At 33.8% G+C, this 72,089-nt stretch overlaps 2 protein-coding genes across 2 annotated transcripts; one reads left to right on the top strand and one right to left on the bottom strand.

Moving 5' to 3' along the window:
* Positions 1-25,825: 25,825 nt before the first annotated feature.
* LOC131170266 (uncharacterized) lies at positions 25,826-26,296 on the top strand. Its single transcript, XM_058129325.1, has one exon. It carries the CDS (start codon positions 25,826-25,828, stop codon positions 26,294-26,296), a length of 471 nt encoding a protein of 156 aa, XP_057985308.1.
* A 908-nt stretch (positions 26,297-27,204) lies between these two features.
* On the bottom strand, positions 27,205-32,845 carry LOC110654096 (uncharacterized). The gene is made up of 6 exons (XM_021809983.2): positions 32,652-32,845; positions 32,457-32,483; positions 32,251-32,313; positions 27,765-27,843; positions 27,646-27,691; positions 27,205-27,524 (listed from the first exon to the last, which is right to left on the bottom strand). Exons 1-6 carry the CDS (start codon positions 32,691-32,693, stop codon positions 27,515-27,517), a joined length of 267 nt encoding a protein of 88 aa, XP_021665675.1. The 5' UTR covers positions 32,694-32,845; the 3' UTR covers positions 27,205-27,514.
* Between the last annotated feature and the right edge of the window lie 39,244 nt (positions 32,846-72,089).

Here is a 72,089-nt window from a genome sequence, read left to right on the forward strand (position 1 = left end):
AAATAACTCAAATATTAATAAGAAAAATTTAGGAAAAATTTTAAAAATAAAATACAATCAATTTAAATGAGTCGGAGCCCTAGCGATGGGTAACCCAGTGGGAAGTTGTGGTCTTCACAACTAGAAGCCCTAAACCTGGGAGAAAATTCATAAAATAATTTTTGGGACTCTAGAAAAGAGTCTTTTAGGTTTTTATGGCATTAGAATGCCAAGAAAAGGTTGAGAAAAATTTTTCGATTGGTACAGACAATTTTGGCTTAATAAGCCGAACGAAGGGCATTTTGGTCATTTCGTCTTCAGAGATTATTTTTGGCCGACTTGTCCAGTTAAGTAAATAATTATTATGATCAAAAATATGAATAAATATTGCTAAAAATTTGAATTGAAAATGAGTAGAAAAGAAAAGGAAAGAAAAATAAAAGAAATTAAGAATTATGACATCATATGATGTCATTAAACACTCTCCACCCAATCACTATTTGACAAGCAAATAAAAAGGGATAAAAATGAAATAAAAATGAGATAAAAATGAAAAAATTCTAGCAACCTTCTTCTTCCTAGTCTCTCACCAAAGAAAAAAAAAGCAAGAGAGAAGAGAGAAACCTCCATTGGAGCACACTTCAAGCTTGTGTTCTACCCCTAAAACCACCTCAAAACCCTAGCTTCCCTTCACAAAAACTTCTCCTAACACCTAGAGCAAGACTTGGATAGCAAAAAGGAAGAGAAAAATTAGAGTTTTCAAGCCTTGGGAATTGGCTAAGTCAAGGTTAGTGCTACTTCTTCCATAAATCCATGAGTTTACCTTGTGTAGATTATGAATTGAGTGTTAGTTTTGGAAGAAAGAAACCTTCAATTTTGGTAGCCTAGGGTAATTTAGAGTTTCAATGATTCAAGTGAATTATAGTTGTGAATTGATGCAATTGAACATGAAATTGATGATTAGAACATTTAATAGCATGATGTTTGAGTAAATTGGAATTTTGGAGTTAGAGTTTGGGGCAAACCTAGGGTTTGCTTATGTGTTGATGAATGGAAGTTCTAATCGTCAATTAGTGACCATTTGGCTGTGTATGATGAGCAAATGAAGTGAATTATGGCTTTGGAATTGAGGTCATATATGTTGTCCAGTGTGCAATGCAGGTTAGGATGTGAGTCCAGCATGTTTGGGCAGCTGTAACTTCATTTGTGTAGGTTCAATTGGTGCAAGGCTAATTTTACATGAAATTAGACACATAATGGAACAACTTTGATGAAGGAAACCTGTCCAGAAACTAAACTTAGGATGCCCTAAAAATTAACTAAATCCGGGTAACTTACATTCTGCCTGGGTAAAATGACTAAATGAATAGTATTCATTCATTTGGTCATAACTCAGTGTAAAAAGGTCCAATTGACCTGAAATTTTACTAGCGGAAAGCTGAGACATATTCCTACAACTTTCATGAGAACACAAAACCAAATTCTGACCATAACCTAGTCAAATTGCCAACCAAACTTAGGTTACCAAATCTGACAGAACCAAATTGCCCAGAAATTCTGGGTACAGGTCAATCCGGCCAATTATGGTAAAATGACCATAACTTGAGCTACAAAACTCTAATTAGAGTGATTCAAAAAGGAAATTAAAGAAGACACATAAAGGAACAACTTTAATGAAGAAAATTTGGCCAAATTTCCACTGTAACAATAACCAATGGAACAGTAAACTTAGGGTATGAAATATAAAATTTTGAATAACATAAAATAAGCTTTGTAATGGTATTGGAAATCAATACCAACAAAAATAAAATGCAAAATGTGGTATCATGGTGAACTTAGATTCAATAAATTTATTATGCATTAAAAAGTCAACAATTTGAGTGAATAGTAATGTGAATAGTAATATAAAGATACAAAGTGTAAGAACTAAATTGGTAGAGGAAATTAAGGCATAAAATTTGGAATCCATGAAATGTTCATGGATTACTTGGAATAGAAATAGTAGTTCACCTAAATGACTTAATGAACATTTAAGTTATGTGAGTATATAGTTAAGATTTGTATTCCCATTACTAGTAGGTCTAATAAAACATAAGTAATACCACTTGAATATGAAATGAAATTAACCTAGACAAATTGTTGAGTATAAATGGGATGAGGTTTACATTAGGACTTATGTTTCCATTACAAATAAGATAATAACACCTTGTATGAGTTATGAATTCATATAAATATTGTAATGAATAAATGAATCACATGAAAATATGAATGGATCATTAGTTTTCTTTATGAGAGAAAGGAAGAATGTCTTGAGTACAATAGTACATGAACACCATTGTTGTGAATTGTGATCAATACGAATGATGTAAGCTACATATGAATATTATGATGAATGTATAAATTATGGAATTTGTCATGAAATAATGAAGTTATAAAATACAATATATTAATATTTAATGATATTATGTGGCCACGTATTGCCTAGACACGTGCGTCAGATTGGATAGATTGGCATGCTAATAGGGTATTGTTTTAGCAGTATTGCGAAAAGCTTTATTCCTGTATTCATGGCTTTATGCCCGTATTCATGGCTTTATGCTCGCATTCATGGCTTTATGCCAACATTCATGGCTTTTATGCCCGATTATGTGCTATCATGGCTTTTTAGCCATACTGACTGCATACGTGGTTGACATTCTGCGCCCCATGGCATGATGGCCCGAGGCACCGCAGTGTCCAGTGCCAATGACCCATTATCCAGTTTAGTCAGCCTGTCATAGGTTACCTGGGCAGAAAAAATTATTGAAATAAGTTAAAAATATTAAAAACTAAATAAATCAGTGAGAAAAATCTGAAAGGTATTAAACTAGTATTAAGAATTTAATTATTACGAAATGATCCATAGCACATAGGAAATATTAAGAGAGTAAATGAAAGACTAGCAAAATAAGCATAACGTAAGTAATTATTAAAAATGCATCCTACATAATAATATAAACATAAACTAAATATTTAGATTTATTTGTACATTATATAAATGATTATTGTAAACTTATGATAGAAGAGATTCTAGAGAGCAACATAAATGATGAAAAATATACTGTATGGTGAATTTCATATGAACCCAGTAAAATTCTTGAGTATAGAAAATATGCTCCAATTATTTTTTGTTTGTATATATTATTTCTTGTTATATTATTGCACTACTAAGCAACAATACTTAGTGCGATGGAATTGTTTCCTTCGCGCAGGTACTGAAGATAAAACCCAATGGACAAATTACTGGGATTTTGGGAGTCCAGATCTGCAAAGTGTCAAAGGTTGTCTCCTCCTCAGCAATGCATGTAGATAGGGCTCACATTAAGCATATCATGTATTATGTGTATGTTATTTATTTCTTATATTGTAATGTAAATTAGCAAACTGTTTGTAGATCATGTAAATTATGAATTTATGTAATCAATCTGTAAATCATGTAAATTAATAAAACTTGAGAATTTATATATATAGATTGTGCATGAATGGAAATGAATATGAAATTGAGATATATGAATGAGATGTGAATTACAACAATTGAAAGTAAGATGAATATGATAAGCATGAATGATATTTTTATTGTAAAATATTATTGAAAATTTCAAGCAGATAAATAGTGAAATACGTCAACTGATAATAAAATAGGAAAAACTCCACTGGTTTCTCCGTCTAAAAATAATTGATATTAAAATATAACGAGATCAAATTATTAAAGGAATAAAGTAAGATAAGTTAGAATGCTCTGGCACCAAATGTAGCATGCCTCGCTCGGCTACTCTGTAGACAGGTGAGAGGTGTTAAAGAGGAAGAAGAAGGCAAATGGTCCTACACCTGTCCCACTTCGGTCTTTAGGTGTCCCAAATACAATTTTAGTGGAGCACTAATGTAATATATTGGTTATTTATTCCAAAGTTTCTAAATTTCCACATTTACCTCATTTCTTTTACTATTTAATTTACGTACCACCATTTTAATTTTCCTGATATTTTCAAGGTTTAATATCATTTATTTTTAATGTACATTTAGGTCAAAAGGCATCTCGGGGTGTCAAATGACCACAATGCCCCTATTCGGGTTGCATTCCCGATTTTTCAGTAATACCAAGTTTTGTCATTTTCTCGATTTCTCGTTTTTCTTTGTACTAATTAATTAATTTTTCTTTGAAATTTCTAATGACATTTTTACTTCAATAAGTCTTTAATTATGTCTCGAAACTAAATTCCGAGGGTTCCTTGCAGTCCTGGGGTCGGCTATTGCCTGCGCCGTAACTTTCCCGTGCGGTCACCCATCGCTACAGTTTTTGGCTCGTTTAACTTAGTTACATTTCATTGCTATTATTTTTCCTTTGTTTTTTTGTATTTTCCTTTCTTGTATTTCATCATTTTATGTCTCCTCACTAACATTTAAATGTGGTTCTAGGCATCCTAGCTGTCCGGACCGATACTGGTCATTAGAACAGTAGAATGCACTATCGAACATAGGGTTGTTACAGAAATGCCTTAAACCAAACCAAATTGCTGGCCCAAGTTGGGTCACAAAACTGTCCGAAATTAGGTTGTCCACAAATTGCTGGACATAAACTTACCCGACCAGTTTTGGCAAAATTGCCATAACTTGGTCTACAAGAATTCAAATTTAATGAAACCAGTGGAACAATTTCCATAAGACACAGATCTACAAAATTGATATTTTGACCAAAACCCATAAATCAAGAGAACTAGGTCAAATTGTTAGAACAAATCAATACAATAAAACCTAGAATCTGACCAAATTTCATTTGACCCCAGAATAATCTTTTAGTCATATCTCCCACTAGAAAAATCCAATTGGGATGAGCCATACTATTTTGGAAACCTGAGAAACAGGGTTCCAACTTTGTTTTAGAAAACTTCCTCAAATTATGAATGTAAGAACCTTAAAAGTTAACTTGCAATCACTGACCTGGGCTGAAATTTTGTTGGCATTGGGTACATGAGTCCAGGCCAGTTAATTGGATCTAAATCTTTCCAAAAAACTTGAAAAATTGTGATTCAAATTTCTCAATGATCATAAGACATAGGGTAATAATTTCTATGAAGATCACTATGCCTAAAAGTGACTGCAACTTGTTCCATTTATTAGGTAAACTCTTAGTCCAAAAGCTACCTAGTTAAGGAACCAGAATTATGAAATGAATCAGTTATGGTTATCCGACCATAACTTGAGTTCTAAAAACCTAATTGACATGATTCAAAAGGGAAAATAAAGACAAGACATAGAGGAACAACTTCCATGAAGGAAGTGTGGCCAAACAGTAGCTACAAACTGATCAAATGGATAGGTAAAAGTAAGACACAGAAACTGAACCTAAAGAAAGGTCCATGAGATAAATTATCTTATGGTAGGAATTTAACCCTAATAAGCCATTAAACATTAAATCACATGAAAGAGGTATGTGGCACCTATTTTCTCACTATAAAGTGACATGAATATTTCTAATAAATAAGTAATAATATTTAATTACCCATAGTATACCTAGACTTTTTTATTTAATTTAGATCAATTGGTATATCAATTAGGGACTACAGATAGCAGTACTGCCCATAAGAATAATTATTAACAGATAAAATCTATCTGACATGATTGTTCTACAGGCCTTATGCCTACCCGTTGGCCATTGTGCCTAATATTATATCTGGCTTAAATGCCTGCCCGCAGGCTTCATGTGTCACACCTTACCCCTCTGTAAGGCATAACATGATCCCGTAGAATACTTAATGAACAACCGAACTTCACCTACCGATAACTCATTAAGTACCCTACAAGGGATTTTAAAACCATTTTCTTACATTTTGGAAGTGGTGAGCATTTTGGTAGGAATTAAAAACCATTTATTCAAAGTTTAAATACTAGTAAAAATTTTTGTCCATTTTAATTTTGCCGCAAATTTTATAAAAATTTTAACAGAGTTTCGTTTGTATTTGGAGAAAACAGTTCTTCAAATACCTAAAAAAAAACACTTCCAATAATTTTCTCAACTCCCAACCTTCAATTAATTTCAAGTCAACTCAATTCAATTCACTTCAAAATAATTCCACAATCCAAATCAAAATTTATCATCTCAAAATATTTAATAACTTCAATCACAATGCATAAAGTATGAAATTCACAAGTACAAATATTAATTTACAGAAGGAAATCCAAAAATAATATTATTACAATTTATTTTATAACTGCTCAACTTTACATTGATACATAAAGCGTTATAATATTTACATCAAAATTAACTACAAGGGTATAAAATAATACCCGTACAAAAGACCAGTGTAGTCCTCAATTCAATAGCAGCTCACTCTGCTGCTTTTTCCTTGCTCTTATCTGCGACAGCAAAATAAGCTATCGCTGAGTATAAAAATACTCAGTGGTGCACAATAAAAATTTAAAATATAATACATAAATCATTCATTGCCAAAACATAATTTAAATATTTCACAATTATCAAAACTCAGAATAACACAATTTAGTCAAATAATTTAACAAACACAGTGTTGCCAAAATCATACACATCTTAAGCCATGACACAAAATTTCCGATCAATGCCGTGTTGTACACCACGACAAAGCAATCTACAACCCCATTAATCGAAATCAATGAGGGAGGTGGCTAGCTAGCTAATGAGTACTCATCCGATCTCAACCTCAATTGGCAAGCCAGAGAGGGAGGAAAATAAACGATCCCAACCCCTTAAATGGAGGAGGAATAATATGATACTGTCATGTTAAGTGTGAATATAAAATCAATTCAAAACAATTTATTTAAATAATTTATGAGAAATCTGGTAAATTTTTCAAAGTCATATTCACAATCATAAATGACAACACAATTCATATTTAACTCAAAAAAAATCAAATTTTCAAGAATCATAAATTTAAACAAAAATTACTGTGCACAGACCTGACGTGAGTCGCCTATAGGCCTTGACTCAGTCTCTCAGAGCTTCTAAGTCTTTTTCAGCTGAAACACACAGTTTCATAGTGTTTCAGTACCATAACTTAGCATAAATCCAAAAATAAATTTAACTTCACTTTTAACTAGCTCTATTGTGCTAAATTCAACGTTCTCGAAATTTTTGTATTTCGGGTTACTATTCACTATACTATTCAAGTCAAATTATTGACTTTCTAAAGCTTAATAGGTATGGGAACTCCAACTTCACCCACATACCACATTTTGGTCATTAAATTTGTTAGTTTTGGTCATTTTCTCAAAGCTTAAATCCTTTAGGCAAAATTGTCAAATTTTCAGTTTTGGTGCTCCTAGTTGCACTGTTCCGTTGGTCATTCTACTGTTGGAATTTGGCAAAACTTTCTTCATAGAAAATGTTCCTTATTGTCTTAAGTTTATTCTCATTTTTGGATCACCCCAATTGGAGTTTTTTAGCTCAAGTTATGGCCATTTGAACCATGGCTGCCGGATTGGAAACAACCCAGATTTTCTGGGCAACTTTGGTGCTGGCAGTTTTGGGTCACTAACTTGGGGTGGCCAAATGACTTGGTTGCTGGCAGAATTTGGGTTCATGTTCTTCATAAAAGTTTTAGGTCTATATCTCACCTAACCACTGGTAAAATTTCAGGTCATTTAGGTCTTCCTAGCTCGAGTTATGACCAAATGAACAGATACTGTTACTGTTCATTTGGTCAGTTTGTACAGGGCAGCCTGCACTTTTCCAACTTTGGTCAATTTGTTCACTAGGTTTTGGTCACTTTTTGGGCATGCTTCCTAAATGAAAATTGTGTCATTTAGTGTCTATTTTCATTCCCAATTGGTTCCATACCAATTGGACTTGTAAAATTTTATTTTTGGTCCTTCAAAGTTGACTTGGTCATGCTGCCAGTAGCATGACCACACTCCCTCCGAATTTGACTTTAATTCCAACCATTCCAACACAACTCATTGGGTCCCAAATGACCATTTTTCACTTCACAATAGGTCAAACATATCATTTACCCATTTCTCCAAATTTTTGCCTCAAGACCCTAGGTCTCCAAACCCTAACCACACTAAATTGTTGCATTTAATCACATTTAAGCATTTCAATCTTACTACCACTTTCATACAAGCTTACTAACACATTTAATTCATTCAAAACACATCATACTCTCATACATCCATGGCTGACCGAAATTTCAGTTTGGTCCTCCCCACATATTTTTATTTCATTTCATTTGTTTCTAAGTTCATTTAAGTAACTAAATATACATTTAAAGTAGAAAATTGAAAGTTAGCATACTAACCTTTCTTAGAACTTCGAATCTCTATCTTTTGTTCTTCTTTCTTCTTTAAATCTTCTTCTTAAGTTGAGATAACAAGCTCTAGTAAGGTTTTTATGGGAGTTATTAAGGTTAAGTGAAGAAATTAAAGCTTGAGTGCAAGCTTTAATGGAGGATTAGCAATGGAGAAATGAGGGAGAGAGTGAGGCGGCACTTAGGGAAGAAAGAGAGCTTTTTGTTTTTTTTTTCTTTTCTTTTCTTTTATCTATTTTAGCTTATGGAAAACCCCAAAAAATCAATTTAATTAATTTATTAATTATAACATTTATGGCATCATGCATGATGTCATGCATGATGTCATCTCCCTACACCTTTTTTATTTTCTTTCTCTTTTTTTTTCTATTAGTTCTTTAATTTAATTCTCGACTCTAAAATTTTCTTTTCTCAAATTTTATTTGACAGTTAGGTCAGGAGTTAGCTCTCGGGGTCAATTGACCAAATTGCCCCTTGCCGATTCATCCCCGTTTGCAAATAATTCAATATTTCTTCCGGCTCCCTGACCTAATTATTTGACTGGCTTAACAGTTCTTTTTCGTGATTTTCTCTTTTCCACTGTGTTCATAAGGGTCCTAAGGACCGCAGCATCACATTTTACGATTCGAAATTTGAGTTTAAAATGACTTCGCAGTCGTTCCTTAGAAGGTCATCCATCGCTGTAACTCTCGGCTCGTTTAACTTCTTATGTTCTGTTTTTCTTATTTATACTTAACTAATTGAACATTACTAATTATTTGTGTTTATGGTTTATTTAGTTGTCTTAAGTACAGTTCTAATCCTCTTAATTGTCTGGACCGACACCGATCACCGGAACAGTGAAATATACCAGGCTATACAAATAGGGGTATTACATCATGCCTGACATGACCGACGTATACTGGATAGACATATGGTTGTCTAAATCTGTGATAGGTTTCTTGGGCACTAATAATGATTAATTAAGACTTAATATACAATAAGTAAACAGAAAAGATTCTGATAATTTCAATTATTTCCAAAGTGCAATAAAAATGTAAAAGACCTAGAAATTATGAATTGCCATATAAAATTATTATTTCAATTATTTTGTTATTATTATTATAAATTATGCACCACTAAGCGTTATGCTTAGCGCATTGGTTTTTCCATCGCGTAGGTACTGGAGACTAGTCCCAGCAGCAGCAGCAGTAGTGCTCATACAGAGGCCGATCAGATTTACCAGTGTCTAGTAGTCACCTCGACAGTAGTAATTTTATTGGTAGGGCCCATGTATGTCTAGATTGTCTTTTTGTTCATTGTACATAAACACATGATGTATTTCATTTTGGATGTTAATTAAATTTTGAGATTTTACATAAACTTGTAAATTATTGTCTATGAATTTCTATATGAATGCAATAGACGATACTCTTTTGAGATCTCATAAATAATTGTGAATGATATGATGCAATAGAATATGATATGGAAATGTGTGAAATGAATATGAACATGTTAACAGGTAATTAGTGGAACCCGCCAGATGCTAACAAAATAGAGGAGGCTCTGTCCGGGTCTTTATAAAAAAAAAAATTTCTACACATGGATTTCCTATTTTAAATGATATGAAAAAAAAATTTACAATGGACATGATAAGATAGGATAGGGTGCTAGTACCAAATGTGGCACTTCTTGCTCGGCTATATAATAGACGGGTAAGGGGCATCACATTTTGCCTATCTCTTTGCTCCAATCTTTCCAACCTATCTATGATTCCATTGCACACAACATTCATTCTTTCAAATTATTGTCTGATAGCCTGCATATAGAATGGATTTTCACCTTCCCCCTCACTACCATTACCCCTTCTAGACATGTTTTCAGACCTATAAGAAAATGTTTAGTGTAAAGAAAAAACACCTCACTCACTCCCTTACGTGTTTACACTCAACAGAGGACACTCCACTCTAGTTTAACTCAACAAGGCTTTTCCCCTCTTATGAACTCACCACTCTATTCCTTTTACCTCTCTTAGCTATGTCCACAAGTTCTTATCAAACTCAAGTAACTCAAACCAAAACAACAAATCATAAAAATTTAATACACAATAAAATTCTTGCACGTGATGAATCAAAATGAGTAATCAAGAAAGCAATAATGTGACTCAAGAAGTCAAGAAAAGAAAAGCTCAAGTAAGGAAATGTAATGCAATAAGGAATCAAGAAAGAAGACACCAAAATAAAAGAGTAGAAAGCTAGAAAAGAGACAACCTAAAGAAGTCATATCAAGCTCAAATATCCATGTTTACTACCAACTTATCACAACTACTAGCAGTTCACACAATACACTAAGAATTGCATCAATGTAGGATCACTAAGCAAACGAGTGTATTTTGATCTGAAATTGAGTAGACAAATGCATCGCAACACTGACTAATTACTGTTAAAATTTTAGGCTTTTCTTGATAGGTTTGCTATGTAAACTAAATTTGATTTGGTCTGTCGCAAAATTTTGATTCCCCACACAAATGGTTAAATTTTGAGCTAAGATTTAATTTGGAAACAACTTAAATGTGGTATAAATAGCCTGTAAATTTTCAAGAATTTCTAGGTTGATTTGCCATATGAACTTAATTTGATTGGCTCTACTGCAAAATTTTGGTTTCCTATACAAACAGTTGAATTTTAAGCTGAAATTTAATTTGGGAACTACTGAAAATGGGTATAAACTCCCTGTAAGTTTCCAAGAATTTTTGGGTTGATTTGTTTTGTGAACTTAATTTAATCGGGTCTACCGCAAAATTTTAGTTCAACAAGCAAACAATATCAAACAACCCTCGTAATTAACACCCAACGTCTTAAACACACCCAAATAATATTGGTAGAGTTTTGGGCCAAATGGGTAAGTCTAACTCAATGACCCAAAGAACCTCTCATGCTTGATATCAAAATTAAGGAAGCCAAATAGGTAGCTAAAATGATGGCTTTAGCTTGATTAACCCAAAACCCTAAGACAAACTCAACAAAATAAATTTTTAAACAAACAGATCATACTAAACCCCAGGAGCCAATTTTAGTCAAGCATACAATGAACAAAATGTGAATAACAAAAACACAATAAGAAGCAAAATAAGGTCTGACAATAAGGAACCAGACGTAAGATGAACCTTAAACAAAATAAAGTAGAATCGATTGGGTTTATGCAACTAGAGCCAAACAGCAATTAGGGAAAAAGAAACAAACACAAAGTAGTGAAGAAGAAGAAGAAGAAGCAAACATAGAAAATACCTTGTTTGGATGTCCTTGGCTCTGATACTAAAACTGACATGAACTTTCAGATGACTGGTAACTTGAAAACCCATCACCTTAAACATCTATAAGAAGCTTATATTATAGAAAAAGGACCTTACAAAGGTAATGTACCCACTTATTAAACTAGAGAAAAAATCAGTAGTTGTGTTGGGCATTAACTTAGCAATAGTCCTTCGTAACGAAAAGCATGAGAGAAATTTATTTCGAGTTCTTATGTTTGACATTCCATTGTACTATAATGCAATCCTAGAAAGGCCAGCCTTAAACAATGATAGTATTATGGACCCATAGATTTTGAAGGATAAAGGCCTAAGTTCATGCATTAAAAAGCCCATACAAGATAGCCCAACACACACCCCTATTAATGTGCTCCATTTGGGCTTGGTCTTTTTAACCCCAAATAGAATTAACTATTTTGCTTTAATTAAGCACATGCAACTAGAATTCAGGAGTTTCCCATGTTTCCTCCACCTCCCATATTTGTTATGAACATGCTTCAAGGTTCTAAATTTGATGAAAATTTTTGCCCCTCCTGAGGCACAATAGAAGGAAAGTGTTTTAGATAGTGTAGGCAAAAAGAAATAGGGGAAAAAGGGAGAGAAAGGGAGAAGGAAGGAGAAGGCTCTATAATGTTTAGTTTGGAAAATATCTCTAAACTACTCTCCCTCTTTTTCCTTATATAGTTCCTTCGACCATTTGGCGATCAAAGTTAAATACTTCAAAGGCCGAATGTATGTCAATATCCTTATTTCGGTTAATTAAAACTAAAAATTTTATACTACCATATTTTACACAGTTCTTAGGTGATTTAATGTACTTCTTTCGACTAGACTATGGAAAGGCATATTACAACACTAACCTAAATAAAGCCTGTCCAAAGGACCATAACCCCTTGCTCATAATTGATAGATTAACGAATGCAATGGTGAACCATATTGTGTGATCCTTTATAGATGCCATCTCCAAGTACCATTAGATCTTGATAAGCCTAGAAGATAAATTAAAAAAAAAAAAACATTCAATATAGATGTTGGCATCTTATGATACCAAGTAATGCCATTTTGTTGAAAAATATAGGAGCAACCTACCTAAGGCTCGTCAATAGTATATTCAAGAACCAACCTCATGAGACAAACAGTAGAGGTCTATGTCAACAAGATGATAATCAAAAGCAAAAAGATTGAAGACCATGCTAGAGACATAGTTGAAGCTTTGGATGTCCTTAACAAGGTTGGCAAGAAAGTAAATCCAGAAAAATGCACTTTCATGGTGAAGGCTGGGTAGTTCTTTTACTACATGCTATTGAAAGATAAACTAAGGCCAACCAAGAAAAATCAGAGCCATTGTGGATATGCAACCACTAAAAACAATAAAGGACATTCAGAAGGTCAATGGGCAAATCACAGTACTGGACAGGTTAACATCTTGCTTAACTCTGCCTTGCTTTCTACCAAGCCCGAAAGGCAAAAAGTCAATTTAAGTATGGGCAAGACTGCTAGCAAGCACTTAATAAATTAAAATTATTCTTAACTTTTCTTCCTATGTTTGATTCGCCAAAGTAGGGCGAGGTATTATTACTTTATCTTATAGTTACCAAGGAAACGATCAGTTCAATACTATTCTGAGAGGAAGAAGGCAAGCAATGGCTAATATATTACAATAATTAAGTTTTAAAATGTAATAACCCACCCTTGTGGAATAAAGTTTTTAAAAGTAGGATGGGAGGAGAAAGGAAGAAAAGTCAAAGGAGTGGATTTCGATGGTTGAAGGTGAATGCCTACAGCTAAAAGTCCCTTTGACTAGATAAGTATAAACAGAACCTCTAGTTGAGTAAAGGAGGAGAAATTGGTAGGTTCCACACCACCACACCCCAACCCCACCTCGGCGCAACACCACTTTAGATTCAAGCTTTTTTTTTTCTTTTTTTAAGCCTCCCAACTTGCTAATCAAGTTTTTTGGTTTGTTTTGAACATGCATGAGAAATCAATGAAAAATGACCTTTGATTTGTGGCTTTGAACAAAGTTGAAGAAGACATAAGTATTGGATCCTATGAGAGTCCCTTAAAGTCTTGTGTGTTAGATATTCAAGACCAAAGGTAATTTTACTATTTTCTTTCAAAAGATTTATTCTTTTTTTCCTCATTTTTCATAAAGGTTCTTGTAATATTAACCCTTGCATGTTAGGGTTTAGGTTTGAATTTGGAGATTTTTGAAATTCTATATCTAAACTTTAATGTTTGATTTGAAACTTACACATGTAAGAGTTTTAATTATTTTAATGCTCCTTAGGACAATTTCTTTGGTCTTGGATGATTTGAATCAATTTAATGGGGGTTTGAGAAATTGATTTAGAAATGATTCTTTAACAAAGACTTTGGATTTTTTACAAATCCTCTATGCATGTTGAGGTTTGAGGCTACCTTATGTTGTTGTGACCTATCTATTTATATCTATATGTTTGTTAATGTGTTGAAGCTATATGGTTTGAGTTTGGGTTTTTTGTTTAGGGTTGGCTTGCTACAGAATCAAGCTTGGGAATTCTAGAAATTTCCAAGTTCAGCTACTGAAATGGAGACTTTCGGCAGTCGAAGTTGCTACTATTGCTCGGGGACATTTTATGCCTTATACTTCAACCACTAAAGTTCTTCATTTTGGCAGTTGAAGTAGCTATTATTTCTCGAGGTTTTTTAAGTTTTAAGACTTCAATAGTCAGAACCTTAAGGTTCACCAACCGAAATTATTTCTGCAAGCAACTATCTTTTATTGTGTTTAAGGCTCCCAAACTAGTTTCTAGTTACTAAAATAACCTATAATCAAGGGTTAAGGTTCTTAATATGTTTTTAAAGAGTTTTATACAAAATTGACATGTTCTATTAATTCACCACTTGATTAAAAAGTTGGTGATCAATGTCCAAGGAAGTTGGGCTTAAGTTAGGTTGGTGTCAAAGCACCCTAGGAAACACGTAATGAAGTTAAAGTCTACTTGCCAGATCTAAGGGGTAAGAATAATTGATAAGTTCTATAACAAGTATAAACTACTTAATTGAATTTTAAATGCTTTTTATTTATTATAGCTAATTCTTTAAGCATAATCATGCATCATGAAAAGCATTAATGTTAGGGTGTAATGCAATAGAACCATACTTTATTATAGTTGCATAATGTTTATGATGTGAGATAGATTACGAATGACCTAATTATGGATGACTTACTGACTTCCAAAGGGTATATGAGGTCAATTGATGTTATGTTATGTTATGTATGTCATATATGTAATAGAATATAATCATGTATGTGTATGTCATGTTGTACTTATGTAATGTCAAGTCATGTAATAGCCTAGTGTATGTATGTAAAGTTAGTATGGGCATGCATATCTAATGTATGTTAAAATGTGAATATGTTTACTAGTAGGACCGTATGGTAATGTATAAATGAATAAAAGAATTAGTGTCCTATCAATCACATTAAACATGAATTATGTAATAATAGTCTACTAGGGTAATTAAGGACCCTCTTATGTATTTCAATACTAAAGGTAGACTTAATGATGAAAGAAAAGTAGAGTGTGATTAATAGGATACATTTAAAGTTAATGTATCAAATGTTTTTAAAAGCTGTAAAAGAAATAAGAAAGTGAAAAAAAAGTTAATTAGCTCTTAGTATTCTTACAAAGGGTGCAGAAAGAGTTTAACTCTTTTTAAGTAAAGTAAAGTACAGAGGGAATGGTAGAGTAAATCAAGAATAAAAAAAGAAATTTCAGCATAATGCACTTAAAGTACTAAGTTCTTTTTGTGAATTTGAGTCTTAGTGGAGGAAAGAACCTCCCTTTAACTTTAGAAAAAAGTTCTAAATCAATATAGCAGGCCCTTAGATGGTTAAAGTCTATAGTTTTAGGCTTGCTACAGGTGGCAACCTTAAGTTGACTTATTCCCTAGCGCTGATTACGACCCCCTGGTTGGGTCGTGACATAAAAGTTGTTGAGTTGAACTACCCGATTCTCAAAAAGCTCACCTTCTCAATCTTAACATTGGCAATGAAACTAAGGCCATACTTTGAGTTTCACACCATTGAAGTCTGAACCAACTATCCATTCATAAAGATATTACAGCAACTCGATACTCCCAGACAATTATCAGCATGGTCTGTGATGCTTGAGGCATATGACATCTGCTATGTCTCAAGGACAACAATGAAAGCTCAAGCTTTGGAAGACTTTATAATCAAGTTTACTCCCACAGCAAACAATGAAGAACCACCAAAAGAGCAATGGAAAGTTTTGGTAGACGAAGCAATTGGATTAAATGGATCATGCATTAGTCATTCTAGAAGGGTCATAAAAGGCAAAGCTAAGATATGTCACAAAGCTAACATTCTGAGTCACTGACAATGCTATTAAATGTGAGGCAATGTGTGCCTACACTTAAACTTGGTTTAGAATCAACTTTCCATAACATTATCACAATGCTTGGATATTAACGCCACTAAGTTGGAGGAAAGGAGTGGCCACTCGAGTAATACTAGTGACAAACACTTCAAAAGGGACATGGGTGATGACTTACCTCTTCTAGAGATCCACTACCCTTCTTCACCATATGCCCAATGGACCTTGGTTTAAGATAGTGGGTATAAGAGAAGGAAGGTGTTAGGCATCCTCTCCACCTAGATCTACCTAGAATAAGAGCCAGCCTTTACTAATTGTTTCCTAAAATTTGTCTCGTTATTTTTTTATTTCAATTTCTTAAACATACATTATGCAAAACTAATATTACACATGCAAGTTGATCATATAATTCAACAAAAAGCACATGCATATTGCGAGCGGTGAGGGTTTCTTTACTCCAATTAGTTTAGCTACACCTTCCCATAATACTACTAGGGAGCTTAGATATTATTACTAGGTGGATGGATTGACTAGAGTCGCCACTCAAATGATAGCTGAGACAAAAACTTCAAAAGGGACGTGGAAGATGACTCTGCCCCTCGCAGAGGTCTGCTACCCTTCTCTTACCATGAGCCCAATTGCCTAGGTTCAAGATAGTGGGTATGGAAGAGGGAAGATGTTAGGCACCCTATCCGCATGGGCTTACATTAGAATAAGGGACAACCTCCACTTGTGTTTCTTATAGCCTATTGTAAACACTATATTTTGTCCAGGCATTTTAATAAAAATGATAAAAATAATAATAATCGAATTTTGATTCTTTTTACATGGCAATACAATTTTTAATTTTAAAATAAATTTTAATTCCAATTATCAAATTTAATTCACCTTCAATTTTAATTTTCTTTTGAGCCTAATCAAATTTTAATTTGAATTTTATTTTAATTTTCCTTTCCATCTCTAACTCTTAATTAGATTGTTATTTATTTATTTATTTATTTAAAAAAATTCAGTTTTAATTTAAATATATATATATATATATACATACTTACTTTTGTACCAATTTTAATCTTAATTATCAATTTTATGAAGATTTAATTCATCCTTTAGATTTTAAAATTTAATTTAGAAAAATTGAAAAAAAAAAAGTAAAATTGCTTAAATTAATCCCCACCATTGTTTTTCTTGTTAACTTTATTTCTTAGCCATTAGATTTAGGAGAATAAAAACAAATTTGACACTTTTAATCCTAACCTTTAATTTTTCCTAAGGTTTAATTTCTACCCTTAGATTAAGAATTAGTTAACGCATTTTGTACCTTTTGATCTTGACCCTTTATTTTTATATGAATTAATTTAGACCTTAGGATTAAAAGTGAAAATGACAAAAATGATACAAAGTGATCTTAGCCTTTCATTTTGTTAGGGTTTCATTTTAGACCCTTAGATTAGGAGTTGGTTAAAGTAATTTTGTACATTTTAATCTAGGCCTTTTATTTTTGTAAGAGTAAATCTAAACCCTTAGATCAAAAAGTAACAAAACAAAATAGTCCCAAATTAATCCTAGCCATTAAGTATATGGGCAAGAGTTATCTCACCAATGTACAAGAATCATTTTCTCTTAATTTCTATGTCCTTACTCCACCATAGGCTAAAGCCTCTCTCCATTGCAATGGGCAAAAGCTTCTTATCAATGGGCAGAGCCAAATCTACAGCAATTGACAAAGCTCCTCTCTACAATGGGCAACAACCTCACTCCATGAGCTGAAAGCCAAATAACTTTTTCCACCATTCTCCTACTTATAGTGTTAATTCTCTCAATCCTAATCTGAAAGCCAAATAAACTTTTCCACCATTCTCCTATTTCCCTCAATCCTAATTTGATTAGAAGTCCCATTCAGTTTAGGAATAATACTAAAATAAGAGTTCTACTCTATATAGGAAATATTACTCTATTCTATTGAGGAATATTTCTCCCACTCAAATTAGGAAAATGTTTCTTCAAATTCCACTAGGATTTTGAGTCATAATTCTAATGTTATACACCCAATTTTTTTTTTTAATTTTTGTAAAGAGTTTGTATACAAAATTATAAGAAATTAAAGAAAACTCAGAACAATGAAAATTTTAAAAGACATTCGGAACTCAATTTTAGGCATAAAAATTACCTAAAAATTTGAAAGCATCATTGAGTTATGTAAAGTTTGGGTTTATGCAAAAGTTGCATATAATTAGGAGCCAAATTTCGAAAAATCATATCTCAAAAACTACAAATCAAATCAAGATGAGTTAGTAGCATGATTTTGAATGTAAAATCTAGGGAAAGTACTTTTAAAACTAAAAAATTTGCCTAACTATGACTTATAAGTTGAGACATAAGCAAAACATCCTGAAGAACATATACAGAGTTTGTAGGTTGCCTTTAAATTGCATTCAATCATAACATGAAAAAGAACTCAAAAGCACTTACAAATACATGAAAGAGATGATATTGAAATTTTGTACACGATTAGATGTCTTATACTCTGTCTTGCCTTTGTAAACTAAAAGAAAAATGAAGAAAGAAAGGTAGAAATGATAGTAAGCTAGAATGGTGTATGGGAGAGAGCCTTGGGAGAGTGTAACGTGTATGTGCTACTAGGGTTGAGAGAGTGGTTGTTGAATGATAATTAGTATCTTGTTTAGGAGGTTTAGAGAGTTATTTATAGGCATCTATACTAATTAGGAAGATTCTAACCTAGGTTTATTTAGGAAGATATTTGACTTTTTGCTTCTTGCTTCCTAATTAGCTAAAAGAGCACGTTTTTTCCTATTCCTTTCTCCTAGAATGGCATATGGGAGAGAGGCTTGGGAGAGTATGATGTGTATGGGCTACTAGAGTTGAGAGAGTGGTTGTTGAATAATAATTGGTATCTTGTTTAGGAGGTTCAGAGAGGTATTTATAGGCCTCTATACTGATTAGGAAGATTCTAACCTACATTTATTTAGGAAGATCTTTGACTTTTGCTTCTTGCTTCCCAATCAACTAATAGAGTAACATTTTTCCCTATTCCTTTCTCCTAAAATGAGCAAGAAGAGATATTGGTTGCCTAAATTTTATTTTTTTTATTTTTTAAATATTCTCTCATATACACTTCCTATTTTGGCTTGCTTTTCCCTAAATGCACAAAAAAGACTAGATTCAGTCTCTCACCCTCCCTTGGCCAAAAATGGGCTTGAAGTTAATCAGTCTTGCTCCAGTTGGGACTCTCTATGCTCACTCTGGTTTAGTGCAACTCTAAGTTGGTTCCAACTAAAACACAGAAGGTCCATGCCTTTGCTTATAGGCGCGCTGCACTCTTTAACCTATTTATTATTTTATATTTTTTAGTTTTCTTCTGCAAACCTATTTAATTTTTATTTTAATCATGTAGAATATCATATTTCATTTCTTCAACATTTTCAACATCTCCAAGGCTTTTTGAAGCTTGTATCATTAGACTTCTCACTACCTCAAATGTATATGCTCTGTAAGGAACAAAATTAGGGTTCACACATATTATTCCTAATCATGTCATGTTTATCATCTTTCCCTAAGTTAACATGTATCTAAATTGATTGCACACAAGATTAATTTACATTTTAGACAATATAACATAGCATATAAAGCAAAGAAATAGGCATAGTAAGGCAATTCAGTTCATTTATGTACATAAAGGGTACCTAAGCATACTATGCTTTCTAATTTATGTTTACTAAGATCCTTTAGTTACCAAGTTGCCCTATATGCATCTTTACTAAGCAAATTACATGCCACAATCCAATTAAAATACATTCAAAAGAAATATAAATCCCTTAAAATCTTATACAAAAGAAAGAGGGAGGAAAAAAGAGAATAATCCTCAAAATGACCTTTTACATTTCCAAAAATAAAATTAAATAAACCTACAACTATTACAAGACCAAAGGCCCATTAACCTCATCCAAGAGGCCTTGGGATTCCATCTTGAGCTTCATTTGGGTTTAAGTCCATTTATTGCAAAGAAGTCCTTCTAGATCTATTTTAGCATATAGGAAAACTTTAATGGCCTTTTGGACTTTATTTTGTTTTAATTATTTAAATTAATTAAATTATGAATTAAATAATTTCATGTGGATCGAAAATTAAAGTAAAATAAATTAAAAAATGTTAAAATACAAGATAATCACAAAAAAAAAGGTCAAAAACTAGTTTAAGTAGGATTCCAAGTTTCGCTTGGATTCCTACTCCTAACCCATTTTTTTGCTAGTTTCTTTCTATGTAAACTCCACTTTATCCACTTACTTCCATGTCAATTTACGTCTCTAAACTCATATAAAAGACATGGAAAAGAGTTAGAGTAAAATTAGAGCTCTTATGAATCCAAATTGCATCAAAATTTTAATAGTAACAGAAATTGGAAAATTTGCACTCCATAAAAGAAAAATTCGAAGCATCAAGTAAAATAAGCATAAAAATTTGAGAAAAATTACTATAAATTTCTAAGATGATGAATTAAAATATTGAAAGAAGAAATAGCAAAAGCATGCATCAATGAAATATGCGAAATTAGCCAAAGCAATTAGACATGCAGGAAATCTAAATCTAGGCAGCAAATTAACAAAATTAAGGAAAAAATACCAAAATCACCATGAAAAATTTCTAGAAGGTAGCTAACATATTATACTAAAACATGGTAAAAATAAATTACATGTTCCCTTTAAGAATGAATATGGTAAATCAATCAAAATTGTAAATACTGATTTCTAGACAAAATGTACACTTGAAATTGCAAAAAATATGTATATTAAACTACAGTGAATTATGCAAAAATAAAAATATGGTCATAAAATAGACATAATAGGCAACACCATAAAAAAATGAAGGAAGCAAAAAAAATGCATTTTTAACTAAGAAATAGATTTTACAAAATTAGGTATGATAAAAAAAATCACGCTTAATCAAGTCTAAACTTTGAAAATTCATTAAAAAAATAGTAAGAAATAGCTTTTTGAGTGATTCAAAAGGCTATTCCATGTGAAAACGACCCAACAAATCCAATGGAACAATTAAAAAAGGCAAAACAAATCATCTACACTTCAAAAATTATAGAAAACACAAATATGCTATGAATGCACTTAATGGAGTATGTGGGCTACCTAATCATATTTTACTTATTTATGGATTGTCCTTGGATTTTGAAGACCTCCTGGGCACCTTGGAAAACTTAGGAATGACAAAGAACAGTAAAACAAACTAATTTTGGTGGTTAATTAATTAATTAAACTAAGAACTATATGCAATCTAAGTGAGATGTGTGATGGTGTAGGAAGCAATTGTGTATGCAACTGGAGGAAGAGAACTTTAATATTGGAAGCTCTCCCACGTGCCAACTTTAGCATAATATAAGAATAGTTTTTGCTTAATTGTTTATGATTAAATATAAAATTAAGCCTAGGTATTTATAGGCACAAAGTGATAAGAAAAGGAAATCTTAATTCAACTAAGTACTAAATGTTGTACAATAATGCTGAAATGGATGAGATTTTAGTCCAATCCATAAGCACCAATCTTGACGCCCTCATTTTGAACAACCTTTTTCTAAAGTAGTTGAAATCTTACCAATTCGCCAATAGTGAGATGGAGATGGAAAATTCTCTAATCAAGCAGGCGAAAAAGAGCCTGACTTATCAGGCGACAACCTTAACTGCAAAACTAAAAGGCACTGAGATTCAGTTATGGGTAGAGAAAGAGCTTTCATAAAAAGAGATTGAAGAGAAAGCTCCATTACATGTAGAGTTGTTAGACTATGCATAAAGGTTGTTATCCTTGAGAAGGAGATGGAAGGAAGAATTATTGAAGCTTACTGGACCTTCAGGCCACCATTGCCAAGTAGCTTGAGCAAAGACATCATGACATTGACTGCAGATGCATCCGAGATAGGGAGCCTGAGGATGATGATTATAATGCTGATGATGATTTGGGTGGGGCGAATGAAGGTGCAGTGGAGAATAACCTCAATTTTTAATGTATTTTGTAAAACTTTTTTTATGAAAGAATGAATTCTCATGTTTTTATCTCTTGCTTTTGTTTTTATTTTTTATTTTTAATTCATTCAACTGCCAATTAAAATCAAGTTGGCAAATCATGAAAGTATTTGAAAAAGGAAAAAATGTACAATCCGAGCCAACGTTGTGTAAAATTTTAAAATTGAGGTCTAAATTAGGCAAACCAATGGATCGACTTTTGTTCTAGTGACAATTTGGCTAAGGTGATGCTTTAGCAAAATTTTAATGTCAATCAAGACCTCTATAAGAACTTATTTGGATGAACCAATGTTCGCTCCAAGGGCCATTGTTCGGACCAATGCCTTTTGCATGCTCTATCCATAATCATATATTTTGAAGGTGAGCCATTTTCTTCTGAACTTTTGGTGAGCCTTTTATAATCAACTAATGTTCTTCAGTCTTTATTGTGCAAGGTCTTTATTGTGCAAGTGTCAAACAATGAGAGGCAACCTTTTCTTTTGTCATTTAATGGCAAATTAACACATTTTGTTCGGTCGGTCATTGCTTACTGGCTATCCATTGCCTTCATTTTAAGTGTGGTGGACTATTATATCCTTATAAGTCTAGTGGACTTTCGCCTTTTAAAGTCAAACATTGGCCAAAGAGCTAAGCAAAGGGCAAATTGTCAAACACCTGCCTTTATCGAGCTAATTCCTCCGCCAGAACAACCCCCCTCTTAGTAAGCCCAAGTGGAAGAGTAGAGGGAGGAATCAAATAAGGCATGCTTTGTTCAATCACACCTAACACAATTGTAGTCGGGCAAGACTCAACAAGGTCTTCCAAAATCACCACATCAACATGCCTTTTGTCTCTTTACAGCAACACTTGGTCTAGCACTGGAACTCTCTCACTGCCTTCTCTTTTCCTGGACTGCTTTCGCCAATGCAGCTTTCTTTTTGTCCTTCACCATCTCTGCACAAACAAAGAACATTAGTAAGTAAAACAATTGAAGAGTTAGAAAATTAGATTTTACCATCTTCCTCTTCATTGAGCTCATCTCTAGCAATTGCATGCTCCCCTTCGGCTCCACCCGAGTACTACAGGCTCACTCTCAAGTACATTCCTAGAAACAAAATGATCAAAAATACAGGGCACCTTCTCCTTAACTAACTAATCAACGCTAAACGTTTCCTTCGCTACTAGAGTGTTTAGCTGCACAACAACGATCTCCTCCTCTTACTAAGCTTTCAACAAACAAAGCAAAAAGCAACAAGCATCCTCCAGCTATTCAGATGTAATTAAGAGATGCCTAACATTGAAAAACTGAAGTACATCCTGATTAAAAAGATCTAGTGGAAAATGGAGCCCCACCCTAAGTTGCTCCTTATAAATGATAATTATGGACAACAACACAAGAAGAAGGGGTCCATCCTCATACCATATGGGCAAATGCTATGAATTTCCTCTTAGTTAGTAGCACTCTAATATGGGCAACAGGGGTGGAGCATCAGCCAACTAAGGACCTACTATGACCCACAATAGGAGCCCTATCACCACCAATCGAACCTGTAGCAAAAATTCCATCACCAATAGGTGAAGAGGTCCCCAGATCCACATCCCCAACCTCTTACAATGAGGATCACTCACATAATGGAGAAATGGACTTTTATCAAATAAGGGTCTCTTGCCCAAACACTTCAACAATGTCTATGGTGTCTTAGGAGTCCCTTAAATAACCCATTCTCAAAGAAAAAGAAGGGATAAGAAAAGGTTACTTTACCTAGTCAAAGTGCAAATTCCTACAACTACTGGATGGTGGAGGACAAATATTTCAGGTGAAAAACTAGAGAGAACAAGGAAACTAAAGAGAAGAGAAATGACAAGGACGGTCTGCAAAGCCCTAGTATAGTTGAGCAATTAATGTAGACAAATGCAAGCCTAAGGTGATGCGCCTCGAGAAACTTAAAAGACGTAATGGTTAAGGAGCTTGAGGGTAATTATTAATGATGGCACGTGTTTAGCACACCTAAACTACTAAATTATCAAGGCATGCAACTCTAACCTCTGAGTCATGCACTACAAACCAAAGATTTGCAACTAGGAAGGGGACCAGTGATGTTACCTTACAATAAAAACCTTACCGGCATGGCTACATTAAAAATTGAGCTAGTCTCAAAATTGAGCTAGTCTCTAACCTGAACTTGGAAGTTATCAATGATTCAAAATCAGTCAGGCCGTTAAGGTTTGAGTAAGCTCAACTGAAATAGCATTTGGCCAGCACTTAGTTAGCCTCAAGGTTCAAATGAGTTATAGGCTATTAGAAACACAATGAGTTATAGGCTATTAGAAACACAAAAATCAAGAATCTTAAGATATCTTCAATGTTTCCCAAATAACGGGGGGATCTAGTGAATATTGCTAACCTCCTAACGTATTTGCAATAATTTATATAGTAACCACCCCCCCCCCCCCCAAAAAAAAAAAAAAAACCCTCAAGTACGCTCATTTTGCTCCACTAATTTATACTTTTCTATCTTCAAGTCCTCAAACTTTTAATATTTAATTGACTTAAGAATTAAAATAGTTGCCTCTATGCCACCACTTTATCTATTTCCTTCTTGCAAGTTCCGAAGACCCAATAGAGTACTGCTATTGTCAAACAAGATATTGCAAATATTTTGAATATTTCCAATGTGAATGGTCATGATTGCTTTTTAGGCTTACTGTCACACATTCCTCGGTCAAGAAAGCAAGTCTTTGCTCAGATTAAAGAAAAAATTCAGAATAAAATCATAGGGTGGAAGGAGAAGCTACTTTCTCAAGGGGAAAAGAAGTTCTGATCAAAGCAGTTACTCAAGCTATCTCAGTCTATGCAATGTATTGTTTTCGCCTTCCTACTTCTCTATGTAACAACATTCAAAGGTTAGTGGCTAATTTTTGGTGGGATCAACAAAAAAATGAGAGGAAAGTGCATTTGGTGGCTTGGGAGAAAATGTGTGAGCCCAAAAGACCCTAGGTATGGGATTCAAAGATATTCAAAGCTTTAATATGGCCCTGTTAGCCAAGCAAGGATGGCATCTTCTCTCCAAACCAAATTATCTTCTAGCTCATCTGCTGAAAGGAAAATATTATCCTTTCTCTTCATTTGTGAAAGCTCAGCCAGGAAGGAATGCATTGGTAGGCTGGCAGAGTATCATGTGGGGAAGAAGGGTTTTGGTGAAAGGAGTTAGATGGAATATCAGTAGTGGTAGCTCGACCTTGTGCAAATCAGAATGCTTGGTTCCTAAGGCTTTTCCTAACCCTCCTAGAGTTATTCCCAATCATAACCCATCGATGGTGTGGGTTTCACAACTCATTAAATATAATACTGCTTCTTGGAATGTTCAAGCATTGAAGGAAAATTTCCATGTTGATGATGTGGAGAATATTTTATCTATTCCTATTAGCATCATTAGGGGAGATGACAGTCTTGTTTGGCATTTTTCCAAAAAGGGGATGTACACAACAAAGTCAGGCTATTATGTCGCTTGACGACTTCTACAGAACTCTAGAAGTGAAGCGATTGCTAGACCAGGTCCTATTTCACAGGCAAATCAAGCATCTTTCTGGAAGGGAGTTTGGAGCTTAAATTTACCCTGAAAATTATCCATATTTTTATGGAAAGTGTTGCAGGAAAAACTTCAGTGAGGGATATTTTTAAATAGACGCTTTTCCAATATCCCTAAGAGTTGTCATTTTTGTTGGGAGATAGAATCATTAAAGCATATCTTCCTTCAATGTCCGAGAGCAGTTGAAGTATGGGTAAATTCTCCTTTAAGACTCAAATCCTTATTACTCACGAGTAATAATATGGCCGACTGCTGGATTGAATTAACTTCATCAATGCAACATCAGGAGCAAGGAAAGCAAATGACTTTGTTGCTAATGCATCTTTTATGGGCTATTTGGAAGAGCAGAAATGCTCTAATCTTTAATAACTGTCTGTTAACATATCAAGAGGTAATTTTCAAAGCATTTACTTTCTACGAAGAGTTCCTAGAGCCTCAACAGAATCAAAGTACACCTCCTCAATTAGAAGATCAACACCTTTCCATTTGGACTCCTCCTCCTATAGGTTTCATAAAGTTGAATTTTGATGTTGGGGTCAATATTAGAAGGAAGTTGGGAGCTATAGCAGTTATAGCTAGAAACTATGCTGGTCATATTATTTGCTGGAACTGCAAAAGATTTCGGGGAATTGTTGATCCTCTAACTCTGGAAGCTTTGGCTTGCCTAGAGGCAATTCAACTTGCCATTATCAAAGAGTTCTCTCAGTTCTAGTAGAGGGAGATTCTAAATCAATGATTGAGATGGCAAAGGGAGCAACAACTTGTGACCTTCAAAGAATCTTTAATGACATATTAGTTTTCTCTTTTGATGTACTTCATATCTCGTTTCTATTTGCTACTCGTATATGCAATAGAGCTGCTCATAGCTTAGTGCAAAAATAATTGCAGGATGACTACTTTTATGGTGAATCCAAGTGAGCAATTGTACTCTGCAACTCATTTTTTACCTTGCTAATGGAAATGCATACTTGCCAAAAAAAAAAAAGCGGAAGACTCAACAATATTAATAACATTATTTAATATAAGATCGAAATCATATTTTAACCCTAATCTTTATTTAAAGAAGTCTAATAACACTCTGACTTTTAAAAAAATCTCATCTAAAATCTAATTTTTAGTCAACATCAAAATGAAGAGATTAAACTAATTAAGAGTGTTATTAAACTTTTATATTTTCATGTAAAGATTAAATTAATTTATATATTCAATTTTTTAAAATTTATTAAATCATGAAGATTCAAGTGTGAAATAAAACATTTTTAAAATTGAACATGCCACTACAATTTTTTCTTTTTTTATAAACATCAATAGTTAATGTATATATTCAACAATTAACATAAATACATGCAAGCAACAGATCAAGACCAAAAGCAAGTAGTTGGTGAAAATAGAAACTCAGTTGAAAGGAATTAGTTTACTTTATCTCCACAAACTCCGTGACCTTAAACGTGTTCTTAATTGAAAATACTATATAATTTAATTAATGGTAATTTTAGTATTCCACCGTCATAATTCTTAGCCTCCACATCTTTGCTTGTTCAATGTATTTTAAACTTTCTATTGTTATGTTGACTGTATTTAATACATATATGCATGAACAAGTGAAACATAAAGCAACCATGCAAAGCAACTACGAGCAGTATATTTCAACAAGCCTCCAAAAAGAAATATCAAAGCATACAAATAGTTCATGACACCTATATGTCTCATAAAACATATGAATCCCAACAAGCATTGCACTACAACAGTTAAGGATATCATCATTTGAACATTTGAATTTCATCATTCATATCCTACCCACGTTTATAACCCGAACTCAGTCCAAAAAAGCATGTTCTAATGATCAATATAGAAAGTAAACGCTACATAGCTCTTAACTTCCAAGCCTTTGAAATTGAAACACAATGCAGTCTCAATTGCCCAATGAACATCACTTCCCTCTGCAACACACAAGGAACAAAAATCACTAATGATAAGAGAGACAGAATGGGGCAAGAGAGGGGGTAGGGAAGGTGATTAAAGCTACAGGGATGAGAAGAGGATGGATGGTGTTTAACTCACGTGTTCATCATCAAAGTAATGTTGTCTCCCTTAAGAAGAATCCTTCCTGTGCAGGTAAAAGATAAAATTTAGAGCATGCATAAGTAAGGAAAAGGATGAAGTTGAACATGGTAATTTACCTAAAGACTTTCTGGTTTTTTTCTTGATATTGACTTCCTCAGCATCATCAAGAACCAAATTCATGTACTCATCAAAGCCCTGTCAATTAAAATGAACACCAGTCCATAATAATCCATAAAAGATGTTAATTACCTAATTAAAAAAATAAAAACTAGTAGTCATCTATATGCTTACATATGCAAGTCGTGAAAACAAGTAAAATATTAACAAAGCAAAAGCAATTCCCATCCAACCACAGATCAGCAATAAAACAAAAAGGCAGCCAACCAAGTGTCTTGGATAGATGAAAGATCACATGCAAGGAACTTCTTCAACCTCATGAACCAGAAACCCTGCTAGACAGGAGGGGTTATCGTCCTAAAGTAATCACATCTATAATCCAAATTTCCAAAAGAGAAAGGAAATAATTATGAACAACAAAGGTAAAAATTTGAGGCCTGCACATCACTCACTTTTCAGTTCAATTCACTGTCACTTCCATCAGATCAAATATTAAAACATCTGGAACCCTCCTAATATTGCAAATTCAAAAACAAAAATATTTTGTCCATCAAAACATCAAATACATTGCTTAAAGAGACCTTTCATGAAAAATGATTTTTTTTTTTTTTTTTTTTTTTGCAAGAGCCCATCATTGCTCTTATAATGTAACACCTAATGCAAATGGCGCGAAACATAACAATGAGGTAGAGCTTTAGACGGATTGTTTGTTGGGTAGAAGGCAAGGTGAAAAAAACAATCAGCAAAGTAGCATCATGGTACAAGTCTTCAAGACTAGATAGAAGTCAAGGAGATGATAAGAAATAGGCAAAGATAGAAAGTGAGGGAGAAGATCCTCTAATGTTATGGAAAAAGAAAATGGGATAAAATAAGAAAGCAGTCAAGCCCAGTGACTCAATTTAATCCTCACTATTAAGAAGCTAACAAACTCAACTACAGCAAGATATGTAAAACAAATCCTACAAATATGAAACTTCCTCAACTTAAAAATGTCCACAAGATATGGGCTTTAGAGGCTAATGTTGCAAAGCATAAGATACAAATAGTAAAACAAAAATAAATAAATAAAAAAAGATAGCATTTATCTCCCACCTTGGCTTCCGTTAGAGCATAAGGCATCCAGCTTTTACAAATAAAGAAATAATAATAAAAGGAAGAGAGGCAGAGGCATATTAGCAGAAAAAGACTACTGTAACATAGGATGTTACATGCTAGAAACTTGAGTAGATTAGGTAGAAAATTGAGTTTAGTTCTTTTGCATTCAATACTTCATATTACCTGATATTATTTTTCTAAACAGAACGCATATATCATGATGTGTAGCTTTTCTTCTTCTTCTTCTTCTTCTTCTTCTTCTTCTTTTTTGAATGAAAATCTTGATGTTATGATGATGCTTATTGATTAAGGTGCCAATTACTTGTTTTGGGTTCAAAACAATTAGAGCCTATTTACTTGTGAAAAACAGTTTTCTGTTTTCCATTTTCTACTTTTTAAGAAAACTCCAGGATTCATTTTCCATGAAAAAACAGGGATAACATGGAAAATGCATTCACCTATCAATAATAGAAAACAGTTTTCTAATTCAAAAATTTTTTTTTTAAAATTATTCATATCTTTCATAATTAAAAAATAAATCATTATAAAATATATTTAAAAAACTTATTTGATTTTTAAAATTTTTTAATATGTAATATTCATTTAGTTTATAATAATATAATTAATTTTCTATTATTGTAAATAAATATTTTTCAAAATAATTATTGAATTTTATATATGAAAAGTTATATGTATAATTTTGATTATAGAAAAATCATTGTTTCCATTTGGAAAACAGTTAAAAAACAGAACTTTTGTTAGAAAGGAAACATTGGAAAACAACTTAAAGTTGTTCTCCAAATCTTAGCTAAATTTTGTAAAACTAGAAAACTAGTTTTCCAGCTCCTCATTTAGAAAATGGCACATGCAAACACGAAATTCTATTTTCCAGTTTTTGTAGAGAACTTTTTCCAGAAAACTACTCTAGTTTTTCACAAGTTAACAAGCCCTTATTTTTCTAACTATTGCAATACAGGCAGAAAATTTAGGAATGAGAATAGACAAGGCAAGGCTTTTGATTTTGATTCCAATGCTAGCAAGCAAAAGAATTATGCCAATGGCATGAAAAATGCAAATCCAAGAAGGCAAGGCATATAGTATATATGAAGGGTACTACAAACCAAAAAGAAAAAGATAATTAAACAATAAAATTCCATAGGATAGAAACATCCAAGGGCTTTGTGGAATTCTAATAACAATGAAAACAAGCAACATTCCCCAAATTATAGAAACAAATTCAATTAAGAGCAAAGAATGGTTCTACATCTTGAACAATAAAAGGACTTTTTTCTTCTAGATACTCTTAATCAAGAAAACCTTCCAACTCAATAGTCAATACTTTAGCAAGCATACCAACTTTCAAACATAATGAGACCAATCAGGAATCAATTACTCAAAAGTAAGGGTATGCATGGTTAAGGGTATGCATGGTTCTTGGGGGTTCCAAACCAAACAGATCAACCATACCAAACCAATCAGAACCATATCATGCCAAACCAAACTTATTTCAGTGTTTTAGTTCTGTTCTAGTTCTTTACTAAGAACCAAACCAAAATTATACCGAAACGAGAACCAATTTTATACAACTATTTTTCTATGATTTTTTTGATATATTATATACTTTCAATATAATTATATATATTTACATGCAATTAAGAATGTAATACACACACACACACACACACAACCTCATATTATCTTTCAATTCTCTACCTTTGCATAATAATTTTAGCTATAAATACATTAAACTACCACATAGTAATTAATTATAAGTGTATTAATATATTCTATAATATGTTTAATCCTTAATTATATACTTACCTTATAATTAAAGATTATATAGTTAAGAAATAGTAAAAATATATATTATATGATATACTATGATAAACATCCAACTTTAAAGCTTAAACTATAATTCAGGTATGTCTTTTTCATGACAACAATTGCAAAAAATTGTTTCAAGAATCGAAATCAGAACCTGACCGAAACATCAAAAACCGAACCAAAATCATACCAAATTTTAATTTGGTTCTATTTTATAAGTAGAACCTAAAACAAAACTGAAACTGTACAACCCTACTCAAATCTATAAAGGCACTGAGACTTAGCGTTGATCAAATTATAAAAGCATTTCCTTTAGTTCATGTTGCAACCCTTAAGTAGCAGTTCCTACAGAGAAACAAATGAAAGAACTAGAAGTCTATCCATGTATGAATGCTCAAGAATGAAGACATACTTGCTATGTTTGTTAAGAGAGTAGATTTTTCGCATAATGAATTGGAGGCAGAGCCAAGCATTTATCACAGTGGAAAATGAAATTATAATCATAAAAAAACCTCTATTTGTCATAATACATATTCTATTCTATGCAGTAGCATACCAAAAAAGATTTTAGTGCAACAACCAATTCATAAAATAACAAAAAAACTGAAAGGACTAGAAAATGCATTAAAATGCACAAAAACGTTAGTTGTCTTTGAACTAAAATTAAATACATGCACAAAGAAACATACAACGCATCTACTAAATATCTTTACATCAGATTGTAAACACTATCACTTAAAGAAATAAAATCATGAATTATGTCTAATGGACAAAAGATTAAAAAAATGATGATCAAAACTGCAAATGCCAATTTATATCTGCTATCCTCAACAATAGAAATCTGAAATTTTACTGTCATGAAATTTGAACGCTATAGCAACTATAGCACATGAATTTTGAATTAATATTAAAAAAAATTCCAATACATATACCAAAAAACCATATTAAAAGATTCCAGCCAGTTGCTAGTCTACTAAGTTATTCATACATTTATTAGAAACTTATTGTCTGACAATAACAAATATGAAGCCAACTTTATGAATTTAAATAACAGATCTTTCCCAACTTAGACAGAGACCTGCATAGTAAGAGATGACCTTTCACCTTTACATTTCTATAGCTAAATTGCAGGTCTTATATACTGAATTACTGATTTTCAAATATAATTCAAGCATAAAACCCATATATTTTGAGGGGTTTTTGAAAATGTGGCTAAAAAACCCAATCTTTTCATTAGCAGTAATTAAGACACTGTGCAGGTATCTGCACACTGACTTCCAATGCAAGTGAATGAAGAACTCAGAAGACCTATAAAGCAGTACTACAATGTAAATAGAATTATATGGATAAGCCTAAACCAATTACAAATGTAAGTAAACCAAGAGTTCAAACATCCTCTAAGAACCTTATTTTTTTTATCTTTAATTAAGCATATGAATTGAAAGTTCTATTCCGTGAAATCCATACTGGAAAATACTAATAACTTTGATGTCAACCAAGAGTCGCTAAACAAGAATTTTTAATGACATAACGCCAAAAACAACTAAAATCTGGATCAAAACTTACAATGATTCGGCCTTCAATCCTCATATCCTTCTGCTCAAAAAGCCATATCTGAATGCGGGCTTTCTACTTCCCCAAACCCCATAAAAAGATTATTAAAAAAAAAAGAGCGAGTATTAGCCCAAAAATCAGTTTCCCATAAAGAACAACCTAATTTAAGCAAACCCAGATGAAAAAAAAAGAATGGAATAAGTGAAGAACTGACTTACACTTTGAAGAAACCTGAAAATCAGGTTCTGGTGCGGCACAATCCCAGTAAGCGCAGATAAAAAAAGCGATAAATGAGTAAACAGCCAGGAGGCGCAGATAAAAAAGCAATCAATGAAAAAAAAAAAAAAAAGGAACGTTAAAGACAAGAAATAGCAAATTGTATAAGCAGAAAGAAGCATAAGAGTGAAACGTACAATGGGTTGGGTCATAATCCTCTGGACCTTGGTGCTCGCCATGGCTATGAGCTCTCGCGGGTTCCGGGGGCAAAGAGAGAGTTTAGTTGGAGAGAAGTAAACCCTAGAACCAGAGGCTTTTCCCTTATTGAGGATTGAGTCAAGAGGAACCGGTGTTATTTTTCGAGCCAATTAGATCGGTTCGGTTTGGAATTTGCAAACCAAACCAGTTAACAAATCTATCTATCTATCTGCCTCTCTATCTATTTGTGGTAAACTTTATCTCGATGTTGCCATATAAACAAATTTTCCATTGAGTGTCGTTTATCACGTAAAAATTATTATAAAATTATCATAATTTATTATTATAGTAATTATACATTGAGTAATTAATATTTTTTAATTTAATTTTTTTTTTATTTTTTTAAACACCTTTATTATTATTATCATTGATACATCAATTTCTATGATTAAATAATTATCTTGTTTAATAATTTATCTATCTGCATATATAAAATGGGTAAAAAATTTTTTATATTATCATATCAATAGATTCTCGCTTAATATTGTCATATAGCACTTACTTTATAGTATATTATTATCAGGAGCCGTTATCATATTATAATATACTCATGCTATGCCTATTCCCTCTCTATAGGTACTCACTGGCTGTGCCCTTTTGTACATTGCACATATGATAGCCGGACCGTCGTACCTAATATCATAATAAAAATATTTCTGATACACAGGATCCTCTTAAAGAGGCAAGTGTAGAGCATACGTGTCTCTGATTATAAGAGTATGATACAAGTTCAAAGGATTTTAGAGAGAAAGAGAAAAGTTTAGAAAGCCATAGAAGAGTACTTCAGAGAATATTATTGAAAGGAAAAACTGAGTGTGTTTACAACTGAAGAGAGCAACTCCTTATATAGACTTGGAGGCTCTAAGATTTACAGGCAACTGGTTGGAAACTGGCTACCGATACTCTTAAGTAGATAAAGAAAAACAAAATAAAGGGAACACATCATTACATTATTGACTGACAAACTTTAACTTTTCTTATGGAGTGGTGGACAGGTTGAGGGTGTCAAAATCGGAGTCGTCAGAGTCGATTCCAAAAAAGTCCTTTGGCCACTGTCGGTGTACAGGAGATGGTGGGTCAGTGCTTTGAATGGCATCCCGTGACTCTGTGTCCATTGGGTCCTGGGAATCTTGCCACATGGGATGGGTCCAGTCAATTGGCTCATCAGTGAGAGACCGGATGGGACCAAGTGATGTGCAATTCACATGGGGAGGCACCAGACAATAACAGCTGTTGATTTCACAGAGATATTCAGCTAGTTGTTTTCTTAGGGGTCCCATGGCGTCCTTTTCAGTGATTGATCCCTCATAAGTTCTCCATTCGTACTCGATGATGCAGGTCGGAGAGTCCGTCGGGCCTTCTAGAGAAAGGCCTGTGCATTATGAACATGGTCCTGATATTGGGCTGAGCGCTGATGGGCCTTTCCTCAATTCCATGGGTGTCTATGATGCGCTTCAGACTATAGCGCCATGCTGAAATGGGCTTGAACCATTCCAGGAATCTGGACAGGAGAGTCCTGTTGGTGTTACTCATAATATACTGGTATAGGGCCATGAGTGGGAACTCTATCCCTGTGGAATAGAGAGTGACCATGCACCAGAGAAGCCATAGTTCTTCCAGGATGAGTTCTCTGTCATGATGGATACTGAAATAGGTGAGGAAAGGGTTATCAGGGATAAAGATAGACGAGGATGGGAGTAACCCTCTCTCAGAGTGTTTCTGGCGCTTAGGTAGTGGAACAGATGGTCCCTTGCAAACTTAGCCATTTTTGTGATAGGTTGGTTGGGTGAGCATCCTAGGGGAAAACTGTCTGGAGTAGGAACTAGGAAATTGTGCATCGGAGAAGGAGTATGTGGAGAGGATGATGATGATGCCATAAGGATTAAAGGGAGTGTAGAGAAGATTGAATCAGGTGGAGGTTTTTGGGCCTGGATAGAAGATCAGGAACCAAATTATGCTTCCCTTTGATATGCTGGACTATAAATTTATACTTGGCGAACCAATCTTTTAACCTTAGTAATTGTGGTTCAGGAAGAGACTTGTTTTTGAAGTCTAGAACCTTTGGGAAGGATGAGCTGTCCATGACCACAGTGAAATGGTGGCCAATAAGATGGAATTCGAATCTCTTTATCCCATTTTTGACAGCTAATATTTCTTTGTAGACCGAATGATAATGTTTCTGAGGCTCTGGAAATTCTCCACTAGCATGTCCGCAGATATGCTTTTCTCCTTGTATTTCTTTGATGAGGACTGCACCCCAGTGGGTGTCACTAGCATCAGTCTGAAGGATGCGATGTCCAATGCTGAGAATCTTCAGAGGTGGCGGATTCAGAGCCACTTTTTTTAATGCCTTGACTGCACATGTCTGTTCTTCTTTCCATGGTGAAGCATTCCTTTTAAGCATCTTTGACAGCTGGCAGGTGTGGGTGGCCACATGGGGAATAAACTTCCTGATATAATTAATAATACCAAGGAACTGCTGTATTTGTTTTACTGTCAAGTCCTTATCAGGGAACTTCAGTAATTCTTCTGCAAGGTGAGGTCCCAGTTGGTATTTTCCATCTTTGAACTTCATTCCAAGGAAGTCGATATCAGTTTGGGCCAATGAGCTCTTCTTTTCTGATAGCATAATTCCATAGGAATCCACCAATTGTTGAAATGTAGAGAGAAGGGTTCTATGGGCCGTAACATCTTTGGAGAAGAGAAGGATATCGTCTATGTAAATAAGTACACTATGAAGTATGGGCTCGAATATCCTTGTCATGGCCTTTTGAAAAACTGATAGGGCCGTCTTAAGGCCGAATGGAAGAACTGTCCATTGGTATTGGGCCATGGGAATACAGAAAGTGGTTTTGGGCCTATCAGAGGGGTTAATACCCAATTGCCAAAATCCAGCTTTAAGATCAAACTTGGAGAAGACATGGGCCTCGTGGAGTTGGGTGAACAAGGCTTCAGGTTTTGGTAGTGGGAACTTGTAATCTTGAAGGAAATGATTGAGGGGCTTGTAATCAATGACAAGTCTTTTCTTTCCTCTTAATCTCTCAGATCTTTTTTCAACATAAAAGGCCTAGCAGGCCCACTGAGAGGAAGTGGGTTCTATAAGACCTTGTTGGAGAAGTTGTTTGCATTCTTCTTGGGCTAGAGCCAAGTCTGTAGGGTTCATCCCCGGGTGAGTTTGAACGGGAGATTGACAAAGAAATCTGGGTTCTTCCACAAGGGGTGATGATGGTGAAAATGTGCATGGGAATCAGCACAGGATCTTAAGAGGAGCTCCTTGTGTTCTTGAAATTCTGCTGAAGCATCATCCAAAGAATATAGCCTTGGGACAGAGGTGAATGGCTGAAAATTCCTCTTATATTTTAATCCTGTGGGGAGGATCTTCAAATGCTTCGCCTATTGATACAAGTCAAAGCCTATTAGCAGATCTTTGTCAGGAAGATCTGACTCGATGACCCTGGTCCAGAGGATACAGGTAGGGAAGAACTGAATCCCAATGGGATGCTTGGTGATGAGGCTAGTTTTGAAAACGTTCCCATTTGCTGCCTTGAAGTATTCTTCATGAGGGACCCAGTATTCTGGAGGTAAGATGGCTAGGTTCATCATGCTTTTGTGAGCCCCGGTATCTAGGAAACCAATGACACTAATGGGCCGTTCATATTTACTGGGAAGAATATGAAGCGAGACTAAAGGAATTGGAATAGTGTCTGGGCCATAAGTTGATTGAGAGGATTGGATATGTTGGGCCAGGTAAGATGGGTAATGGGCTTCAGTATCTGAACTGGATTCTTCTGAAGAGAAAGAGTGGTCTTGGTCTGAGCCAGTATCTGCTCCAAGGGCAAAGACTGTATCTTCATCTGGTTCATCTTGTTCAGAGAACAGGGATTCAACATCATCATGCTCTAGGGAGATGTGAGAAGCCTGCTATATATGTTGTAGAAGCTTGACTGCCTTATTAGGGTTCGTAGGGCAGTTCTTGGCATAGTGACCTCGATTGCCACAGATGTAGCACCTGTCATTCTTCTTTGTACCCGTTCTTTTCTTTCAAAAATATCTGACTGGCCTTCTTCCTTTCTTCTGTCTGAAAGGAGGTTTGAACCCAGAGGAATACTTCTTGTAATGCCCTTTCTTCTTTGGCTTGCATTCACAATTCTTTTCCTTGCATTTGATAGCAAGGTGGGACTTCTGGCAGATATTCTTCAAGGCCTTGCTATTGTCAATGATGTCCTTGAATAGCTTCTGTTGCTCACACATTTTATCTAAGCAAGCCAAGGTCATCTGATGGATCTCTCCAATGGTGATGGCATTCATTGCTTTTCTCGTAGCAGTAATGCTCCTGTGGAGTTCAGGTTGTAATACTTCTGGAAGAGAAGTAATGTATGTATGCCTGAGATTGACATCATTATATCCATTTAACAAATAATAGTGCTGAGCCATGCGCTGGTAATGCCTTTCAATATCTGTTCCCTTTAGAGAGCAACAATGCATGTCAAAGAACTCCTGTAGTAGCTGTTTGCTATATAATGATGCATCGCCAAGGAACTCAGCAAAAATAGCATTGATAGCCTGTATAACATTCAGGTGACAAAACTGGGCTTTATTATATTCTCCAATGGAGGCAAACCAGTCTTGTAATGTGCCAGTAGTTCGAGAGATAAATTCTCTGAGAACAGTATGAGAATTAACATCTTCTCAAAGCATCTGAACATCAAGCTAAGCTTTAAATTCTGCAAGACGATCTCTCCATTTTGAGGGAGGAATGTCGTCTAGTGTGAACCATGGGCCTGAGCTGGGCCTGGATTGATGTGGGGCGCCTGGGAGATTAAAATCCAGGATTGGATCATCTTCTGGCATTTCCACATGTGGGTCTTGGGCTTGAGGAGGTCCAGTGGGAGGACCTGTGGTGCCACTGGTGGAATCTGTAGTTGGAGAAGGGCCTGTTTGAGATGTAGTTGGTTGAGGATCAGTCATGAGCAATGTCGTGATATCCATTTGTCCATCCTCACTGTCATCAGACGAGTTATCAGAAGAGTCATCATCTGGTTCAAAGGGTATAGACACCATATGCTGAGGAGGAGGATCGGGATACATTTTGTCCTTTCCCTTATCAATCTTTCTTTAGGTGGATGGGATTCTTCCAAAGAAGATGGACTTTTTGGCTCATATCTGGTAGGTGTTGGAGTAAGTCTGAACAATGGAGATTGGTGATATGTGGTTAAAGGTGGTTCATATGAGTAGTTAAAAGGGCCGAAAGGGGAATATGCAGGTTCCGGAGTAGGAAGGAAAGGATTATGGGCCATTGGAGTGGAAAGAGCCTCTGTTGGCTTACGCAGGTCCGCTTCAACTTGGGCTAACTGTTTTCTTAACCTTCTGATTTCCTGTTCCTTCTGGTTAAACTCCGCACCAAATCTCCTTTGCTGGATCGAGGATCTTAAATCCTCGTCAAGCTGGGCAATTCTGCCTTGCAAGTCTTTATACATGTTCTGGGCAAATGCAGTAAAAGAATCAACCTTTTGATCAATGTGATGAGTTCTGGTGAGAACTTGATCAATCTTAGAGTCAACTCGTTGCAATGTCTTGTTCTGGACAGCTGCATTCTTTGTCTGCCAGTTCAGAACTTCTTCAGCTTGAGTGATCGGGGTGATCTGACCTTCACTATCAACCTTAGTTGAGTGAATGAAAGGTCTGGTGGAGATCTTGGTTTGCTGGTCTGTCTGTGGTGTTACTGCTCCAATGGGAAAATCTTCTTGCTCCTTGTCTAATGGCTGGACCATCATGGTCTGGAATACAGGCAAGGATCCTATAGAATGCCGCGGTGGCTGAAAAGTGGTCTGTACCGTACCGTTAGGATTTCTCCTGAAAAAGGATTCTGTAATCTGGATTGGTTGAGAGGTTGAATGGAGCCTTTCATAATTGGTTAACCAATCCTTCGGGATGAGCTGTTCAAGCTCACTTCTAGACAGTTGCCTAGGTATCTGAACAATTGTTGGGGTGGTCTCAATATCTGCTAACACAAGCAGGGCATCATTTGAGACGGATGGCTGAGATAGATCTACTGTATGATCTTGCAGCCTGTAGATAATTTGATAGTGTAACGTAGCCATCATAGAGGATGTAACTTGAGCTGCACCAGTGAGTTGGATTTGGACTTTTAAAGTGGTGCTGAGATGTGGATCCCTGAGTGAAAGATTGTAGTTTGAGAAGAACGTCAGTACCACACTTCCAGCATGCAAAGTGGTAAGGCATGTTCCTATCACTGTATGTTCATACTGTAAGAACCTCGTATCAAGGAGAAACACTCTTGCTGTTACTGGAAGCACTCGTCATCCATGTAGACTGAGGATAAGTCTAACAGCTCCAAAGTGGAGGTGAGAAAATCCTTCTTGTCTCCATCTGAGAATGAGCTGAGGAAGGATTTCTAAGGTCACATACTGTTCAGCAGAAGAGCTCTAAAGAGAGCACTGGTCCATTCTGGAGGCCTAAACATATTCTTTTGATAAAGATCTCCTGGAAGAAATGAGAGATCTGATAGATCTGGTTAGAGATCCAGATCGTCTGTAGATGTTATAGGGACTGAGAAGAGGTAAAAGAGATTCTCCAACCTGAGCATCTTCAGGTAGAGTAGATATCTCCATAAGATTATCAATTCTGGAGGATAGTGTTCTTCGAAGTGGGGAAGAGAAAGAAAGAGAAGAGGTGAGATTAACAATTTCAGAGGGAGAAGGGGTCTGGAGATGAGTTTCAGCAACAGGGTTAGGTGTTTGACAAGCCATGGTTTTTTGGTACGTGGCGTTGTGGCTAGAGATCGCTCTACCTTCTAGGAAGGAATCAAGCAGTTACTAGTTTCCAGCCGATATACCAAGATAAGAGAAGATGGCAGAAAACAGTGATACAGAGATTACGAGAATTATCAAAGGTTGAAAGTTTCTCCCCTACTTACCAATGAAGTATGTATAATACAAGTATAACCAAGCTTTGATACCGAGATAAGCCGGGAGCCGTTATCATATGTATAATGTACTCATGCTTATATATATATATATAGCATGTAGAGTTTTTTTTTTTTGCCATATAGACAATTACCACGTGGCACTTATCTTAGAGAGTATTATTATCATTATTACTTTTTAATTTTTTAATATTTAATTTAATTATAAAAAATTAAGAATTTTATATCTTAAAATTAATAATGTAATACTTAAATAATTATGCCATAAATTAATTTAAAAAAATTACTATTAAAACAAAAGAAATTTTAGATAGGTCGGGAGCCCTTACCATACACACAACTTACTCATACTATGCCTCTTCCCTCTCTTAGATACTCTATGGTTGTGACCTTTTGTAACATTATGCGTATGATAACAGGACTGTAGCATCCAATATCATAACAAAGATATTTCTGATACACAGGATCCTCTAATTGAGGTAAGTGTAGAGCATACGTATCTCTGATTACAAAGGTATAGTACACATTCTAAGGTTTTCAAGAGAAAAAGAAAAGAATTAGAAAGCCATAGATGGAAAATAAGAGATATTATTTTAGAGAAAACTTCTCTTCACTCACCCTGATCTGATCTAAACTAAGAGTCTCCTTATATAGACTGTGAGACTTTAGCTTTTACAGACAATCGGGTAGCAACTTGTTACTGACACTTAAAGTAAAAGATACATTAATTACATAATATGGCCGACAGACTTTTAACTTTAATTATGGAGTTGTTGACAGGTTGAGTATCTGGTAGTCAGAATCATCTGAGTCATGAAGTCCAAAAAAGTCTTTAAAAAACTGTCCATGTACTATAGGAGAAGGTGGGTCAGCATTTTCGATGGTTTCACGTGCTTCAATGTTCATTGGGTCCTGAGAATCTTGCCATATTGGATTAGACCAATCTATAGGTTCATTTTCAAGGGTTCGAATGGGTCCAAGGGACGTACAGTTCACATGGGGAAGAGCCAAGGGCTGGTAGCCATTTATTTCACAGAGGTGCTCTACCAGCTGTTTCCTTAGTAGTCACATAGTGTCTTTTTCTAAGATTGAGCAGTCATAGGTCCTCCACTCATATTCAGAGTTATGGGACCAAAGGAGTCCATCAAGCCTTCTAAAGAAGGGCCTATGCATGATAAACATTGTCTTGATATTGGGCTGAGTTCTAATGGGCCTTTCTTCAATTCCATGGACCTCTATGAGTCGATTGAGGCTGTATTACCATACAGAGATGGGCTTGAACCATTCAAGAAACCTAAATAGGAGAGTTCTATTTGTGTTGTTAAGCGTATACTGATGAAGTGCCAAGAGGGGAAACTCTATACCCGTAGAGTATAAAGTAACTATACACCATAGGAGCCATAATTCTTCAAGGATAAGGTCTCTGTCAGGATAAATTCTGAAGCATGTTAAGAAAGAATTGTTAAGGATGAAGAGAGAAGAAGAGGGGAGTAATCCCCTTAAGGTATTTCTAGCACTCAGGAAATGGAACAGGTGGTCCTTTGCAAATTGAGCTATCTTTGGGATGGGTTGATCAGGAGAACAACCAGGTGGAAAACTGTCTGGTGTGGGGATGAGAAAGCCAAGAGTATTTGGAGAGGATGAGGAAGCCATAAAGATTAATGGAGATGAGAAATGTGATCTAATGAGGTGGAGTTCTCTGGGTAGAAATGTGATCTAATGAGGTGGAGTTCTCTGGGTCTGGACAGGAGATCTGGAATTAAATTGTGCCTTCCTTTTATGTGTTGGACTGTGAATTTATACTTGGCAAATCAGTCCTTTAACCTTAACAGTTGTGGTTCTGGGAGTGACTTGTTCTTGAAGTCTAGGATCTTCGGGAAGGATGAGTTGTCCATGATTACAGTGAAGTGGTATCCAATGAGATGGAACTCGAACTTTTTAATCCCGTTCTTGACAGCCATGATTTCTTTATACACCGAGTGATAATGCTTTTGTGGTTCAGGGAATTCACCACTAGCATGTCCACAGATGTATTTTTCTCCTTGAATTTCTTCAATAAGGACAGCACCCCAGTGGGTGTCACTGGCATCAATCTGGAGAGTGTGATGTCCTATGCTGAGAATCTTCAGAGGTGGTGGATTTGAAGCTATGCTTTAAGAGCCTTGACTGCCTCTGTTTGTTCCTTTCCCCAAGGTGGTGTAGTTTTCCTAAGCATCTTTGAAAGTTTGCAGGTGTGAGTGGTGACATGAGGAATAAACTTCCTAATGTAATTGACAATGCCTAGGAATTGCTGTATTTGCTTTACTGACAAATCCTTATCAGGAAATTTGAGCAATTCTTCTGCAATGTGGGCCCCTGGTTGATACTTTCCATCTTTGAACCTCATTCCAAGGAAATCAATGTCAGTTTGTGCTAGAGAACTTTTATTTTCAGACAGTATGATGCCATGAGAGTCCATTATGGATTGGAAAGTGGTTAACAGTGCTTTATGAGATGTGACTTCTTTTGAGAACAAGAGAATATCATCAATGTAGATGAGGGCACTATGGAGTATAGGCTCAAATATCTTTGTCATGACCTTTTGGAAAACAGAAGGAGCTGTATTTAGTCCAAATGGGAGAACAGTCCATTGGTATTGCACCGTGGGAATGCAGAATGCAGTTTTGGGCCTGTCTGAAGGTTTGATACCTAGTTGCCAAAAACCAGCTTTGAGATCAAACTTTGAAAAGATATGGGCTTCATGAAGTTGGGTGAACAGGGTTTCAGGCTTAGGTAGAGGAAACTTGTCATCTTGTAGGAAATGGTTAAGAGGCTTATAATCAATCACGAGCCTCTTTTTGCCCCTCAGTTTTTCAGATCTTTTTTCTACATAAAAGGCTTGGCAAGCCCATGGAGAGGATGTGGGTTCTATGAGGCCTTGTTGGAGTAACTGTTTACATTCCTCTTGGGCCAAAGCTAGATCTGTTGGATTCATTCCCGGGTGTGATGCCTTGGTTGGGTTTATATCTTCATTTAGCTTAAATGGGAGATGGACAAAGAACTCTGGGTTTCTCCATAAGGGGTGATGGTGACGGAACTGTGCATGAGAATCTGCACAAGATTTCAGGAGAAGTTCTTTGTGTTCTTGAAACTCCATTGAGGCATTTGTTAAGGAATATAGTTTTGGGACAGAGGTGAAAGGTTGGAAGTTTCTTTTGTATTTCAATCCCTTTGGCAGAATCTTCAAATGTTTGCTTGCTCGTATAAATCAAATCCAATCAACAAGTCTTTATCAGGGAGATCTGATCCAATAATCTTGGTCTAAAGGATGCAGATGGGAAAAAACTGAATACCAATAGGTTACTTGGTGATCAGGCTAGTTTTGAAGATGTTCCCATCAGCTACTTTGAAATACTCTATGTGCGAAACCCAATATTCTAGAGGGAGTATGGCTGGGTTCATCATACTCTTATGGGCTCCAGTGTCAAGAAACCCAATAACACTTATGGGCCGTTCATATTTGTTGGGCAAGACATGTAATGGGACCAAAGGGATAAGAATGGTGTCTAGGCTGTAGGTAGGTCGTGAAGATTGGATATTTTGGGCTAGGTAGAATGGGTAATGGGCCTCAGAGTCAGACTCTGAGCTTTTTGAAGACAGAGACTGGGCTTGGTCAAAATCAGTATCTTTCCTAAGAGTGAAGATGGTTTCTGCATCGGGCTCATCTTGTTCTGAGAACAAGGATTCGATGTTATCATGCTCCAAGGAGATATGAGAAACCTGTTGAATATGCTGTAGAAGCTTAACAGCCTTGTTAGGATTCTTGGGACAATTTTTTGCATAGTGTCCCTGATTTCCACAAATGTAACAACGATCAGACTTCTTTGTGCCCATTCTTCGTTTTCTGAAATATCTGACTGGCTTCTTTTCCTTTCGATGTTTGAAGGGAGGCTTAGACCCTGAAGAACCAGAATATTTCTTATAATGGCTTTTCTTCTTTGGTTTACATTCACAGTTTTTCTCCTTGCACTTGATGGCAAGGTGGGACTTCTGGCATATGTTCTTCAAAGTCTTACTATTGTAAACAATGTCTTTGAATAGTTTTTGTTGCTCGTACATTTTGTCCAAACAAGCCAGTGTCATCTAGTATATTTCTCCAATGGTTATAACATTCATAGCTCTGCGGGTGGCAACAATGCTACGATGTAGCTCTGGCTGTAATGCTTCTAGAAGAGAGGCAATATAAGTATGTCGCAGTTTTATGTCATTGTAGCCATTCAGTAGATAGTAGCGATGGACCATACGCTGGTAATGCCTTTCTATGTCTGTCCTTTTTAAAGAACAACAACGCATATCAAAGAATTCTTAACGTAGCTGCTTGCTATACAGAGAGGCATCTCCAAGGAATTCAGCGAAGATGGCATTGATTGCTTGCAGGATATTTAAGTGGCAGAATTGGGCTTTGTGATATTCTCCAAGGAAGGCAAACTAATCTTGAAGTGTCCCAATGGTTCGAGATATAAATTCCTTAAGAACAGTATGGGAATCAGCACCCTCTCAAAGCATTTGGACATCTAGCCAGGCTTTAAATTCTGCAAGGCGGTCTCTCCATTTGGATGGAGGTATATCATCCAAAGTGAACCATGGGCCTGAGCTGGGCTTAGACTGCTATTGGCTTCCTGGAAGACCAAAATCCAATATTAGATCATCTTTAGGTATTTCTACATGTGGATCTTGGGCCTGGGGAGGCCCTGTAGGGCCTGTGGTGCCGCTAGTATAATCTGTGGTCAAAGAAGGACTAGTCTATGATGAGTTGGTAGAGGATCAGCCATGAGCAACGTTGTAACATCCATTTTTCTAGATTCACCATCATCATTGGAAAATTAATCTTCATTATGAGAAGAGTCATCTTCTGAATCAGAAGGGATAGATATCATATGCTGAGATGGCGGTTCAGCATGCATCTTTGCTTTGCCCTTGTCAATCTTCCTTTTGGTGGATTGGGACTCGTCGAAAGAAGCTAGATTACTAGGCTCATATCTGGATGGTGCTGAAGGAGGTATTGGTCTTTGAAACAAGGGAAATGGGTTATATGTTATAGGAGTAGGATCATAAGAGTAGTTAAAAGGGCTAAAAGGATAATAAGCAGGTTCAGATGTTGCAAGGAAAGGATTTTGTGATCTTGGGGCAGAAAAAGGGCTGTAAGTAGCAGGTGCTTTTGCTGGCTTATGAAGGTCTGTTTCAACCTGAGCCAATTGCTGCTTTAGTCTTCTGATCTCAGCTTCCTTTTGGGAAAACTCCATACCACATCTTCTCTGTTGTATCAAGGACTTAAGATCCTTGTCAAGCTGCACAATTTTCCCTTGTAATTCTCTGTGCATATTCTAGGCAAATGCAATAAAGGAATCCACCTTTTAATCAATATGCTGAGTTCTTGTGAGGACTTTATCAATTTTAGAATCAATTCATTGTAGCGTCTTGTTTTGAACTGCTGTATTCTTTGTCTGCCAGTTTAGAACTTCCTCAGCTTGAGTGATCGGGTTAATCTGACCTTCAGCATCAACTTTGGTTGAGTGGATGAAAGCTCTTGTGGAGATCTTGGCCTGCTGATCTGTCTGTTGGGTTAGCGGGGGAAAATTCGCTTCATAAGAGACAGGGGAAAACATCATGCATGGTTGCACCAATGGTAATGTAGGAGGTGGAGTCGGAAGAATAGGAGGAGGAGGAGGAGGAGAGGTCATCCTTCCTTTCTGATAATTTCCAAAGCAAGTTCATAAATTGGAAAAGGCTTCTTTTGCTTAGTCTCTTGATGGATGCCTATCCACGGAATATTGTCAGGATAATCTTTCCTGAGAATTTGAGGAGGTTTGCAAGAAGCTCTGGACTTTTTAGTGAGTTTCTTCCAATTTTTATCTGACAAAGGATGATCATACTCATTTTCCCAATAATTATTGCAACAGTCACAATCTGGGTCACACATGCCAGATCCTGGGAGATCCCAAGGACAATGACCATTTATCCTCTTGGGATAAACATAGTGGTTGTCAGGTGTTACTGCCCTGATAGGGTAGTGCTTTTGCTCCTTTTCTAATGGTTGGACCATCATGGTCTGAAACACAGGCAAAGATCTTGTGGAATGCCTGGGTGACTGGAAGGTAGTTTGTACCATTCCATTAGTATTTCTTCTAAATGAAGACTCAGTGATTTGGATCGGCTGAGAGGTTGTATGGAGCCTTTCATAGTTGGTTAACCAGGTCTTTGGAATGAGCTGTTTAAGTTCACCTCTAGGCAGTTGCCTAGGTATCTGGACTATAATTGGAGTACTTTCAGTGTCTGCTAGTACTAGTAAAGCATCATTTGAAACAGAAGGTTGTGACAGATCTACCGTATGATCCTGTAATCTGTAAATAATCTGATGATGCAGGGTGGCCATCATAGATGACGTCACCTATTCTGCTTCTGTGAGCTGGACCTGTACCTTCAGTGCAGTGCAGAGATGAGGATCTCGTAATGAGAGATTATAATTTGGAAAGAACGTTAATACCATGCTCCCAGTGTGAAGGGTGGTAAGACACGTTCCAATAACCACGTGCTCATACTGGAGGAATCTAGTGTCAAGAAGTGACACTCTAGCAATTACTGGAAGTCCACATCTTTCATGTAGACTGAGAATAAGTCTTACTGCTCCAAAGTGTAAATGAGAATACCCTTCTTGTCTCCATTTGGGGATCAATGGAGGAGGGATTTCCAAAGTGACATATTATTCAACAGAAGAACTTTAGAGAGAACATTGGTCCATTCGAGAAGCTTGGACGTATTCTTTAGAAAGAGATCTCCGAGAAGAGATAAGAGATCTGATGCTTCTGGTAAGAGATCCAGAACGTCTGTAAATATTATAAAGACTGAGAAGGGGAATGAGATATTCCCCAACCTGAGCATCTTCAGGTAAGGTGACTATTTCTACGAGGTTATCAATTCGAGAAGAAAGAGTTCTTCTTAGAGGAGAAGAGAAAGAAAGAGAAGAAGTAAGGTTTATAATTTCAGAAGGAGTAAGGTGCTGTAGAACTGTTTGAGAAGAAGGAGTAGGTGTTTGGCAAAACATGTTTGAGAGAGATTCTCCTTATTCACCGTCGAAGTATGTACTATACAAGTATAATCAGGCTCTGATACCAAGATAGGTCAAGAGCCCTTACCATACACACAACTTACTCATGCTATGCCTCTTCCCTCTCTTAGGTACTCTCTGGTTGTGCCCTTTTGTAACATTATGCGTATGATAACGGGACCGTCGCATCCAATATCATAACAAAGATATTTCTCATACACAGGATCCTCTAATCGAGACAAGTGTAGAGCATACGTATCTCTGATGAAGAAAAATTATTTTAATAATAAAAATTTATTTTAATATATATATATATATATATATATATATATATATATATATATATGTATGTATATTACGAGTATTTTGCTAGTTTATTATAAAATCTCAAAACTTTCATACTCAAATTTATTATTTAAAAATTTACTATATTATTTTTTTAGTTTATCATAATAACAATAATATTTTTTTTTTAATACTCATGCATCTCATAATATATTTTTATCATTGAAGTAATTTTAGAGGGATTAATAATTTAATTTAAAATAAGATAATTAAAGGCAATTGAAATTAAGATTTTAAAATTTATTAATTATTATAATTGTAAAAATATTTTATTTGAAAATAGTAGATGTATAATTAATAAGAATATATATATATATATATATATATATCATAAAATTAATAAAATAATATAAAATTATATATGCAGAAAATAAAAATCTGTATATATCTATTTATCTATATATTATTATTATTATTATTATTATAGGCAATTTTTCCCTAGATATTATCATGTAAATATATTTTTTATAGTGTTGACACCTGTCACTTATCATATAAAAATTATTATACTTTATAATTATAATAGTTATTATCTTTTATGCTACATAATTAATATTCTTTTTTTTATTTTATTCTTTTGTTATTTTTTAAATATTTTTATTATTATCGTTATTGCCTTAATTTTTATAATTAAATAATTATTTTTTTAACAATTGATTGTAAAATCTTAAAGCCTCCATTGTTAAATTTATTATTTAAAAATTTTTTATATTATTTTTTAGTTTATCAAAAACAACAATAATATTGTTTTTTTAATACTCATAATATATTTTTATCAAGTATATTTTTTAATCATATTTTATTGAACTAATTTTGAAGGGATTAATAATTTAATTTAAAATGAGATAATTAAATGCAATTGAAATTAACATTTTTAGGTTTATTACTTATTATCATTGATAAAAATATTTCATTTAAAAATTATTGATGAATAATTAATAAGAATATATATATATATATATATATATATATATGTATGTATGTATATTAAAATTAATAAAATAATTTAAAATTATATTTACAGATAATAAACTTTGTATATATCTATTTTATTTTTTTATATATAAATCAAGCCAAATTTTCATTAGAGGCTACTAATGGTGCTTCCTAAAAAGAGTTTAACTTACTAATTATGAATTTTATTTTTTTTTCTTATATATTATTATATTAATGTTTTAATTTTTTTTTAATCAATTAAGTTATACTTATGATTGAAAGAACATAATTATAAATTATTAATTTGTAAGTTATGGCCATTAATGGCCATTGAATGGGAATATAACACCCCAAATTTTTAAATAATTATTTTATATGTAAATTATAATATTTTACTTTATTAAATATTATGAAAATTAAATTTGAATTTTCTGGATTTTTAAAATTAGATTTGATTTTCTTAAGACAATAAATTTCATCTATTTTAAAAATTAATTTAAAGACCATGTGGCAAATTTAAAAATATATTTAGAGTTCACAAATTTTTCTGAATTTTTTATAATTTTTTAAATTTTAGGTACCCTGAATCGAATCTGCAAAATCGAATCGGATCAGATTGAACCAGTTGAATCGAACCAGTTCTCCTTCTTCTTCTCCTCTCCCTTTCGCACGACAGACATCTCATCTTCCTCTCTCATTTTTCTCTCTCCTCTCCCCTCCCCCTTGCCAGCCAACCACCCAAACCCCTTCCCCTCTCGCCGGCGACCATCCAGCCACTTTCCCCATCGCTAGCAGCCAATCGCCACCCTAGGATACTCGATAATGCTCCAAAAGTCTTTTAACATGCGCGCGCGACTCTTTGACTTCCCGACAAAAATTCGGCCTATCTGGCTACTAATTAGATTGGGTCCAGTCCCAATCACCTTCTACACTTTGAGAGCTTTCCAAAGACACCAAGAATACGAATTTTTGTTGATCGATTTGTCCGATTTAAGCATGGGAAGTTTTATCCCATTTCAAATTGTGGGTTAAATTTCTCCCAAACCGAGATTTTGAGAGCACTGGCATGCTCCACTTGGCGAAATCTTCGCAGCGATATAAATTTTAAAATTTTTTTACACCAAAAATTTGATGAGTCCCATGGACTTCGTAGTTATTTTTTCGAGTCTTAAATGAGCTTCTTTAATTTCATAAAAATTATATTCTAACTCCTAGTGTTGTGGGCTTTGCATAGGTACAGATGAGCTCGGATCTGCATTTTTTGGCCGGACATATGAGCTGCTAGAGCCGCTTCGAAAACAGGTCAAAATTATAGTCCCATTCACCATTTTCAGACCCTCCGAACACATTTCAAGTGTCAAATTCAGTGTAGGTAAACTCAAACTCTAAATTTCCTTATTTACCTTCTACTGGGCTTAAAATAAAAATTCATAAAATATTCATGGATGGTTAGAAATTTATAATTCCTATTGTAATAGTCTTATAACATTGTTAAGGACTGCGTGGTAAAATTTTAGAATTTTTAGAGCTAGTTTGAATAACTTTTGCAAAATGTCGATTTTAAGCCTTATAATTGAATTATTGGACTATGTGAGATTTGTCTAGATTAGAGAGCCCAGGAGGGACCAAGTGATATTATTGAGTTGACTTGAGACTTTAGAAGTGTAATTTGAGCTACTTTACAGGTTAGGTAGGTTCTAGGTATAAGAAAAAACTCTGTCGAATTTCTAGCATACATTAGGGTGTGTTTTGACTCTTTAGAGTCTTATTTTAAGTTAATTCTAATAACTTTATAATATAATTATTCAAGTGATCAGGGTCAGCCATCCTTCTCCACTCGGCCGCCACAGTGATTCCAGTGTACTATGAGTATATATTGATTTTATTTATAATTTTAATATTATTATACATACAAGGCATTCTCATGCATTCACTTATAATTATATGTATATAGTTATTATAAGAACACTTTGTATTGCATTATTATTTGATGAAATTGATGTAGGTGTTGCCTTAGGGTAATTTAGAGCTTTGATGTAAGTGTCACCTTAGGGTAATTTAGAGCTATGTACACGTGTCAGCGTGCGTGAGGTGTGGTACTGAATATGGGTAGGATGGGCATATCTACTTGAGCTAGTCTCACTTGGGGCCCGATCCTTTTTGTGATAAATCGGAGTGAGTATGGCTTTGAGTTGATCTCACTAACCCTCACATTTGGATAATTAAGAGAAAGTTCGACTCAAATTGATCTCGCTGGCAGAGCTTGGAATTAAGAGAGCTGTGTAGGGGATCAGCTTCCATATATATATATATTTGATTGATGTGACACACAAGTGTGTGAGTGCTCCAAATTATTATTTGTGCGAATATTGTTTGAACTTGGTTGAATATGTTGATATATGCTGCATTTCATCCTTAGCGATGCATTAGCCCTAGATAGTTATATACATGGTATTTAAAATCAATATCTTATTCTACGAGTCAAACGCTCACTTCTGTTCATCCCATTTTTTTCCAGGATACAGGAAAATTCGTTTTGTGATTAACCTGCTTCCTTCCTCATAGGTTTATTAGCAGTAAATATCAATATTATATAGTATTGATTACAAATCTAGAACTCTGCAAATGTTAGAAGTATTTTAATTAGTTTGGGGCTATAATAGTTATTTACTTTTGAAATTGTAAACCTAATATTTATACGTGTATGGATATATGAAATGGGTATTTGTCTTGGATGAGGGAGCTAAGCTTCCATTAAATTAAATTGCTGTGTTGAGTATTATGAGGGTGAGCTAAGCTCCCCAAATGGATATATTTGGTGATTACAGGTCTAGTGAGTCAAGAACTCCCTGTTAGATAGCCTAGGTTATGGTCAGACTCTATCCTGTTAGTTTCTTAAATTGGGACTTAGAGTATGGGCTTCATGGTTGGGCTAAAACAATTAGGCTTACTACGAGCTTTGGGGGCCTTATGCTGATCCAAGTCCTAGTGTAGGTTTGGCCCATAATTTGGGTTGTGACAAAGTTAATATCAAAGCTTAGGCTCTAGATTCATGGGCAGTACATGTCTAAGGCTTAAGAAGAGTCTGGTTAAGGGTTCGCATGCGAAGTATAAGATTCATATTCGCCCTTATATTGTCATCCTTTCATTTAGTTTCTGCTTTATGTACCTGTATGTAATTATGAGTTTGTAGAGATGCTTAGTACATTGTTTTGGATTTTTATGGACTAATGCTGATGAATTTCAGAAAAATGCATAGAGGTAGGAGAGCTACCACGGCACCAGAATGAGAAGTACCGGTCGAAGTATTGGCACAAAATAAGGCATCTGCCCCGAGGAGATGGGGTAGGAGACCTAGAACTGCTTAAGTGGAAGAGTAGCAGCCACAAGTACAAGAACAGTCTTTTATGGCTCAAGGTCCTATGGATCCAATGGCAGCCACTCTAGCTGGTCTACAGAGGACCATTAACATGATGGCGTAGTATATGGTTCACCCTCCATAACAACAGCAGCCCCCAGTATAGAAAAGGGAACCTTATAAGCAAATAATAAATTTCAAGAAGTTGGTGCCTGCTACTTATGATGTTACAGATAATGCATATCGATTTTTGGGCTCCTACAAATAGGCGTGGGTGGAATTGCAATTGACTGATAGGAGGTTAATAGAGTGTGTGCAGCACGCGATGGGACCTGTGCCTAGATAGTGGATGATGGATTATGTGCTCCCTCATATTGAGGGGTTATCCTGGGCATAATTTGTGCAACTATTCATAAATAGGTTTGCGCTATGGAGTTTTAGATATCAGAAGCAGTCGGCCTTTAAGGTTTTAAGACAAAATGATAGATCAGTGGATGAATATGCCTCTGAGTTTTTGGAGTTGAACAAGTATGCCCCTACTACAGTGGCCACAGAAAAGCATGCAAGTGAAAAGATTCCTGAAGGGGCTAGACAGGAAGTATGCAAACTTGGCTATGTTGTCAGACTAGCCATTTGATGTGGTAGTTGATCGGACTCGATAGATTGAAATTAGTTATATGGGAGATGAGGTGAGTAAATCAAAGAAAAATAGAGCTGAAGGGTCATTAAGTATGCCACATATAAGCACCATAGGTGGTGGTAGCCAGGGCCACCAAGATGGAAAGAGTAGAGGGAACAAGAAAGCAGGCCTCAAACATAGATCCAAAGGATTTAGGCTAGGCTATGGTTCTAGCAATGGATAGGGTTTAGGCTACAATAGTTTTGGATCTGGTTCAGGGTCTTCTTTGACACCTTGTACACAATGTGGGAGAGTACACCCAGGGCCTTGTTTGATGAGCTCTGGTGGATGCTTCAAATATGGCCAGTAGGGTCACTTTGCCAGGGAATGTCCCATGTTCAACGAGCATTTGATGGGGTCCCAAGGATCAATTGCTAATATAACCCGCTAGTTACACCCTCGTACTTCCAGCAAGCCAGTTTAGTGGCCAATAGGGCGGTGGTCAAGGAGGACACAGCTTTGGAGGTAGATTTAGGGGTAGGAGCCAGTTCTAGAGTTCTACATCTCAAGGCAAAGGACAAGCTAGATTTTTCACTCTGACACACCAAGATACACAGGCTTCAAATATAGTGGTGGTAGGTATTCTTTCAGTCTATTCTTTTGAAGCTCGTGTTTTAATAGATCTGAGTGCTATACACTTATTTGTTTTCCCTGTGTTTGCCTTAAGGTTAGGTAAGAATCCTACAACTCTAGAGTGTTCCTTGTCTGTAGCTACCTCTCTTAGTGACAACATAGATGTATATATAGTTTTTTCAGATAGCCCAGTGGTAGTGGATGGAAAGATCCTCCCAGCAAACTTGGTTCCTTTGCCAGTGATGGATTTTAATGTGATATTGGGGATGGATTAGCTGTCAACTCATTATGCCACCCTAGATTGTAGAAATAAAAAGGCGTATTTTCATATACCTGAAGTAGAAGAGTTTAGCTTCAATGGTGACAGAAGCACGGCTTCGTACAACCTAGTGTTAGCCATTAGTGCCAGAAAGATGTTGAGGTATGGATGTCAGGATTATTTGGCACTGGTAAGGGACACATCTGTTAAAGGTGACAATGTGAAAGATGTTTCTACTGTCAGAGAATTTATGGATGTGGTTCCTAAGGAACTTCTATGGTTACCACCAAATCGAGAGATAGAGTTCTGCATAGACATTGTGTTGGGTAAAAACTCCATTTCTATGCCACCCTATAGAATGGCACCAGCAAAGTTAAAGGAACTGAAGGAGCAACTACAAGAACTTCTAGACAAGGATTTCATCTGGCCAAGCACTTTAACTTGGGGTGCTCCTATTCTGTTTATGAGGAAGAATGATGGATCTTTGACGTTGTGTATTAATTAGAGATAGTTGAACAAAGTGACTGTCAAGAAAAAATATCCACTTCCTCAGATTGATGACTTATTTGATTAGCTACAAGGGACCAGATACTTTTCAAAGATAGACCTATGATCAGGCTATCACCAGCTAAGAATCAAAGGTGAGGATGCGCTAAGACAGCATTTAGAACTAGGTATGGTCATTTTGAGTTCCTAGTGATGTCTTTCGAACTCACTAATGCACCAACGGCCTTTATGGACTTAATGAATAGGATGTTTAGGCCGTTCTTAGACCGCTTTGTCATTACTTCATAAATGACATTTTAGTGTATTCTCAAACTGAGAAATATCATGTTTGGCACTCGAGGATGTTGTTACAGACATTGAGGGAGCATTAGCTGCATGCAAAATTTTCAAAATTGAGTTCTGGCTAGAGAGCATTTCATTCTTGGGATATGTAGTCTCTAGTGAAGGAATTCAGGTGGATCCTGAGAAAATTGAAGCGGTAACTGATTGGCTTAAGCCTACTACAGTCACATAAGTATGGAGTTTTCTAAGCCTAGCAGGCTATTACAGACGTTTTATACAGAACTTTTCTAGTATAGCAGCTCCTCTGACACTATTGACTCGAAAGAATGTCTCATTCTTCTAGTCAGATGAGTGTGAGGAAAGCTTTCAAAAACTTAAGAAATATCTAACTACAACCCCTGTGTTGACATTACCAGTGAGTAGAAAAGGATACACAATGTAATGTGATGCCTCCAGAGTTGGGTTGGGGTGTGATTTAATACAGCACAGCAAAGTAGTGGCTTATGCTTCAAGACAGTTAAAGAGACACAAGTAGAACTACCCCACTTATGACTTAGAAATGACGGCTATAGTTTTTGTATTAAAGATTTGGAGGCATTATCTATATGGTAAAGTATGTGATATATACACTGACCACAAAAGCCTAAAGTATATTTTTCAGCAGAAAGACTTAAACTTGAGGTAGAGGAGATGAATGGAGCTTCTGAAGGATTATGACTGCACCATTCAATACCACCCAGGTAAGGAAAATGTGGTGGCAAATGCCTTGAGCAAAAAATCTTCTAGCAGTTTGGCACATATATCAATAGAGAGGAGACCATTGATACAGGAGTTGCATGAATTGATGGATCAGGGACTGGTCTTGGATATAATAGATGTAGGTGCACTTTTGTCACATTTTAGGGTAAGGACAGACCTGCAGGACAAGATCAAGATTTCCCTACACAGAGATTGGCAATTAATAAGAATTGTGAAAAGGGTACAGTGGGGAGAAGACTGTGAGTTTGGGTTTGGTGTAGATGGTACTCTTATGCAAGGCTCCAGGGTATGTGTGCTGGATGTGGACAATCTCAGGATTAAAATCATGTAAGAGGCGCACTATATACTCTATAATGCTCACCCAGGCTCCATAAAGATGTACCATGATGTGAAAGAAAGGTATTAGTGGAATGGCATGAAGAGAGATATAGCAGACTTTGTGTCCAAGTGCTTAACATGTTAGAAGGTAAAGTTTGAACAATAGAGACCATCAGGGAAGTTGCAGGAGATTTCCATTCCAAAGTGAAAGTGGAAAATTATTACTATAGATTTTATGATTGGGTTGCCTCATACCACACGGGGATATGACTCTATATGGGTGATTGTGGATCGTTTGACCAAGTCAACTCATTTCTTGCTTGTACAAATCACCTACTCTGTTGCCAAATATGCCAAATTGTACATTCATAAAATAGTCAGATTGCATGAAGTTCCCGCCTCCATAATATCTGATCAGGAGCCCCAGTTCACTTCTTGCTTTTGAAGAAAACTGCAGGAGGTGCTTTGCACACAGTTGAACTTCAGTACAGCTTTCTACCCTTAGATAGATGGATAATTTAAGAGAATAATTTAGACCTTAGAGGATATGCTTCGTATGTGTACCCTGGATTTTGGAGGATAGTGGGATGATCAGTTGTCGTTAGTAGAGTTTGCTTACAATAACAGCTATCATTCCAGCATTGGGATGGTGCCCTATGAGGCATTGTATGGTAGGAAATATAGATCCCCTTTGTGTTGGAAAGAAGTTAGAGAGGCAAAAGTACACGACTTAGACCTGATGCAGTACACTTTAGAGATGATCCTTTTGATAAGGGAACATTTGAAAATAGCCTTCAGCAGGCAGAAGAGCTATGCAGATCCTAGGTGAAAGGATATAGAGTTTTCAGTAGGTGAATATGTGTTCCTGAAGGTCTCCCTTATGAAGGGAGTCATGAGGTTTGGGAAGGAAGGCAAACTTAGCTCCCCGATACATAAGGCCTTTTGAGATCACGGACAGAGTAGGAGCAATTGCCTACCAGCTAGAGTTACCACCAAGCTTTTCTTATGTCCACCAGTGTTCTACATCTCCATGCTTAGAAATTAATTTCTTAATCCTACTCATATACTATAGCCAGATACGGTAGAGTTGAATGAGAACTTGACCTTTGAGGAGCAGCCTGTTACCATAGTGGACTACCATATATGACAGCTTCATTCAAAGCAGATCCCTATGATTAAGGTTCTATTGAGAAGCCAGTTAGTGGAAGAATACACTTGAGAGTCAGAGTGAGATATGCGCAGCAAGTACTCATATTTATTTAATATGTAATCTTGTACTTTTATTCTGCCTTGTGTAAAATTTGAGGATGAATTTTCTATAAGGGGGGAAGAATGTAATACCCTGAATTTTTAAATAATTATTTTATATGTAAATTATAATATTTTGCTTTATTAAATATTATGAAAATTAAATTTGAATTTTTTAGATTTTCAAAATTGGGTTTGATTTATTTAAGACAATAAATTTCATCTATTTTTAAAAATATAAAGACCACTTGGCAAATTTAAAAATATATTTAGACTCCACAAATTTTTCTAAATTTTTTATAATTTTTTCGAAATTTTTGGGTATCGTTTTAGGTTCCAAAGCATAATAAAAATTAAATTTTGAGTATCCTACATTGAATCAGCCGAATCGAACCGAATTGGGTCAAACCGATCGAATTGGACCGGTCTTCTCCTTTTTCTTCTCCTCTCCCTTTAACGAGATAAACGCCTCCTCTTCCTCTCTCATTTTTCTCTCTCCTCTCCCCTCCCCTCCCCTTTGCTGACCAACCACCCAAACCGCTTCCCCTCTCACTGGCGACCGTCCAGCCACCTTCCCCATTGCCGGCTGCCACCCCAGGACGCTAGAAAATGTGCCAAAAGTCCCTTCACGGGTGCACGTCACTCTTCGACTTCTCAGCCAAAATCCAACCGATCCAGCCACCAATTGGACCGGGTCCAGTCCCAATCACCTTCTATACTTCGAGAGTTTTCCAAAGACACTAAGAACACTAATTTTCATTAATCGATTTATCCGATTTAAGTCCGAAAAGTTTTAGCCAATTTCAACTTTTAAGCTAAATTTCTCCCAAATCGGGAACCCCACGGAGATTTCGAGAGTACCAGCGTGCTCCACTCAGTGATAACTTTGTGGTGATATAAATTTTAAAATTTTTGATACCAAAAATCTGATGGGTCCCATGGACATCGCAATATTTTTTCGAGCCTTAAATGAGCTTATTTAATTTCATTAATATTATATTCTAACTCCTTGTATTATAGGCTTTGCGCAAGCACCTTTGTTTTCCCAAAATTTTATTGGCGCTCGGATCTACATTTTTGGGCTGGACAGACGAGTTGCCAGAGCTGCTTTGGAAAAAGGTCAAAATTATAGTCCCCGCCACCATTTTTAGACTCTCTAGATGCATCACAAGTGTCAGAATCGGTGCAGGTAAACTTGAACTCTAAATTTCCTTATTTAACTAGTGCCGAGTTTAGAATAAAAATTTATAAAATATTCGTGGGTGATTATAAAATTATTATTCCTTTTACAATAGTCTTATAGCATTGTTAAGGACCGCGAGGCAAAATTTTAGAATTTTAGAGTTAGTTTGAATGACATTTACAAAATGTCAGTTTTAAACCTTATAATTGAATTGCCAAACTATGTGAGATTTGTTTGGATTGGAGGGCCTAGGAGGGGCCAAGTGATGTTGTTGAGTTGACTTATGATTTTAGAAGTGTAATTTGAGCTACTTTGTAGGTTGAGTAAGTCTTAGATATAGGAAAAACTCTGCTAAATTTTCAACATACATTAGAGTGTCTTTTGACTCTTTAGAGTCTTGTTTTAAGTTAATTCTGATAACTTTATAATATACTTATTTAGGTGATCAGGATCAGTCATCCTCCTCCACTCAGCTGCCACAGCGATTCCTTGTATACTGTGAGTAGATATTGATTTTATTTATAATTTCAATATTATTATACATACAAGGCATGCTCATGTATTTACTTATAATTATATATATATATATTTAGTTATTATAGGCACGCTTTGTGTTGTATTATTATTTGATGAAATTAATGTAGGTGTCGCTTTAGAGTAATTTGGAGCTGTATGCGTGTGTCAGCATGTGTGAAGTATGGTAATGGATATAAGTAGGACAGGTAGATTAGCTTGAGCTAGTCTCGCTTAGGGCCTGGTCCTTTTTATAATAAGTCGGGGTAAGTATGGCTTTGAGTTGATCCGCTGACTCCTACATTTAGATTATTAAGAGAAAGTCCGGCTCGAGTTGATCTCACTGATAAAGGTTAGAATTAAGAGAGTTGTGTAGGGAATCAACTCCTATATATATATATTTGATTGATGTGACGCACAGGTGTGTGAGTACTCCAAATTATTCTTTTTGCGAATATTATTTGAACTTGGTTGAATATGTTGATATATGCTGCATTTGATCCTTAGGGATGCATTAGCCCTAGATAGTTATAAACATTGTATTTAAAATAAATATCTTATTCTATGAGTCGAACGCTTACTCTTAGTCATCCCTTTTTTTTTCCCGGATACATGAGAATACGTTTTGTGATTAACTTGTTTCCTTCTTTACAAGTCTATTAGCAGCAAATATCAGTATTATATAGTATTGATTGCAAATCTAGAACTTCGCAAGTATTAGAAGTATTTTAATTAGTTTGGGAATGTGATTATTTATTTTTGAAATTATAAACCTAATATTTATGTGTGTATAGATATATGGAATAAGTATTTTGTTTTGGATAAGGGAGCTAAGCTTCCATTTAATTACATTGTTGTGTTGAGTATTATGAGTGTAAGCTGAGCTCTCCAAATGGATATATTTGATGATTACAAGTTGTGTGAGTCAAGTATTCCTTGTTGAATAGTCCAGGCTATGGCTAGACTCTGTCCAGTTAGTTTTTTGAATTGGGACTTAGAGTATGGGCTTTATAGTTGGGCTAAAATAATTAGGCTTACTATGAATTTTGGGGGTCTTAGACTGATCCAAGTCCTAATGTCGATCCGACTCATAATTTAGATCGTGACAGAGAATGCCAAAATTAGTGGTATAACGTTTTTTAATTAAAATTGTTTATCGATTGAATTGAATTTATTTCGAACTGCCTAATTTTATAATAATGATATATTTTAATTATATGTGTAATTAATTTATTTTTTCATCAAAAGTGGATTATAAAAAGTGATAAAAAAATATAATTTTATTGAAATATCTAAATTGAATATTTAAAGATTAAAAATAAAGTATTTAAATGAGAGAATTATTTATACTATAAATTTTAAAAATCAAATTATATAACAATATTAGAAATGATTTTAATAAATAGTGAAATATTAAAATTTAAATTAAAAATTAAAAATATTTTTTTATTAAACTTGTGCATAATACAAGCATTTAACTAATTTTAATATATAGTTCAGTATTTTAAACAACAATTTTTTTATTTGTAATGGCTACGACGTTATTCGTTGCTTTTCTATCCCTTGATAGATTTTTTTTTTCTAGTTAATTTCACTGTTGGTCCTCAATTTAAAAGGTTATATAATGACATCCTTCAATTGCAATATATATTATAAAAATTTTGAAATTTAATTTAAATACCATCAAAATTTCTATGACCTATTATTGTCCTTTTAAAGTTAATTTATAATTAAATTCACTATTCATCTCATACTGATATATGACAAACGAGTTTATGTAGCATTCAAGTGATGCTTATTTAATAAATAGTTATGTTAATATCATATGTTTACTACGTCGACGCCCGTTTAATAATAATTAATGATTAAAACTATATTTATTAACGAAGAAAAATATATATACTAAATTAATAAAAATTAAATTATGATATGTTATGCGTCCACGTACAAAATCACAAAGTATTTTTTTTATATATATTTTCTCTATTTTTTTCCCTAATTGATTTCACTCATCAGTAACATCCTTCGATTACAATTTATATTATAAAAATATTTTAAATTCAATTTAAATACTATTAAAGTCTTTATGACTTATTATTATCATTTTTAAATTAGTTTTAGCTAAATTTTACTGATAATTTTTTACGATAAAAAAGTTTATCATAAAAGTCATTCAACTTTAATATGTATAAAAAGAATTTCTAAACTTTAATTTAATATAAATAATTATTAATACAAAATGTTTAAATTTAAATATGAATATATTATTTTGCTAATATAAAAAAGAAAGACAAAAAAATATAGGCTAAATTTCACTCATCATTGCCAATTTAGATATTTGTATTATAATTTGCATCATGAAAATTCATAAACTTCTATTTAATATATTTTTTCTTGGAAATTTATATAAAAATATTTGTAATAAATCATAATTATAATTAGGTTAAAATTTTAAATTATTTTATTTTTAATTTATTTGAAATAAAAATTTTACTTTTTGAAATAGTTTAATATATATTTTTATAAATATTTATATTTAATTATTTATTAATTTATCATTTTTTAAAATTATATAATAATTATTATTTTCTTCAAGAAAAATTAATAATACCAAATTTTATTTTTATTACTTTTTAATTTGATTCTATATGTCCAAAAGAATAACATCTATATTATCTTTAAAAATATTAGTTTTTTTTCTGATGTGCGTCGCATATTATTCGTACTCATTATATATATTTGCAATTAAAATTTTTTATAGATAATTTCTTTTAATTTTTTTTATATGATTTCAATAGCCAATTAAATTTAATTCTTTATTGTCATAATACCAAATTTACATAATTATATTTTATTTCTAATTAAAATTATTATATGACAATTATATAATAAAATGATGTTAAAAATTAAAATAACTATAAGAAATTTATGACAAAAATATATAACTTAAAATATATTAAAACAGTTATCCGCCGATCAGAAAAAAAAAAAAAAGTAAAAATAAGTGGACTTTCAAAAATTATAGACTTCCTTTAGAATAAATCATTTTATAAAAAATTAAATTAAATTCTCACAAATTTACACTTTATACACATATAAAAATTAATTAAAAATAAATTAATTAATTTAAATTCTTGTAAAATTTAACATTTCAAACATAAGGATGAAGAAGATAAAAGGAATTTCTATATAATTAAATGGAAAACATCAATTATTTGATTATAAATAAATAGTACGGTAAGAAGATAGGATACATTTTTAAATATTTGCATACATTTTTAATACTAATCAAAACTTTTAATTTTATTAATATGATAAGAAATATTAATATTTATTTCAATTTTAGTAATTAAATTATTCAATATGTGAAATTACTAATGATCTAATTTTATAAATTTAAATTAATGTTAAAGTTTTACGATCAAATTGATTTATTTTATTTTTAATAATATTTAATAATTTACTTATAATTTTTTTATATTTCTTCATAGAGTAAAATTCATATTTAAATAGAAAATTAATCTAATCAATTAAATTAAAGAATTTCTAAATAATAATAAATTTTTATTTTATTTTAACAATCAAAATAAAGGATAATTTGTGATTACTAAATTTAATTATGTACAATATATTTTTTTTTTTTTGTCTATGACATTATTTCTCATTCCATTGTCATTTTTAGATATTATAGATTATAAATAGAATATAATTATTAATTTTTATATCTTCTATTATCTCTCACTTTAATGATTGAATTTTTTTTATTTTTCATTTCTTTAATTTAATTTTTTATAGCATAAAAATTAATAATATTTTAACATAAATAATAAAAAAATTATCTACTCACACATTAAACTCGATTTATATGTATATAATTATTTTTAATATAATATAAATACAAAAAAAAAGATGCATTAGATTTAACTACAATGCTGACATAGTAAGCCCCGAATCTAAGAAATATAAATTTAAATTGATAAAATGTAGTTATCAATTGAATTTTATTTGATTTTGAATTATTTTTCTAATTAAATTAACATAGGTTTTTCTCTTTGTTTTTAATTTGGATAGCTATTGTCACGACCCAACCTATGGGCCGGACCGGCACTAGGATCTGGGCCAGTTTAAAGCCCTCGAGGCCCGTAGTAAGCCTAACTATTCCTCAAATCTATAACCAAGCCCAATATGCACATAAAATAATTTAAATTACACTGTTAAAATTATATTTCGGGCCAACTTAACCCAGAAATTATCAGAAATAAAAATTTGGGGAGCTCAGCTCAACCCTGTTACCTCATTTATAACCATTTAAAACTCATAATTTTTTTTTTCTTTTCATTTATTAATACGAAAACTTGAATTCATACAGTCCCTGACAGGCTTAATGCTACTACTAGCACATGCGGAGTCCTAAATTACAAATTTTGAGAATAATAATACAATTAAGTAGTCTTTTCATAACCTGAGAGAAAAGAGACAGGTTATAAAAAAAAATGTCTCCTCCTATAGCCTGAAAAAAAATATGTTGAACAGGAGTGAGCGTTCGACTCAGAGAGTAAAATATCAATTTTAACCATAATCTCTATAACTATCTAATGCTAATGCACCCTGTAGAGTGAAATGCAACATCAACAACAATTGCACATCATAACATCAAAAAGGTAATTTGGAGTACTCACACACCCTGTAATATCAATCATAATATATGGGATCTGATCCCCTATACATTACCACTGGCACACTGCTCCAAATTATCACAACAACATACATGGCACTTTCACAGTTATGAATGCAACATAAATCATGCCTAAAGTTTATCTACATAGATATATGCATATAAGTGATGCATGGGCATGCTTGAACATATAATAATAGTGAAATTACAATTAAAATTAATATTTTACTCACAGTACACCGATGACTATTGTGGCTGCTGGATGCAGGAAAATAGCTGACCTCAATCACCTAATAATTAAATTATAAATTTATTAGTACTAAGTTAAGACAAAACTCTAAAGAGGCAATAGATAGCCTAATTCATGCCGGAAATTCGGCAGAGTTTCCCCTATACCTGGGACCTACCCAACCTGCAAAAAGGCTCAAATAACACTTCTAAATTCTCAATTTCCACAACCACATCTCATCAATATCTCATGGCCCCTCCTGGGCCCTCCAAATCAGACAATACTCAAAATCTCAAAAATTACGTTTTAGTCCCTATAATTGACATTTTTCAAAAATCCACTTAAACAAGCTCTAAAAATTCTAAAATTTTGCCCCGCGGTCCTTAACAATATTATAAGACTATTGCAAAAGAAATTATAATTTTTAGATCATCCACGAATATTTTATGAATTTTATTCTAAATCGATATTAGTCGAAAATGAGCAACTTGGAGTTCGCGTTTACCTATGCCAATTCTGATACCTGGAACGCGTCCAGAACATCTGAAAATGCTAGGATTGACTGTAATATTGACCACGTTCTGAGACTGGCCGTCGGGCAGCCGGATCTGGCTGAAAATGCAGTCCCGACGCCAGTGAGTTATCCTCGATCCGATCGCACCTAAATTAAGTCTAAATTTTATTAATAATTATCATAAAATTATTTTTAAATTTTAGAAATCGAAAAAGTTCAAAAATCTCATCAAGCGATCTGGACCGTCCGATTATCGCCTTTTTTCAAACGGTGTCCGATCGGAGCGGGACCAGTCCTATCTCGAAGATCTCGTCGTTCTGAGTCCATCGGTGGCCTCGAATTTCCGATCCAACGGTCGGTTTAGCCAAAAATTGCCCGAAAAGATCCTGTACCCATTTCTCTTTCTCTATTTTTATTTCTCGCCGGAAACTTCCATTAAAACCGGTGGGGAAGAGTTGAAACTTTTCCCTTGGATTGAAACACTTTAACCAGGCAAAATGACAAGGCAAACGATGACCAGGATGCTGGAAAGGTGTTAACTTCACATTCTTTCCTTCCTTGTTGCTTGCCGTTTCTTGGGCCGTGTGGTGATCGTCCGACGTTCAGGGAGCTTGCTGGAGGACGCTGGAGTTGCTTGGGACCCTCACCGGCCACTGGTTCTTGCCGGACAAAACTACTGGAGCTAAAAGCTCCTCGGGGAAGAGGCGAGTTAAGGACCCATTTCTTGGGTCTGTTCTTCGTGGTTCCAACTTAAACTTTTTTTTTTTTATTGGTTGTTGACAGAGGAGACGCTCTTCATTAAAAAAATTCACATGCTGTTGTCCTCTCTCCTATTTATATTATATATATACTATTATAACTATTATTAATTTTTCAAGTAAAACATATTTACTATTCTCTTAAAATAATATATTACTAACTTACACTTAGAGCTAGATTATACTATAAATTATTTGCTTACAATTTAATCTATCCTATTTTATTGTTAATGATATATTAATGTAAATTAGAAAATCATTTAATCTAAATTAATTAAATTATCAACTAGTTAACTAAAATAAAACATTAAAATTTTTAATAAAACATTAAAATTTTTAATAAAAATTTTAGAATCTATATTATCATTTATTATTGCTTATTTATAATATATATATATATATATAATTAAAATTATTTATAAATTAGAGGTGATCTATTTAAAGCAATACATATATATAAAATATTCTCATAATATAACTATTGATTTCAGCACATACTTTAAATAACTAAATTATAATTAAAGTATTGTAAATAAAACCAAATATATGAGTATTTAAAATTCAGGTCATTACAGCTATATAATTATATTTTTAATAAAATTAAAATTTTCACTTTATTTTTTTTAATAGCTAATCTCTCATCTTTGATAAAGATATTGTCCATATCAAGAAATCACTCAATCTAAAAGTTTAAACTAATAAATGGGCGAAGTGACTGGATTCGAACACTGATCCTTTTACTATGAGAAATTCTAATACCATATCAAAGTCCAAAATCCAAGACTTTTAGAACACCAAGTGAATCAAAAAGAAGGTTCTCAGGCTGCAAATAAAAATGAAAAATAGCAGTTCATCAATTAAAAGGAGAAAATTCGAAGAAAAAAAAAAATCTTACTAAAACCTTCAAATCTTTATGGAATACTCCTCTTATTTTTTAAGCGTCTATTTGATATTACCGTTGAATTGCTGTTGAGAAAATCACTTTTTAAGATATATTAATTAAGAGTATTAAAAAATAATTTAAAATTAAATTTGATAAGTTTTAATCATAAGAACACTAAAATAACAAAATAATTTTTTTAAAGTATTTTTTTCAACAACATTTAAAATGATACTTTTATTCAGAAAAATAATTTTAGACCTTCAAAGGTAATACCTGTCACGACCCAACCTATGGGCCGGACCGGCACTAGGACCTGGGCCAGCCTAAAGCCCCCGAGGCCCGTAGTAAGCCTAACTGTTCATTAACCCAACTCTAAGGCCCATTTGGGCCCAATATCAAGAAAACAACCGGACAGAGTCCGGCCATAAAATGGACTTACCAACGGGGAGTTTTCGACTCACCCGACCTGTAAACACAATATATAGTCAATTGGGGAGCTCAGCTCACCCTCCACATACTCATCAACATAATAATAAATGGGAGCTCAGCTCCCTCATCCAATCCATCAAACATGCATAGCATATTAAGTTTACAGGTCCCAAAATAATAATTTAGTTTACAGACCCAAATCAAATAACATTTCTAACACATGCGAAAATTCTAAGATTTAACAAGTTTATACAAACAGTAATAATTGACCTGCGAGGGAGAAAGCAGGTTAACCTCAAAAAATATCCTCCTGTGGCCTGTAAAAATTTTTGAACAGGAGTGAGCGTTCGACTCAGAGAGTAAAATATCAATTTTAACCATAATCTCTATAACTATCTAGAACTAATACACCATGTAGAGTGAAATGCAACATCAACAACATTTTCACATCATAACATCAAAAAGGTAATTTGGAGCACTCACACACCCTGTAGTATCAATCATAACATATGGGAGCTGATCCCTATCTGACTCTCTTAAATCCAACCCGTGCCGTGAATTACTCAAGCTCGGACTTCCACTTATTAACCAAAGCGAGGGTCCCAGCGAATTTCTCTTGCCGTGTCTACCCCTCGTAGGATCGGGTCCCAATTACTCAAGCCGTGATCGCCTGGCCCTATCCATAGTCCACACCACATCACACGCACGCCAACGCACGACACCGCTCCAAATTACCACAACAACATTCATGGCACATTACAGATTATGAATGCAAAATAATTCGTGCCTAGAGTTTAACTACATAAATATATGCATATAAGTGATGCATGGGCATCTTGAACATATAATAATATCGAAATTACAATTAAAATTAATATTTTACTCACAAACTTGACGACAAATTCTTGTGGCGGTGGCGGAGGAAGAAGGTCAGCTCACCCGACAATTATATTACAATTATTTAATACAATCGACTCAATACAAACAAAGAAAAGACCAATTACGTCCCTAAGTCGTGCCAAAAATCGCAGTTTCCCTATACCTAGGACCTACCCAACTCGCAAAAGGGTTCAAAACACACTTCTATACTCACAATCCATATATCCACAGTTCAATCATATCACACACCCCTCTGGGCCCATCAAATCGATCATCCATCACAATACGCAAAATTTCAATTTAGTCCTTATTATTGATCATTTTTGCAAAAACTGCCCAAACCAATTCTAAAAATTATAAAACTTTGCCCCGCGGTCCTTAGCAATATTACTAAGCTATTGCAAAAAGAATCGAAATTTTCTAAGCTACCACGAATATTTTATGGATTTTTAATCCTATTTAAGCACTAGAAAATTACGAAAAAACAAGGTTCGGGTTTACCTTTGCCGATTCCGACTTCCGGAACGCGCTCGGGGCGTCTGACAATGCGGGGCTAGCCAAAACCTCGGTCCAATTCGGAGACTTTTCCGGTAACGGGTCTGTCTGACCCGAAATTTGCAGACCCTATCAACTGTCGAATTTCCGCGAATCGAGGATACCTACACGAAGCCCATAACACGGGGGTTAGTACATAAATTTTTCAGAATTTTCTAAGCTCATTAAATGCTCGGAAAAACACTGCGACGTTCCGTGGGACCCATCGAAAAAGCGGTGTCGGAAAAATTGAAATTTATGTCGTTGCGAAGCTCTCGGCGAATGGAGCGTCTTTGGCGGCCTCGGTTTTCGTGGGATTCACGGTTTCGAAAATCTAGCCCAAAAGTCGAAATGGGCTAAAATCTTCCCGAGCAAAAATCGGACAATCCGCTCGATGGATTTCGGCGTTCTTGGTGTCTATGGAAAGCTCTCGCCGAGTAGATGATTTTGGACACAAGACCCGGTCCAATTGGTGGCCGGATCGGCCGGATTTGACCGAAGCGGCTCACGCGAGGAAGGAGATCGCCGCGCGTTTTCCAGTTGCTCGGCGGCTACCACTGGGCGGTGGGAGGCGCCGGCGAGGAGAGCGAGGGAGGCGGTGGCGGGCGAGGAGGAGAGAGAAACGAGAGAGAAAAGGGAGAGGGACGCGCGCGCGGGGGAAAGAAAACGGAAGAAGGAAAAGGGCCGGTCCGATTCGACCGGTCCGATCCGGTCCGGTTCGATTTGGCCGGTTCGATTCAGGATACAAAATTTTAAATTTTTACTCTGCCTCGGGACCGAAAACGAAGTCCAAAAATTCCGAAAAAAATTTCCAGAAAACTCAGAAAAATACGTAGACTCCAAATATATTTTTAGTTTTGCCACGTGGTCTTTAAATTAATTTTTAAAAATCATCAAAGTTTATATTTTTGGAAAATCGAACTCGATTTTTAAAATCCGAAAAGTCTCAAAAAAATTCCTAAAATTTATATAAAATTAAAATACCAAAAATGCTCATAAAATTTAAAATTTTGGGGTGTTACAATACCAAATAATCATTAAGTCTTTTGTTCCTTGCCTAGGTCAAAAAGCCAAATGTTTCTTATACCAATATATACATAAGAAAATTTCCATGTACAGCCGCAAATGTACAAACACATCCAACTAATTTCCTTAAAATTTTGTCAAAGAGCTTCCCTCCAACAATCTCAAGAATATATCTTTGTTTTGCTGGTCATAACCTACGGATGGATATATATATATATATATATATATATATATATATATATATATATATATATATATATATATATATATATATTATTTGTAAATAGAACTTTATTTAATTTAGAATTGCTTGTCAAGTAAACATTATAATAGAAAAAATTTCTATTTCTATTAATATTTATAAATTATTAAAATTAAATAGATATTAAAATTTTTAATATTGTAATTATGATAAAAAGTTAAGGGTATTTTTGAAAATTTCAATGTGCCCTCCATACATTTATTTATATTATAAATATGTTATTTTACTTTATTTTAATGATATTCAAAATCTAATTAAGTATATATGAGTGATTTTCTTTTATATATGTTGGTATCGTATATAATTTTGAATTATTTTTACTTATTGTTACTCAACTTTAAACGGTGTTTCATTTTCATCCATCAAATTTAATTTGTTACACAAAAATCACTAAATATTAATTTTATTTTATAAAAGAGTTCTCATGATCTACAATAACTAGTTTACATGTAAAAAGAATCAAAATTTTCATTTGACCCTTCTTTCAAAAAGAAAATCACCATTTTGACTATCTCCCTTCTCACTTTTCTAATTTCATATGGTCCAATTAATTAATAGGTTTTTACTAATAAAAATATATTATTTTTGATATTTTTTTATTAAATTTATTAATAAAGTTATTCATTAATTTATATTTTTCCAATTACTATTAGCTTATATATTATGATTAATTAATTTTTATTATATTTTAATATAAATTTTATAAAATAAATTTAAATCTTAGATCCAAATTAAATGTTTTTTTATTAGAAAATTAGTTTTAAAATTAGCATTTGATTTGAAAATTAAATAAATAAAATTTATTTTTAAATTAGTTTTAATAAAAATCAACATTTTAATCTAAAACTTATATTTATTTTTGAATTTTATAAAAAAAATTAAAATTTAATTAAAGTTTAATAAAAATTAAATTAATAATAAGAAAATAAAAAAATATTAAATAATTTTATTAATTAATAAGTGATTGTTTTGTTCACCTTTTGGATGTAATTAAGATGTACATCCAAACAGGTTAACTAATATATTTAGTAAACTTCTAACAATAAAGCTGATAATTGATAAGCAACCGATAAAATACTCATCAAATATTATTTTTACTAACTTTATTTTTAAAATTATTTCTCATCAGACGATAACTGATTTTATTTTATTTAGATCATATTATCCTTTTAAAAAATTAATTAATTATAAATTTTTAAAATAACTTTTTATACCAATAAATTATTTACAATTATAATAAATAATATATAAATATAAAATGTAATAAATATAATAATTATAAAGCTATTTTTATATATACTTATAAATAATTATATTTTTAATCTGTTGTATAATAAATTAATAATTATATATTTATTTTAATAATAAAAAATTATATATATATATATATATATGTGTAATTTTATGTATAAAAATAATATATTAACATAATTTTACTGGACGCTAATTAACTAACAGCCGTCGGTTATCTGTTATTAGTTACCAATCGCAACTAATAGTTAAACCATATGGACCTTAAATAAAAATGAAAATGGAAGGAAAAATTCAAGCAAAGGAAAACCGGTATGCTTGTTAAAGTTGATTTGTTGAAGGCCAAATGGGCAAGCCGTCGCTGCAGAAGGGAGAGAGGGGCCGGAATTAGAGTGACATAGGAGTTAGGGTTTGATTGCAATAAAGGATATTTAAGTAATTTTATCTTTTAGTAATTTGAAAACTGTATATAACATGTAAAACAAATAAGGGGAACTTTCATGTTATTAAAATTAAATTTAAAAAATTTTATAACAGCACTGCTAAAATTGAGAGACAGTTGAGTAAAAATTACCTGAGAATTTCTCTCACAATAATTTGGCTTTTTATTTTTATTGAGTAGTCATACTTAATAAATAATAAATTTAAATTTAAAATTTATTTTATAATTATAACTAGGCATGGCTATGCTTCCTGTGATTGGAAGGCTAAAAAATTAATTTGAAACTGCTTTTAGATATTAAAAAATAAATTGATAAAAAAATAATTTTCTATTATGAAATTTTATGATTAAAATATATTAAATTTAAATTAATATTAAAATTTAAAAATCTTTAATAAACATTTTTGAGATGGTGTTTTTCTCGATTACAGCTCAAACATTAATGGTAAGTGTCACGTGTGATTACTTAATTTTATAAATATTTTAATAAAATTATTAAATTTTAATTTTTTTATAAAATTTATTAAAATTTTAATTTAATTTTATAAAAGTCACTATAATTAAAAATTAAAAATTTTTAAATTAATCTATTAATTACTCTAAAAAAATTACTTAATTAATAATTATTTACGAAGAAAAAATAAAAAAAAATATGATGACGAGTGGCAGTTGAATATATTTTATATATTTTATTTTTTAAAATTAATTTTATTTATAAAATAATTAAATAAGTAAGAAAATTAATTTAAAATTTTTTAATTTTTTTATAAAATTAAATTTAAATTTAATAAATTTATCTCTAATTTTTAATTATTTTTATGAAATTAAATTCAAATCCAGTTAGCGACCGTCTGTAACTACCCCAAACTTCAACGCTGACAGGACCCAGTGTCAATAACGATCAAATCCAAAATTATAATAATCAACGGTTCATGAGCTAAATTTGGAACAAAATTGCCGATGGAGGGCCTTTTCTGGTCCTTCCCAATTAAACTAAACTACAATGGAACTGGCGGTTTAGTTGGATTCGAACAATGAATTAGGAAAAAAAAAAAAGAAATTAAAAGTTATTCCAACAGTTGGACTATCTCAATTTGAATCGAACCAAAATTGGAACTATAAGAAACTAAAATCATAAGGAGCAAAACCCATCAATTTAATTAGAATTCGATTGGACCACAAATCAAACCCATCAATTTCAATTCATAATCGGCATCAGGCCGACCCAATCTATAACCCACTACTATGTAGATTTTATGATATAATGTTGTGCAAATTTAAACTTTTATTATACTTATTATTATAACTACAAATATCAAGAACTTAAAATTCGTTAATCATAAACTTTTTTGAAACTACAAAATATTAAATAAATAAACATAAGATAAAAAAGAACGTATTCATAAATTTATATCTAATAATATAATAAATAATTAAAAAATATCAATATAATAAAACTATATAACTTTTAATATCCATGTTAAATAGTATGTAATGCATATGCATCATTATGTATACGTATTAATCTATTCTAATTTTAACAATTAAAATGTTTAATTACATATTATTTTTAATCATTTGATAAATTAAATTATTTTTAAATACAATTTAATTAAACAATAGTATAAGAAATTACCTAAATGTGATAATAATGAGACATATGAACAGTACAAGATAGCAAAGAAAGAGGCAAAAAAGGCAGTTAGTCAAGTAAGAGCACAGGCCTTTAAAAAGTTATATGAGAAACTTGGAACTAAAGAAGGGGAGAAAGATATTTATAGATTAGTAAGGAGGAGAGAAAGAAAATGTAAAGATTTCAAACAAATTAGGTGCATTAAAGATAAAGAAGAAAAAATGTTGGTGAAAGATGAGGACATTAAAGAAATATGGAGAAATTATTTTAATGATCTCTTTAATAATAGTCAAAATGGTAGTAGCGTGAATATAGATTATAGAACAATAGAAAAGAATGTGAATTATACTAGAATGATTAGATCTTTAGAAGTAAAGGAAACACTTAAGAGAATGAAAGTGGGTAAAGCCTGTGGACCCAATGAAATACCAATTGAAGTGTGGAAGTGTTTGGGAGATATGAGAGTGGCATGGTTAACTAAATTATTTAATAAGATTCTAAACTCAAAGAAAATGCCTGATGAATGGAGGAAGAGCATTTTAGTACCTATTTTTAAAAATTAGGGAGACATACAGAGTTGCTCAAACTATAGGGGAATTAAACTCATGAGCCATACTATGAAGTTGTGGAAGAGAGTTGTGGAGCATCGACTACGTCATGATACTTCTATCTCTCTCAATCAATCTGGTTTCATGCCCGGTCGTTCAACTATGGAAGCGATCTTTCTCATTAGAAGCTTGATAGAGAAATATAGAGATGTGAAGAAAGATATACACATGGTTTTTATTGATTTGGAGAAGGCTTATGATAGTGTTCCAAGAGATGTCTTATGGAATGTGTTAGAATAAAAGATGGTATCTATTAGGTACATA

Source organism: Hevea brasiliensis, chromosome 11, assembly GCF_030052815.1.
Source record: "Hevea brasiliensis isolate MT/VB/25A 57/8 chromosome 11, ASM3005281v1, whole genome shotgun sequence".
Classification (NCBI taxonomy): domain Eukaryota; kingdom Viridiplantae; phylum Streptophyta; class Magnoliopsida; order Malpighiales; family Euphorbiaceae; genus Hevea; species Hevea brasiliensis.

Coding starts and splice junctions, on each gene's coding strand:
- LOC131170266 (XM_058129325.1), top strand. CDS start 25,826: ATGGCCGACTGCTGGATTGAATTAACTTCATCAATGCAACATCAGGAG.
- LOC110654096 (XM_021809983.2), bottom strand. CDS start 32,693: ATGGCGAGCACCAAGGTCCAGAGGATTATGACCCAACCCATT. Junction 32,484..32,651: donor GGATTATGACCCAACCCATT/GTACGTTTCACT, acceptor GTGCCGCACCAG/AACCTGATTTTCAGGTTTCT. Junction 32,314..32,456: donor TTTTCAGGTTTCTTCAAAGT/GTAAGTCAGTTC, acceptor TTGGGGAAGTAG/AAAGCCCGCATTCAGATATG.